At 44.9% G+C, this 71,069-nt stretch overlaps 4 protein-coding genes and 1 long non-coding RNA gene across 6 annotated transcripts; 3 read left to right on the top strand and 2 right to left on the bottom strand.

The window, feature by feature from the left end:
* The first annotated feature begins 4,200 nt into the window (after positions 1 to 4,200).
* LOC117847254 (eukaryotic peptide chain release factor subunit 1-2) lies at positions 4,201 to 8,871 on the top strand. Of its 2 annotated transcripts, none has more exons than XM_034728427.2 (3): positions 4,201 to 4,380; positions 6,868 to 8,313; positions 8,430 to 8,871. In XM_034728427.2, the coding sequence occupies exon 2, from the start codon at positions 6,896 to 6,898 to the stop codon at positions 8,213 to 8,215; it is 1,320 nt and encodes a 439-aa protein (XP_034584318.1). In that variant the 5' UTR covers positions 4,201 to 4,380; positions 6,868 to 6,895; the 3' UTR covers positions 8,216 to 8,313; positions 8,430 to 8,871. The 2 variants fall into 2 exon arrangements, with proteins under 2 accessions (XP_034584318.1, XP_034584316.1); XM_034728425.2 differs by having other exon boundaries at positions 6,868 to 8,327.
* A 7,236-nt stretch (positions 8,872 to 16,107) lies between these two features.
* Positions 16,108 to 17,834, bottom strand: LOC140222375 (uncharacterized). Its single transcript, XR_011897817.1, has 2 exons — positions 17,649 to 17,834; positions 16,108 to 17,522 (listed from the first exon to the last, which is right to left on the bottom strand). It is a non-coding gene; the product is annotated as an uncharacterized lncRNA (long non-coding RNA).
* Positions 16,947 to 18,980, top strand: LOC117849954 (cytokinin dehydrogenase 9). Its single transcript, XM_034731705.2, has 5 exons — positions 16,947 to 17,538; positions 17,622 to 17,749; positions 17,833 to 18,093; positions 18,178 to 18,440; positions 18,549 to 18,980. Exons 1-5 carry the CDS (start codon positions 16,947 to 16,949, stop codon positions 18,871 to 18,873), a joined length of 1,569 nt encoding a protein of 522 aa, XP_034587596.1. The 3' UTR covers positions 18,874 to 18,980.
* A 13,700-nt stretch (positions 18,981 to 32,680) lies between these two features.
* LOC117847108 (uncharacterized) lies at positions 32,681 to 44,074 on the top strand. The gene is made up of 11 exons (XM_034728268.2): positions 32,681 to 35,769; positions 35,992 to 36,231; positions 36,664 to 36,790; positions 38,889 to 39,041; positions 39,177 to 39,418; positions 39,506 to 39,575; positions 40,569 to 40,775; positions 40,916 to 41,139; positions 42,252 to 42,330; positions 42,407 to 42,544; positions 43,094 to 44,074. The coding sequence occupies exons 1-11, from the start codon at positions 32,762 to 32,764 to the stop codon at positions 43,271 to 43,273; spliced, it is 4,668 nt and encodes a 1,555-aa protein (XP_034584159.1). The 5' UTR covers positions 32,681 to 32,761; the 3' UTR covers positions 43,274 to 44,074.
* A 3,633-nt stretch (positions 44,075 to 47,707) lies between these two features.
* LOC117850897 (hexokinase-10) lies at positions 47,708 to 52,406 on the bottom strand. The gene is made up of 9 exons (XM_034732782.2): positions 52,129 to 52,406; positions 51,267 to 51,414; positions 51,026 to 51,193; positions 50,610 to 50,684; positions 49,666 to 49,821; positions 49,453 to 49,554; positions 49,222 to 49,349; positions 48,378 to 48,459; positions 47,708 to 48,284 (listed from the first exon to the last, which is right to left on the bottom strand). Exons 1-9 carry the CDS (start codon positions 52,404 to 52,406, stop codon positions 47,913 to 47,915), a joined length of 1,509 nt encoding a protein of 502 aa, XP_034588673.1. The 3' UTR covers positions 47,708 to 47,912.
* Between the last annotated feature and the right edge of the window lie 18,663 nt (positions 52,407 to 71,069).

Genomic DNA, 71,069 nt, shown 5'->3' with positions numbered 1-71,069 from the left:
CTTGAAAATGAATGGTTCTTAGATCTTAGCAATGGATAATACAAATATTTGATAAACAAACACTAACAGGACCTCGGTCCTCTGATTTCACTACGGGAAAGCTAAAAATTACCGAGTGTATTTTTTTTGCCGAGTGTTTTTTTGCGAGCACTCGGCAAACAAGCTCTTTGCCGAGTGCCAAGCCAAAAACACTCGGCAAAAAAAATACACTCGGCAAATCAGGGCTTTGCCGAGTGTCAAATAAAAAACACTTGGCAAAGCCCCCTCTCTGCCGAGTGTCAAAAAAAACACTCGGTACAGAGAGAGGTTTGTCGAGTGTCAAAAAAAACACTCGGCAAAGAGGGGGGTTTGCCTAGTGTTTTTTTTGACACTCGGCAAAAAAATAATTTTTTTTCCTCTTTTCACCATGAAATTTTTTCTACTCCCCACATACAACATGTGGTACTTCATGTTAAAATTTGGTATATTTTTGGATTTATTTGCTATATTTATTTAATTAATTGCATTTCAAGGAAATTTTTGGTATAAGTCAAATTTGAACTGCAAGTGATTCAAATTATGGAACAAAATGAGTAGAAAAATGATGTTCATGTTATTCGGCCCAATTTGAGACCTGACCCATGAAATGACAAGAAATTTCGAACATCTTGTTCAGAAAACACGACCACGAACGTGTGGCAGTGGTATTTTTAAATTATAAAAAAACAAGCAAAGTCTGAAAATCATGAGATTTGTCATGATGTGATGATATCATAGGTGGAGGCTGTGGAAAAAAATTGAGAATGTTTTGCACATTTCGTCACGTACGATGTTTACAAACCGAAGCATTTCAGAAGAAGAATAGTAACGTTGAGAAGGATTGCATAAGATTTGGAGTCAAAATGACGGTCGAGTTTTGATTTGACTACAAAACTTTTTGTATAGTCAATAGAGAATATATATTATTTCATGTAAATTTTTGACAATTTTTTAAAACTGTTAGATATTTTTTAAATTTTTTTAAATATATCTTTGCCGAGTGTCCTAGGTTAGACGCTCGGCAAACAACCGTTCACCGAGTGTCACCCTAGGACACTCGGCGACCGTTTTTTTTTTCCAACCGCAAGCCGGCCTTATCCCGGCCCGCACCGCACGCGGCCCCTCGGATCTCCTCCGCCACTATCCCCGCACCGAGTACTGTCCTCCTCAGATCTTCCTCTCTCTCCCCGCCCCCGGCCCCGGCGCCCCCAACCCCGCCGCCCGGCGCCCCGCGCCCTGCCCCCGGCCCTGCCGCCGCCCGGCGCCCGCCCCCGCCCCCGCCCGCCGCCGCCCCCTTCTTCCCCTCCGGATCCGGCCTCTCCTTCCCCGGCTCACTCCCCTCCGGCCGGATCCGCGCCCCCTTCTTCCCCTCCGGCGCGGATCCGGTGGCCCCCACCTCTCTCCCCTCCGGATCTGGCGCGTGGCGGCGGGCGGCAGCGGGCGGGTGGCGGCGGGCGGGCGGGCGGGCGGCAGCGGCGGGCGGCAGCGGCGTTGGCGGCCGGTGGCGGCGTGGTGGCCGTGGCCGGGGCCGGCGGTCTATTTTTTTTTATTTTTTCCGAAAATGTTTGCCGAGTGCTTTCTGACACTCGGCAAATCATTTGCCGAGTGCTCGATGTTCGACACTCGGCAACTCCACGTTTGCCGTAGGAAAGTTCGCCGAGTGCCGTTCGCCGAGTGTTACACTCGGCGAACTCTTTGCCGAGAGTTTTTCGACCTTTACCGAGTGCCTCAGGCACTCGTGTTTCCGGTAGTGTTTTGAACGAAAAGGACCTTAGTCCTTTTAACGAGCAAAGGTGTTCACTGTTTGTTAGTACTTGATTAGTCTTAAAATCACATACTGTCACCTCCACTAACATGTACACGCGTCATCCATAGCAAATACCCACCCCGGCACACACACCGCATAATTGCCGCGTCCCCAGAACCCGCTCCGCTCTTCAAGCTCAGTGAAAATTCCTGGGCTGTTCGCTTTAGCTTATTCAGCCGGTTTATCAGCCACCAAACAGTGTTTTCCTCTCACAACAAATCAGCCGTTTCAGCTTTTCAGCCGGCTTATAAGCTGAAGCGAACAGGCCTTACCATCGGAATCCAAGTTGCTTGCCATCGAAAAAATTTGCCTTCTTTATTTATCATTCACTTAAATTTTGTATTCTGTATTTGCTATCAATAGAGTTATCAATAGAGTTAAGTTGACATAAAAATATAATTTTACCCTTATATTATTATAGAATTTGATCGGCTGCATTTGCATGGATTAACACAACTTCAGGAAATAGAGAAGGCAAAATCAGCTGCGATATGTCATGAGGATAAAACTGTCTTTTCATATTAGCTTAATACTGTTGATGGTATATAGAGAATGCAATTTTGAGTGGATGGCAAATAAGGAAGGTAAACTTTTTTAATAGCAAGTTCAGGCGCGGCGCTGAACAGCAACCTCGGCCTCTGCCATCGGGTCCCACAGCATGCCCACCCCCTCCGTCAGCGACCGGGTGCATGGACGGAGGGAGCAGTGGGGAAATATCTCGGGTCAGGCAGGCCAGATAGGCCAAAAAGGTTCGGTGAGCGAATCTTGGATGGGCGAGCATCCCGTTCCGTTTACGCCGCGCCGCGCCCAGGTGCTGTGCGTTGATTTGTTGCGCTCTGGAGGCGCGCCACGTGTCGAGACGCTCGTCGCGGCCGCCGGAACTGGGAGGCCACACTTGGGCTCCTGGCGGCACGAGCCGGACTGGCAGGGCAGGCAAGAGTTGGTGAATGGAATAAGGAAACCCAAAAAGGTTGGGGCGAGCTGGCTCCCTCGTACTCGAGCCGGCGCTACGCGCACACATGCTAGCTCACTCGCGCTTTTTTGTCCGTCTAATAAACCATTTGCCATGACATTTGCCATGACAAGGTATTACTTTCACAATATTTGACCATTCATTTATTAAAAAAAAAATATAAGTATCATCTATTTTGTTTGTCTTAATTTATCATTAAAAATACTTTAAGTGATTTATCTTTTTTACATTTGCAATAAATTCTGAATAAGACGAATGGTCGAACATTGCTAGAAAAAATCAATAACGATAAATATTTCAAATCAGAGTGAGTATTATTTTATTTTTTTGATTGAAGTCAGTAAGGGAAGTCCAACCTATTTTTTATAATTTATTTATTCCGGACTTGTTTAATTCGCTTCCACGGGGAGTCGAACCTAGACATGCGAAATGCACTCAGGTGCTCTAACTATTAGGCTAGAGATCCATTCTTTGAGTATTATTTTATTAAAATATATAACTATATATGCTATCTGATATGGTGCAGGAGGTTTTAGATGGCTTAAACCTCACTTTTTTATTTTTTATGGAAAGGAAGCGATCTAATTTTGTTTTCACCGTCCAAAATATTCTACCAAAATAGTGTATAGTGGATGTAGTCTTCCCGCTATATATGCACGGGAGATTGTGAGATGACAACCGGATATACCCTCAAGTGAGCCACCAACAAGCAATACATTCTATGTACCTACTAAAATGATGGTGTTTTATGCACTTATTATGACATTTATAATGTCACGATATTACTATACCTAAGTTTTCATTATGCAACGCCATGCGATGATGTGGAGGAGACGTTAAGGTCCTTGTCGCAAAACAATTGCCTCAAAGTTAACTTTAGCGCTACATTAGGAGAGATCATGCACAATCGTACCATGCACCGTGTGACATAGCTATTGCTATATGTAAATAAAAGAGCGATATTTATATGCTTTGCCTACTAAGTTAGTTGGAAATGTTGCATGGGGTGGCCAATAAAATGACACCACTGAACTTGCCTAAGTATGGTCTCTACAAGTGTTAAAATCTTAAAACTAGTTTCACTTTCCATGTGACAAAATATAAGATGCATTTTTATCAAATATAGTTGTTCATGTTAAATTTGTCAAATTTGAGTTGGAAAATATTACTAATAAAAACACTCTCTTCGTTCGCAGGTTCTTACGCCAAGGAAAGAAAAACACACTTCCTTTGTTTGGAAATCCCGATGGGACGCGCCGTTGTGCCCAGCGGTGTACGCACCCCGTGGACGCGGAGCCTTCTCCCCCGAAAGCTTCGTGCGCGTTCGCAAGAGTTCGCAACCATCTCGGCCTCCGCCTCGCCATTCCGTCCCACATAATATAAGCCTCTCCGCCACTCACGGCCGCAAACAGACAGGCCAGAGCCGCAACGCCACGCGCCGGACCGAACGCCGAGCGAGGCTGAGGGATCGGAGGGAGAGCAGAGGAGGCGATCTCCATCTCCTGCGGATTCGCCCGCCGCTCCATCGGTTGCGTAGGCCGCCGCCGGGCGCCCGCGCGGCGCTCACGCCCATCCCACGCAGGTGCGGTGCCTTTGCCGATGTCTTCGCTTTTTTTTTTGTTGCAGTTGCAGTGATTTGGTTGGTCCGCATGTTTTTTTTTTTGAAACGAAAGGTCCGCATGTTTATTTAGTTGTTTCTTGGTCTAGGTGGTGCAAAATTATGTGCAACTGTGTGGTACCAATTTGGTTTGATGGATCGTTTCGTGATGTATTAGACTGTTCTTTTTTTTGTGTACTACCAAATTTTTTGTTATCAGATACTCATATGCTTTAGGGACTCTTGATGATGCAAAAACATGCGTATTTTCCTGATCATGATCATGTTGTGATGCTGTGTGATCTGTTCTTGATGGTGTGACGATTGTGTCCTATTAGCAGATGGTTTTGTTTATATGCATCGAGTTTATAGTTGAACTTTTTGAGATAACAGATACGGGGTGTCTAATCTTAATCTCCTCTTTTTTAATTCTCAAACATGTAATTTTGTAGGATTATTGTTAATATATCTCGGTCTAGTTCACCAGATTTGTTTAGCGAAACAGGGCCCTGGAATTTGTGCCAGGATGGATGCTTAAGATGAGATCTGCGCTTATGCTCTTGGAATGGAAAAAATTGTCCTTTTAATTTCTGCTGTGTTTTTTTTTATGTTTGTCTATGATGCGACTCCAGCATGCTCTCCAATTTGCATAAAAGTGTCAACTACTTTAGTATACAAAGCATTAGTGTCAACTACTCTATTGCTCGGTATGTAATTTCAGACTGCAGATTATGATCGTTAATATTTGCTTGGTTTCACTCACCTCTGCTTTGAGGCAGAACCCTAACATTGAATTAAACATATTAATACTCCTGTAAATTCATTAATGCTTTGCATCTGTTACACTAGTTTGTGTTTTTTCGATTGGTGGTTTATGCTGGCTGGATTGACCATTGTTGCTCGTGCTAGCTGGATTGACCATTGTTGCTCGTGCTGGCTGGATTGAGTTACCTCTTTTCCAACTTCTGGTGCAATACATGTTATTTATTCAGGAATATAATGGGTAGTTTGTCATGCTGAATCAGTTTTAGATTTATCATTCTTAATTTAGTTCCTGTCAAAACATGAAAAGCATCTTGAAGTGATGTTGAAACTAGGAAGTATTTTGTCTGATTGTTCTTTTGAACTATTGTGCCTTTCAAGATGAAAAGCACTGTAATGAATACTGCTTGAATACAACATGCTCCAAATCAAAACTTGTGCTAGTTTTTCTCCAATGAACTCAAACTGATCTTTTAATTCTTTTTGTGAAACTCTGGTCCAAAGTCTAAGGTAATCTTGTCATGATTGATACTAAGGCCTTGTTTGGCATGGCTCTAACTCCACGTTTTGCTGCTCCACTCCACAACTCCAGCTGGAGCTTGCTCTGCGTGGAGTTGGAGCGGTCTAGATGGGGTGTTTGGCCAGAAGAGTGCTCTAGCTCCAAAAAAGACCGATTTCAGGGTGGATCGCCATTGTTGCCCCCCGATTCAGGCTCCACTTGTCATCCTCTCTATCCCCATTTTCTTCTTCCTTAGAAGGCGTGGCTGCCCCAAGCCACGACACACTGCCAGGGAAGAGGTGGGGCGTGAGGGAGGGGCTGGCGGTGGCGGGACCCGAGCACAGCTGTACGGGTAGGACGCACGGGAGGAGGCCGCTAGCGGCGGGACCCGAGCGCGGCATCGGACGGGGATGGCGGACTGGGGAGGCGTGTCTCAGGGCGGCGGTTTGGGCCGGCGGTGGAGGAGCCCCGCCCAAGCAAGATGGGGGCGGAGGGCGGCCTCGAGGTGGCGCCGGTGGCCTTGGGGGTGGGGCGGCCTCCAGTTGACGCCCTTGGCCTCGGGGATGACGGGCGGTGTGAGGCCTAGCCGGTTCGGCCTCGCAGCCGTGGGCGGTTGCCGTCGGCGTCAGCCTCAAGACCTCGCAGCGGCGAGCGGTTGGGGCCGGCGTTGACCTTAGGGCAGCGGGCAGCACACCGACACCGGGGCAACGAGCCTCAAGACCTTGCGGTGGTGAGCGGTTGGGGCCGGCGTCGGCCTTAGGGCAGCGGGCAGCATGCCGGCACCGGGGCAACGGACGGAGGGAGGGGGGCGACAGAGGCGACAAGAGAAGGATGGAAATCGATCAAACTGTTTTTTTTACATAACCAGTGGCATTGGAGGGTAAATAACCCCGAACTCCATGTTTAGTTTCATTTCGAAGAAGTTTGAAGTTGGGAAAGAGGTGCTCCAAAGAAATAAACTAGAGCTCCAAAAACTCCATGGAGTTGGGCTACTCCACAAATTGGTGGAGTTGAGGTGTTTGGCTGACTCCACTCAACTCCAGGCTGGAGTTTGGAGTTGGAACCATGCCAAACAGGGCCTAAAACAATGTGTGTGCAATATTATGGCCGTGATGTGATTTTGCTTTAAGTGATATTCCAAGGAAGCTATCCTCTACAGTACCTTAAAGGCATTTTGTATTTTTTCTCACCTTAAACTGTCTGTCTTGTAGGTGAAGGCTGATCCTTAAAGACTTCAAGATGGGCGAGGGACACGAAGCTGACAAGAACATTGAGATCTGGAGGGTCAAGAAGTTAATCAAGGCTCTTGATGCTGCTAGGGGCAATGGCACGAGCATGATTTCTCTCATCATGCCACCTCGTGATCAGATTTCACGTGTCACTAAGATGTTGGGTGATGAGTATGGAACGGCCTCAAACATAAAGAGCAGAGTCAACCGTCAGTCTGTGTTGGCTGCCATAACCTCAGCTCAACAGAGGTTGAAGCTTTACAATCGAGTTCCCCCCAATGGTTTGGTGCTCTATACTGGTACCATTGTCACTGATGATGGCAAAGAGAAGAAGGTCACCTTTGACTTCGAGCCATTTAGGCCCATTAATGCTTCCCTGTATCTCTGCGACAACAAGTTCCACACTGAGGCACTGAATGAGCTTCTGGCATCTGATGACAAATTTGGTTTCATAGTTATGGATGGTAATGGAACACTGTATGGCACGCTGAGTGGCAACAGCAGGGAGGTTCTTTACAAGTTTAGTGTGGATCTCCCAAAGAAGCATGGGCGAGGTGGGCAATCTGCAGTCCGCTTTGCCCGTCTGCGCATGGAGAGGCGACACAATTACCTGCGCAAAGTTGCTGAGCTTGCAACACAGTACTTCATCAATCCAGCCACCAACCAGCCAAACATCGTGGGCCTCATTCTTGCTGGATCTGCTGACTTCAAGAACGAGCTGGGAAAATCTGAGATGTTTGATCCGCGTCTGCAGGCCAAGGTAGTCAAGATGATTGACGTGTCCTATGGAGGGGATAGCGGCTTCAACCAAGCCATCGAGATGTCTGCTGAGGTTTTATCTGATGTCAAGTTTGTCCAAGAAAAGAAGCTGATCGGGAAGTACTTTGAGGAGATAAGCCAAGACACGGGGAAGTACGTCCTCGGTGTGCAAGACACCATGACAGCCCTGGAAATGGGAGCGGTCGAAACTCTGATCGTGTGGGAAAACCTTGATGTCAGGAGGTATGAGCTCAAGAACAGTGCCACAGGAGAAACCATTGTGAAGTATCTTAACCCTGCTCAGGAGGCTGACCAGAGCAACTTCACTGACGAAGCAACATCTGGAGAACTGGAGGTCGTCGACAACACCCTGCTGCTTGAGTGGTTTGCCGAGAACTACCACCAGTTTGGCTGCACGCTGGAGTTCGTCACGAACAAGTCCCAGGAAGGTTCTCAGTTCTGCCGGGGATTTGGTGGGATTGGCGGGATCCTCCGCTACCCAGCCGATGTCACTGCCTTCCAGGAAGGTGATGACTTGTCTGACGGGGAGTACGACGAAGACTTCGAATAGCAATCAACCGAAACCCAAATGAACACGGTCCGGGAGGAGCCTGTGCTGGCCCGGGCCACACCGGGACGGGATGACCCTGAAACATCCAAACGATCGGTGTAAGGAAACCATGGTCAGTACTGTTGCATGGATAAACTAATTACACACGTGTTTCTTTTCGTTCTTCATGTCTATTGATTCTTGTGTGTCTGGCTCTTGCATCTTTTACTTCTAGGAGGAGCTGCTGGAGGGAAGAAGGTCTAAGCAACTAGAATCTGTAAGCTCGGTGACATTGGTGGTTTGGAGATATGGTGTGTTGCTCACTTGCTCTGTTGATTCGAGCTTGGAGTCTGGTGATGCTACTACGAAGCAGACATGGACGGTGCCTTCTGATGATGCTCCATCAGGAGAGTTTATTAGTATAATCTACTAGTGTCTTCTTAGTAATGAGTCGGTGTCAGTAGTATGGTCAATAAATTGCAAGAGAGACAGACGCTAGCTCGCGTGGTCGCGTTGTCTGGTTGGAGCAGCTGCATTGCTGATGCTGCTGTGTTTTTATTTTCCTGAACTGAGGTCGTGGTGTGTTTGAACTCGAGTCATGGTTTGGTACACAGATATCTGCACTGTGTGTACGCTTATGACGTCCGTGGTATTAAGTAAATCTGTCTTACTATTTACTGATTGTACCCATGTTATCATTTCGAATGTTCGTTGCACTGTCTTCGAAGCACTTGAAAAATCCAAGTTTCTCTTGAATTTTGTACCTCTTTTGCGTGCTGTTGATCTCATGCTATTCGGTGATTAGTGGAGTGGCATAAGCACAATTTTTCGAGAGGGGACTCAAAAAAAAAAAAACGTGTTGGACCGAGGCCCAGGCGGTCCAGCGCGTACGCACGCGGCCACTCCTCGGTTTGGTTTGGCCCTTTCCACCTTTTGGCATACGGCGATCAAGTCTTCACACACTAGTGCTTTTCCTACACAGCTACACTGTACAACCATTTGGTTTGAGCCAACAACTTGTGTATAAATCACGTATTTATACATCAATGTGTATTTACAAGCTGATTCTGATTTATATTTGAAATTCGTAGTGGTGGTACGCGCAGATGTGCTTTTTTAATACCTAGGACTGAGAGATGTTTGTTTTCTTGGATTTCAAGTCATTTTTGAGTAACTTAAGACATGCTATACTGCAAAGGGATAAAACTTAAAACAACTTTAATAAGTAACTACTCTTCCAAATTATATAAATATATACTTCTTTTCTATCTCAAATTACTATTTATTTTGACTTTTCTAGATATATAACTTTTGTTACGTATCTATGTGCATATATGTATGTATTAAAAATCAAAACGAATAGTAATTTGTAATGGAGGGAGTACTTATGTCTGGACATAGCAAAAATTGTGGACTATAATAAAAGCTAAAGTAACCTGACAGAGAGGGTATATAAGAATATAAGAATAGCTGGCATCTCTGGCACGTCCGCCCCCCTATTAATGTGCATGTATCTAATGGCGTCATCATCACCTCACAACTCTATCATCGCTGCCTTCCACCATCGGCGAATGGTGATTCTAGTTTCTCGCATAGCCAGAGGCGTTCTTGATCATCATCAGTTCATCGTTAATCGTGTCAACTTAACTGGATTCCAGTTCTAACTCTTGATGTGATATGAACAGAAATTTTCTAAAATTAGCTATTTTGCTAGCAAAACCCTTTAACTCTTATTCTACAGCAAATGGAGAGGTAGATGATGATGATGATCCAATGTTTATGATCAAGGATCGGAAATTACTACAAGAAGATTCAGAAAAAGGTTCCTGATGAATAGTTGTTTCTTTATGTCCTTTGAATTTGCTTAATTCTATGATGAAGAGCCATGACCGACGACAAAGTTTCCCCGTACCTGTCAGTCTCTTCACACTTTTCCTACCCCCAAAGTTGCGGATTATGCTTCTGTTTCCAGGAGATCGACCCGACAGCGGTGGGCCCGACGTGCCACGGATGGAAGAAATTTCAAGCGGCCCACGTGAACTGTGGGCCCATTCAAGTTCACTTAGACCTCCTCCAATGGTATGAGCTACTTTAAGAGACAACTCTTCCAATAATCTGGCTCTTAGCATATATCTTATAATATAAATAACTCCACACATCATCCCCATATAATCTTGAAGCGTGTGTATGAGATTAGATATCTTCTCTCATATTAAAATACGAGAAAATATACTATAAGCTAGAAAAACTGTAATCATCGGAGGAGGCCGGCCGGCCGGCAAGCTCTCCTACGGCCTCCTCTGTACTCTCGCTGTTGGGCCCTCTCCGTACAACTGGAGCATCACGCATTCATGCTCGGGGACCTTTCTTCCACACCTGTGCTGCCAATGTTCTTTATACTCGTCGACATATGGCCATCACTCCAATACATATACCTTAACGAAAATAGTAATTTTTGTGAATTTTTTTCATAAGACACACTTGCTCTAGGCACTAATAAGGGATGTTTTGCCGTTTGGACATCAACATAGCCTCTAAACACAACTTTGATCACTAATTCTTTTATGGTATATTTATAACTAATGAAAAATGTATATTATTATAGAACTAACTTTTGGTAAAATATATTCATAGCATTTTCAAATCTCCAAGCTAAAGCACATAAAAATAATCTGTAGTCTTAAGTCTGAAATGGCTAACTCAACCCCAAAACGCCATTTATATTTGTGACTGGAGAGAATATGCAGACACTCTGTTTGATCCTAAATTCATTTTAGAGTGCATGTTGTCAGATTTTTAAAACTTTTGTAGTGGTATGCACAAAATACCACGATTTACCACAAACACATGTTATAAACCCCACCAGGAGTTTGGCGAAACTATTACAATTATTGTATGATTACCAACATATACTTAAGGTTAGTGGTAAAAGATGTGTATCGGATCGGAGATCATGTTGATACCCAGAATGACAATAGAAAAGGGACAATAATTTAATGAGCACATTATAGGCCAATATCTGATTGAGAACATAAGAAGAATAAGCTAACTGTAAAATCGAAGAAATATTTGGACATGTTCGCTTTAGCTTATAAGTCGGCTGAAAAGCTGAAACGGTTGATTTGTTGTGAGAGGAAAACATTGTTTGGTGGCTGATAAGCTGGCTGAATAAGCTGAAGCGAATAGGTCCAATTCATCTTTTGCTAAAGTAGGGGTTTGAAAGGGAAACTAGGAAACTCTGCCGACAAGCATCCGTAGAGGTTGAACACGGCAAAGTTGAATCCTCCTGTACGGAGTTTAAGCTCCACGACAACAATTTTACCATTTTTACTTATGTAACAGACAGATTCGCTTCTAACATCCTCACATTTTGGGATGTTGCACAGTTGATTGATTTGAATGTGCATGTGCCATCAAGTGTTATCTCATCTGTTCCCATCTAAAAAAATCCTATCTCATCTGAGCAGTCGTACAAAGATATGGGTTTCTACGTGACTTGGGTTTACTGTATATATGCCCTAAATTTAAGGATATTATTTGTGAACAATGAATAGACCAGCTGCCAGGTACGTGCTCTGCTCAAAGTTTTTTTTCCTTGTATGCTCCGTCCCGGGAGGGCTTTCGTGGCAGCTGGGAATGCCGAGCTGGGACGTGCAATGGTAGGGATAGGATGTTCCGGGTGAAAGCCTTTGCCGGCGATCTTACTGGTGGCGATGGGCGATGGCAGCGGCGTCCTAGGACGTCGTTCTCCCCGTTGGAAGCGTCATCTTGGAGCTCCATCCCTGCTGCAAGGGGTTCTCTGGGTGAAAATACTGTCCAGATTCTGGACAGGCGACAGCAGCGCTAGCGTCGTCCCCTACTTTGAGGCGTCGTTTCTAGAGACCCAGCTTGACTTGTGGCATTGCTGGTGACGACAACCAAGGGAGGCCGCAGCCGGTGGCGGCGCAAGGCAGCATGGTGCAGGATGGCGAGCTTGATGGAGGTTGCTGAGCTCATGTGGAGGCGATCGCAATTCTGGTGGTGACCAGGGGTTATCGCATTGTTGTCGGGTTGGCTACATGCAGCGGACCGTGGCGGCTGGCTTTGCTTAGCAACTGTCAGTGTGGCGTGGGACTGCGTCGGAGGACGGTGCTTGCAGCAACAGCATCGTGGGATGACTAGGCTTACAGTAGACTACGGCGGGTGACTCAGCATTGATGGGCTACTCCGGTATGGTACATCGTCGAAAGACGGTGCAAGCGACTTCTTCGACTACTGCCTCGGCGGTGAAGGCTATGTGCGCGGGTGGAGCAACGAGGCAAAGTCGGCCTGCGGCAACAGTTTGGCTGTTCGATGGGGACCTTGGGAAGCGAGTTAGAATTGCCCTCCATTCTGATAGCGACAATAGAAACGGATTCGTGACATGGAGTACTCTGGCGGACGTGGCAAGGCCCCCGCGCACAGTGTTTCTTTGAAGCGACGAGAGCGAGGTGGAGTCCAACGGCAGGCATGGTGAGACCCCCACGCGTTTGTGTTATCGTGGTGGCGACTGCGAGGCAGCTTGCGTGGGGTCCGGATCTGGTGGGATCACTCTGTCAGATGAAGTGTGGTGTTGCAGCAACACTACAATGAAGAGTCCCGCATGCTTCTTGGTGCAGTGCGATCTATTTTCTCTTGGATCCTTGTCAACACGGAGTCCCGCCGGGAGGTCTCGGTGACTATATGAGAGTGAGATTGTTGGTGGACGTTGCGATAAGACTTTCGGTATGGGTGCCATTGTCGAGTGGAGTTGTGCGGCCGCGTTGAGGTCCCAATACAACCGGTCGGCTTTGGCGGTTTGAGTTGTGTGTTACCCGCCGCGTAGATGTCTCAATCCAACCGGGCGAGTATAGGCTATTTTTTATTTTTTATTTTCCTACCTATGGCCTTTCAGGGTCGTAGTCTTATATTTTTCTGCTATATTAATATAAACTCGTACTGCCTTGTGCGGTTCGTTAAAAAAAATAAGAAGATTCTCAACCTTATATCCATAATGGAAACCGTTTGAAAGTGCAATGGCAACGAGTAACTAGAACAGAAGAAAGCCAAAATGACTAAAAACATGACAGGTTGAAAAGCAATAAAACATAGTTCTCACATAAATCCTAAGAAATACCTACCTTCTGAGATTGCTTTACTTCACCATGTCAAATAGACCTTGCAGAGTTGAAGCATATCAGTGTTATGTCTATCCATTTTGGTCCTATTTACCATGAGATTGCAGGGCTTAATAGAGCTTGCCAAGCAGACATATTTGAAAGTATCTCTCAATAGCTTATTTGAAAGTAATTCGAAGAAAGGTGCCCCTCAGATGAAAAAGAACTGGTTCTTGGCTGTCAAATCCAGCATACTAAAAGTGGTCATTGCCACCAAAGGAGTGTAGCCAACCTGCCCGACTTCCATCCACTAATATTGGCAATGGTGGCTCCATCCACTGATCTTGTAGCAGTGTGTAGGGGACTCCTGCTGGGACTGGGCGCCGAGCCTCCTGGCCATCGACAGCGCGGACTAAAACAGCGAAGGAACAACTCCTGAAAGCATGCGGATGCAGATCAATGTCACCTTTGTGAAATGCGATTGCGATGCATGTCATGGATTTGGGAATCTAATCTCCATCCTGTCCTCTGGAGTCAACCTACCAAGTGGGGAACGAGTGGTAGCCTCCTTTACAGAGATGGAGGCCGGCATCCCCATTTCCTTTTTTTCCTTTTCAAAGAAAGAACCATACTGATTTGAAGACATTTACTTCATAAAGTTTTCTCCATTAGAATTAGCATCATTCTAGAAGTGTACAGTTCAAGTTTTGATTAAAAATTTAAAATAATACCTTCGCAATATGTGATCCTGGCGGTAAGAAGACAGCATGTGTAACGCCGTACATACTAGTAAGTTTTACTAGATTTTCAAATATACGATGATAGTAACTACTCCCTCCGTTCCAAATTATAGGTCGTTTTGACTTTATTAGATTCATAAACTTTGTTATGCATTTAGATATACCCTATGTCTAGATGCATAATAATATCTATGTATCTATAAAAACCAAAACGACCTATAATTTGGAACGGAGGGAGTACTAACTAGTGGCTGCTGTTAGGTTTTCATGAATATGAAAATGTCCAAAGTAACACTTATTTGTTGATCCCCACATGTAAATAATGACAGCTCCATGATCAGTGACAATACCTAAGACTCTAGCTAGGAGGCTAAGCTATCGTTTTCTTGGGTTAGTGCAAATAATGCATAATAATTCCTCTATCACCAGGGAGAGTAGCAATGTAAGTATGATGTCCACATTAGTTGATAAATGAAGGACCAAAATGAAAGCAAGTCATTTGTTTTGGAATGAAGAAAGTGACTCAAATGCTGATCTATTTCATAGAAAAAAACCATTTGCAGATAACTTCTACCATAAAAAATTGCCTTTCATTTTCATGAAAAAGGTATTAGTCTCTTGCAACTCCCTGCATTTGCTGTCAAGATAGAGCAGAAAACGAAAGCCCACTACACCGAAGTCATTCCTTGATGATGACATATAGGGAATCTCCGGTTACAATTATAGATCATCCTAGATTTTGCGTGCATGCATTAAGGAAGTGGATGAAAAGACTTTGTTGCCCTTCAATTACCGTAGGTCTGGAATAATGGTTCATTCGCGTTCATTAGAGGGACATCATTCATTTAGCAAGAGGAAAAAAGGGTCAGAAATGCTTATAAGTTCTAGATGACTTAAATTGAGAGAAAAGCTTAGAAGTCTAAAGTGGCTTATAGAAGGAACTGAGGAGAGTATCACTGGTTGCATCAGCAGTACCCATTCAACCAAAGATCTGGTTAACTGAAATCACTTGAAGGAGGCAATATTTATGAAAAAAATCAGCACAAAGTTTACTCACATTAGTTTCATATTAATAAATAATTAATGTCAAACATTTTACTTTGTTGAGATCACAAACTCAATTTATAGATTTTGCAGCTCTTATGCACCTGGCTTTTGGCAAAATAGAGTGGCCTAGTTGGTTGTTTTTTGCTGGTCAGGAATCAGACACGTTTTTAATAGTACAAGTTATATACTTGCAATTAATTTCAGCGATCAGGCATTTGAAATACCTGATCATGGTTGACTTTCCTTCAAAGCAGTTAGATATATGACAGGATCACAGGAGGTTCACAATAGATTGAACTGTGACACTTAAGGTGAATAGTATCGCTTCAGTCCTTTTGCTCACCAGAAAACTTTCACTTCAGAACTAAATAATGGTGCATGAAACTTTTATATATGCAAAAGCATGCCTAGAAGATGAACAAAATGACAAGTCATGGCTAACTGCCAATAATAGTGGAAAAAAGACTTAAGGACACATGATTAGATAGATTAGAAACAGAAAATTCACCAGGGTATCGTGCACCAAAGATGGACAAATTTTATCTGAGTAGTAAATACTTGACAGTCACCTCTTCTCCAATCAGGGTCACAAAGGATGACTGATCTTCATTTTCTACTTTGTATGGCGTAGCTGTCTCTTAATCTCAATAGGTGTAAAGAGAAGATATGATATTTGAAAGAACATCCGGTATGGTGTACAGATTTGCTTGTGTTGTTTCAAACAGATAGGATCCGGTACCAGAAAGAATGAGGATCTAAGAATCTATTAGATACACTCTAACAGTAACTTGGAAAAAAGGTTCTCAATAACATGGCATTTCTTCTGGAGAAACCTTAAAAGGAATAACTGGGTAAGTAGCTAGGGTGACAATTGACACCATGTGGGCAAAGGGATTCTACATTATCATGTGAAAGCTCTTGGCCACCACAAAGGAAAAGAATCCTTAGGCATTCCATGTCCATACGATTGAGCTAAGAACAAAATATTGAAAAGAAAATTTCTCTTAGCGTATCAACATTCCTGAAATTGGCTAGACAGAATGATTCTTACCGACATGTATGTTCTGCAGAAATAGATATGCATGCAGTGTCTGTACAAATACAAGCATCCTGAAAGCAACTTTATCAGATATGCTCAAGAGGATGTTGCCACTTACAAGTCCAAAGGCAAAAAATAGCACATCTACAGCTGATCCTGCCGAAGACTGACAGGAAATTCTGCACATGAAATCAGATTTAAAGCACAAGTGGGTCCTGCTAGACAGAAATCAAGTCTGCCACTTACATATCTGCTATGTTACAACTGTCTGGCTCGACCATAAGTTCAATCCTGCTGAGATATGCCTCACATATACAAATTCCAAATATATCTCTATCACTGCACGATCCTTGAAACGTCACTGTTCTCATGGGCTTGGTGTAGTGAATGATATGAACCATGATAGACAGTCTCTAATGAATGGACTACATCTCTTCATCCTTCCTCCATTCATTTACTCATGTTGTGCCACACTTCAAATAGAAGCAACGAAGCAAGAGACTCTAGGCAGGAACACTTGCACCAGCGCAAATACGCAGTATGTCTGCATCCATATTTTGCAGTCAAGCCTGTTCACATACTGATCCTAGTCTACCAAACGGTTCCCAAAGTCTGTTTTGACGACACCACCTCCTACACTAGTCCACATGCAAATCCTCTGAGTGCCCCCTTTAAATCTCCTTCCCTCCCTACATTTCCATTCCCATCCCTCTGCTCCTGCACTGAACCACACCATCCTACTAAACCTTTCATCTTTCTCCTCAAAACTTGAACTGCCGAACTAGTTGGTTCTTGAGCTGTAGGTAGGAGCCATGAAACCTTCAGTTCTGCAATACCTGAAGCTTTTCCTTTTATTTGCTTTTGGTGGAGTTATCATTGCCCACGTGCCTGACCAAGATGTGCTTGAATCCCTCCGTAAACTACCCCTTGATGGCCATTTCAGCTTCCGCGACATGTCTACCGCTGCCAGGGACTTTGGAAACCTCTCTAGCTTCATGCCAGCTGCTGTGCTTCATCCAGGCTCAGTAGATGACATTGCCATTACGGTCAGGCATGTTTTCTTGAAGGGTGAGCACTCCATGCTCACCGTGGCGGCCCGTGGGCATGGACACTCACTCCGAGGGCAGTGCCAGGCTGCTGGAGGGATTGTCATCAAAATGGAATCCCTCCCGACTGCCAGAATGCAGGTGCACTCTGGTGCATCACCCTATGTTGATGCCTCAGGAGGAGAACTCTGGATAAATGTCCTGCATGAGACATTTAAGTATGGTCTGGCGCCAAAGTCATGGACTGATTATCTCCACCTCACAATTGGAGGCACACTGTCGAATGCAGGGGTCAGTGGGCAGACGTTCCGACATGGCCCACAAATCAGCAACGTCATAGAGCTGGAGATTGTGACAGGTATAGACAAACCATGATAATATGCTGATTTAAAAGTTTCCAAAGCAACAGAATGGATCCTATATCATGACTGTCAAATGCAGGAAGAGGGGATATCATCACTTGCTCACCCGATCAGAACTCCGATCTCTTCCATGCTGCTCTCGGTGGCCTAGGTCAGTTCGGCATCATCACTAGAGCCAGGATTGCCCTTGAGCGAGCTCCAAAAATGGTACAACAAAAAAAATTCATTCATACAAACTTAACGTTAGCAACTTTTAGTAGCCACTTGCTAATCATTTGAATATGCAATAGGTGAGGTGGATAAGAGTTCTCTACTCAGACTTCATAAGCTTCACAGAGGATCAGGAGATGCTTATTTCAGCAGAAAGGACCTTTGATTATATAGAGGGTTTCGTCACCATCAACAGGACGGGTATCCTGAACAACTGGAGATCATCGTTTAACCCTCAGGATCCAGTGTGGGCTAGCCAGTTCGAATCGGATGGAAGAGTTCTCTTCTGCCTTGAGATGACGAAGAACTACAACCCTGAAGAGGTGGACAACATGGAACAGGTGAGATGCCATTAAATATGGTTATGACTTGTGACTAATATCACATCAAGTTGAGAGTGATCAAAGTATGTCTCCATTCTGCAGGAGGTCAACAACCTACTGTATCAACTTAGATACATACCTCAGTCCCTATTCCACACAGATGTCACCTACATCGAGTTCCTGGATAGGGTGCATTCCTCTGAGGTCAAACTGAGAGCTAAGGGGATGTGGGAAGTCCCACACCCATGGCTAAATCTTATGATTCCAAAAAGTTCGATACACACATTCGCAAGGGAGGTCTTTGGGAAAATTCTGAAAGACAGCAACAATGGTCCCATATTGCTCTACCCAGTAAACAAATTCAGGTAATTAGCTGCTGATAAAAATTCAGGTAATTAGATGATATGTGAGACCAGAAACCTCATGATGCAACTTCCATAGTTTGATTGACTGACTATAACCATTTCATGAAGATGGGACAACAGAACGTCAGTAGTCATACCAGATGAGGAAGTTTTCTACCTAGTGGGATTCCTATCCTCAGCACCATCTTCATCAGGCCCCCACAGCATCGAGCATACATTGAACCTCAACAACCAGATAATAGAATTCTCTGACAAGGCAGGTATTGGGGTGAAGCAATATCTGCCAAACTACAACACTGAACAGGAGTGGAAGGCCCACTTTGAGGCAAGGTGGGAGACATTTCTACGAAGGAAAAATGCCTATGACCCATTGGCCATCCTAGCCCCAGGACAGGGAATATTTCAAAAGGCATCACTGCCATTGCCTTCATGATTGTATCTACTGTAGTTTCTGTGGAACATATGTGTACAGAACCATAGGTAAAAGTTCTTTTGCAATCTATGAAGCACAAGAAAATACAGGAGTTACCTTATCTTTGATGCTATCTGGAAGCAACTATTTGATGATTATATCAGCTCCATCAGTTGTTACACCACAAAGACCCTGTGCAAAGAAGAATGCTCAACTGAGCACTATCAAGTACGACACATGCTGAGTACTGTGTTAACTGATGATAATAGAAAAAGGCAGCAACTTTTTGTTATGATGAGGAACAAATAAAGCTGTTCAAGATCTAAATTACACCTACATGCACATAACTGTATGAATCATATTTCATCAAGGAAAATACCCTACATTCATGCAAAACAGTCAGCACTTAACAAGTAATATATGAATCTTGATGTTTTTCTTGCTGAAATATCATTTGCCTCTTAAGTATATTAAGCCATTCTACAGTATTTTCACTTAAGACGGTGATATTTTTCCTGTGATCAATTATTGAAAACTTGCTAAATTAATTTATCACTCCAGTAGCATGAGTCCATTTGACCAGAAACAACTGCGTCGAGACTACACAATCAGGCCTACTGAAGGGATTAAAACTGGTGACACGAAACATTCTCATGAAGCATATACAGAAGCACATGCATCACCTTCTGGCAGAACAGCTATAAAACATAAAGATAGAGTTTTCAGAACTGAAACAGGTAGCAACTAGAGACAGATAGTGAGAAAGAGAGACAAAAGACAATTGGATCAAATAGCATCTAAAAAAGCACCAGATAGATCTACAAATCTCAAAGCCTAAGCACATTTTGAATCTTAGGATTAAAATACAACTTAACCAGGAAGTAACAAAGTATCATAAAAATGCCCATTAGTGGGATGTGACCGCACAATCAATCCAATAGATGAAGCATTCAATGCAAACTTGAAAAAACAAATAAAACTGGAAGCTATGTTTGAGTCTCACTTATGTCTGCAAGTCCAATAATAATATAGTTAAAGCTTGTCCATTCTGATTATGACTGTCTCCATTACGGTAGTTACTTTGATATGTTGTTCTTTCAAACAGATCATGCTATAGTATTGCTCAGTGCCCGTCCAAATCAATCTGGACGTTCCATCTCAATAGATACATCATCAGCATTAGTATGTCACCCTTGCAAGCTATACCACACCAACATAAGCTACAAACACTAACAATAGTCACCTTTATCGATTTTCAATCTAGGATTATCATCTAAAAGTGAGAGAAAACATCAGACACACTAACATCCATATCAAGGAAAAAGTAGAATCATCTGCATCTTAATTTTTTTCTACATACTGAATTGCCTAATAATGCATTGTTTTCATAAAATCATATTATTCTGGAAAAAATGAAGGGCATTGGAATGCTCTTTATTTAGACTTCCCACCCTTTTTGCCCCTCCCATTTCCACAACTCCTTGCAAAATCTTGAGAATGTGCTTGTAAAATCTTCTGGTAATAAATAATATACCACAGACACTAAAGAAATTATATTCAGATCAAGAAAAAGATCTGTTGAACTTAAAACTAGTGTAATATCAACAAATCATCTTACTGAACCTACTTTTAAATGCATGCTTGCTTTTACCACATTGTATGTAAGATTAACCCTGGTGCGCCTTGTGGAGAAACACCTTCATGGCGATCATAATGTAAATAATCAGAAGGGAAAAAAAGGTACTAGCATGGTTATCTTCATTCTTTGACAGCTTCTTATCTCTTACCTTCAGCATTCCATATGGATAGTAGCAGAGTTGCATCAAGTATGTAACATTAACAATATATTAAGTCTCAACTTTGCAGACAAAGTCTGAAACTAAGCACAAAAACAGACATAGCATTTCATTTTTGTTTTTTACTATGCACTACAATGTATCTTAAAGGAGGTAGTGGTCCTTCCGGAACATGACATCAATTGGCAAAAACCAGTCCTTGTCAAGAAACCTAAAATTGATGGGGTACCAAAAAGGTAGCCCGGGCCATAAATACTATTGGTGATTGACAGCATTGAACTGGCCAATGGAAGGCCTGATTCACCTTATCCTTTCCAGCAGCAGCTAAAAGGGGTAATAAACAGAAAAAGGGTACTGTAATCACGCATGCTGATGGCTATATGTCATGAGTGTTTTGAAGTGCGTTCGATTACGGCTTATCTAGACAGACGAAGTCATAAAAAAGTAGTCTGTCATATCAGTGCTCTGCAGTGTGCCTGTATGACTGCATGTGGTCTAACTCCACGAAAAACAATCATTGTACCCACTTAGATATCAACAGCAATGTCGAACTCCTGCACTAGCATTCAGTCATTGTACTACAATTGTTGTGGACTACCATTTGGATTAGTTGCCTAGAAAAGCACACGGAAAACTGCAATATACCTGACAGTCAGAACCTAACAGATAGTGCTCAGGTCAGATCAAGCAAGGTAAATGTCACCACTATAAAAGAGAGTAGTTTAAGTTCGTCCATCCTGCCATTGGAAGCAATTATGCATATCACTGAAGCAACTGCAAATAGTTAAAGTTCCGTGATCAGAACTGAAAATATTTAGCTGATGCACTACCTGCTTAACTGACGACCGACCAGGCAACCACAACCAGTCAATGGCTCGGCGCTGGCCGACCAAAATGGTGTTCTGATAGATTCAACAGGATGTAAGTGACAACAGTTCCAATTCCCTCGGCGTAATTTCGCGGGTTTGCGCTTCAATCTAACCTGGAAGCGCAACACGCTATTATGTATTATCCAACGACGCGAAACGCGCGGCACAATTTTTCCGATCCCTGCGTGTTCACCTGAGGAACCGCCCCCTACGATAGCATCTCCCGGCCATCGCAACGATCGCACGGCAGAGGCAACCCAAGGGCAGCAAGGACGAGAGGCGAACCGCGCGATCGTGCGCCGCAGAAGGGAAGATGGGCGGCGGGAGGGGAGGGGGAGCTTACCGGGTGTTCGACGGAACACCGCTGCGTCCGCCACGTCGTCGTCGGCTGTTTAAGCTCGGGTTTTCAAATTAAGAGTTGGGAGGCGGAGCAGAGAAGAAGGGCCCGGGCGGGCGGCGACGGCGACCGGCCGACATGGCCGGCGGCAGGGGAGCCGGAGCTTTTCGTGTCTCTGTGGCTGCCTCTAGACGCGCGTGGGTCGTGGGCCACTGGGCCAAGTTGGTACCTCTTGGACGAGGTTGGGCCACGCTGGGCCAAACTTTTCATGGAGCTGGACATGAAAAAGTTCCAGCGGACTTGCCCTAAAAAAAATTCCAGCTGAGATTCGTTGAACACGCGCCCAGCGGCCAGAGCGATTGATTGGAGCGAACGGAAGATCCATGCTGCGCCATTCACCATCAATATTAGGGGGGTGTTTGGGAGCACTTCACTTCACCAAAAATCACTCCACTCCACCAACTCAAAAAAATCGCAGCCAAACGCGTTCGTCTCCAGCAACTCCGGCTCCAGGAAAAAAGGTGGAGCAGGGGGTAGATCCACGTTTTTGGTGGAGTACCTCAAGAGGTGCTCCAAAAACCCCCTTTACAGACCTCCTCGTGGAGTTGGTGGGTATTTACCCACCATTACCACTCGTTACACATGTACCGGTTTGATTCACGGAAAAGAAAAGACTCCCGTCGCTCCTCCATCCCGTCGCCCCCTTCTTCCTGTCGATCTTGTCCACGGGGGGGCGAACAGGAGCTCCGTCGCCCCGTCCCTGGCGCCCGCCCGCCCCTGCCGCGCCGCCCGCCTGCCGCGCCGCCCCGGCCGCCGCCCGCCTGCCGCTCCGCCCGCCGCGCCCGCCTGCCCCTGCCGCGCCGCCCCGGCCGCCGCTCCGCCCGCCGCGCCCGCCCGGCCACCGCCCGCCCGTCGCCGGCCGCGCGCCGCCCGCCCGATGACCGTAAATGGTGGCGTGTACATGAGGAAAGAAGGGGAGGAGAGAGAGGAGAGACAGACATGTGGGTCCGTTCACAAAGGGTAAAATAGGCTATTCACAAGAAGTGCTCATGTTTTTGGAGCTGGAGCACTGCCTCCAACCAAACACGTGCAACAGCTTCATATTTTTCTGGAGTTGTTGGAGTGGAGCTAGGAAAGTGTGGAGTTGGTGGAGTGGAGTTGGTTTTTCTAAAGTGAAGTGCTCCCAAACAGCCCCTTAATAGGCAGGTTATGAGTTACGGAGTACGTGAATGAACTTAATAGGCGAAACAAACTAGAATAATCTAAGAATGAATAAATAAGCAGAGCAAACTAAATTGGGCTAAACATAACCTAAGTAATGCGAGCGTACATCAATGGAAATGGATGAAAACACACCACAGAGACATTGTGACACGTAAGGATCGTGGTTACATGATATAGGTGCTTCCCAGCGCTATAACTCGAGCCAAAAGGACTTCAGATGCAGAAGCAGTCTTATTGATAGTCGGGCTGCCGGTTACCGTCCAAAGCCAAAAGGACTTCAGATGCAGAAGCAGTCTTATTGATAGTTGGGCTGCCGGTTACCGTCCAGAAGCGTTACAGTACGCGCCCGTGATTGTGCAATAAAGATACCGAGGCACAAGGCGACGGTACGGTATCTGCGTGAAGCTTATCCATATCGTCGGGAATCCAGAGCTAGTGTTCACATGCGGCTCAAAACGAAGCCAAACGGCGCTCTTGTATGTCCATCCTGACAGGCAGCAACCTACCGGTCAAAATCCAAAAGCCATAGCTTCAAAAAAGCCCCAAAGGGGCTCGGGGGCTACTAACGGGTCCATAGACCCTAGGTCCCCAATGGGCCCGTTTTCCCACAACACCTGGCCCAACGAGAGACGCAGCGATAATGCACGCCCGGGTCGGCCCAGATATGCAACGCTAGGCTGAGACCATGATCCGGCCACCAACCAGGAGGCCTGGTCGGGGCTAGAACCATAGTCCGACTCCGACCGAGCTCCCCTGACCGGGGATATGCCGGACTGACTCACACTGCTCCCCCGACCGACACGGTCGGGACCGATCGGGACAACCGACCAGGGATGCCCGCTTGGTATGGGCCCGGGGAGTAGGTGAAACGGATAAGGCACTCAGGTCAACTACCGTACAGAAGACCGTATCCCGCCACGCCCTGCACACGTACCGCGTAGTGTCGCCGTACCATGTCAGGCAAACACTGTGATACCTGCCCGTCACAACGGAGCATGAACAGGGATGGAGGGCGATGGCCATATTGTACCTGGTGACGTGGGCAACAACAGGACTACGCAGCGCCCATACACTCTTTCTCTCTCTCTCTAACTTGTAAGGCCGTCCCCTTGAACTATAAAGGGGGGTGCGCACTCTCTCCCTCGATCGATCGGAGACTCTCTGGCTCTCTTGAGACATTCTGATGCTCATACGCACTCGAACACTCTCTCCAACACTTAGCGCACGTTGGAGCTCCCGTCACTCTCCTCCACTCGGACCACAGCACGATCGGGCCTCAGACACCCCCTTCTCATTCCTCACTCGTTTGTACCCTCACTGCAAACTTCGAGCACCTGAGCTCAGGAATACAGTCGACCGATCAATCTCAAACTGGACGTAGGGCACGTTGCCCGAACTAGTATAAATCCTGTGTCATTGTGTGCTAGGCCATATTCGATCTAACGCACGGCGAAACTACTTATATTTTTTTGTCGGCCAGATTCCGCACCGATAGTTAGCGCCGTCCGTGGGGAGCATGCTGTGCGTTCGCATCTTCAGTAATTGGATGGCCCACCTTCCCGCCACTTTCGGCATGGCGAGCTCGAGCGATACGATTCGCTTCAGCTCGCTGGAGTTTCCCGTGCCCCGAGTATGGGTTCCACCCATCTCCACGCCGTCCCAGACCTTCTGCTTCGGGAGTTTGGACTTCGTCGCCGGCCAGCTCGGTGTACTGCGCCTCCACGAGGAGGCGCCCACCCCGACGTCCCCAGGAGGAGGAGCGCCCTCCACGGACCCCGAGCCACTAGACGACCTCGACGTCGAGGCGCTCGCGCTCCGCCTTGAGTCCGCATTGGGCTCAAACCCCACGGTGAGTGACGTAGATCACTGTTCAAAACTTTCAGCCAGCTCTTCAGAGGGACCCCACTGTCTCCGCCGCGCTCGCCACGTGGCCGGTTCCTATGGCCTCGCGTCCCCCACGGATGTGTACGCGCGGGAGCTTCGGAGGGCCATAACGCTGCCCCCCTCTCACATCCGAGTTCGTGGGGATGACGGGTTACGCCCCCGCCTCCTTCCACGACCTCTACAACAAAGAGGTCGAGAGCGACGGCTCTAGCATCAGCGACTTTATGGCACCTAGCATCCCCTGTCCCGGGAGTGAGCTATGGCAGACCCCCGGGACATCCACCGGAGGTGGTGGGGGCCCAACAGACTCACACCCCCTAGATCATCACGCGAAGGCCCTAGTGCGTGCACAGGAGCACAGTGACAAGCTGCGACAGTGGCGGTAGAGCCGGCAGCCATTTGTGCCGGCGCGGCCAGCGCCGTGCTCTAAGCCGCATGCGCGCAACCTGGCAAGCGGCGCTCGAGGCCACGTCTGCCAGGTCTAGCGCAACATTCTGGCCAGGGGAGATGATCCCCTTCAGTTCGCTCGGGCCGGTCAGAACATCGTTGCCGCGGCGATGCTACTGCGCAGCCTTCCCGAGCCCACCGATTTCCAGGAGTAGGCAATCCACCGAAACCTCCGGGCACTGGTGGAGACTGTCGCCGTCCAGCAGGCGAAGAGCGTCGCGTTGCGACAGTGGCACGCGGCCTCTTGCCTGACCGGGGCATTGGAGCCGCACCAGTCGAATCACTCCATCCGACCACCACAACAGCCGCCTCGAGCAGGACAGGGCGCCATGGTCGCGTCGCAGCCTGACCCGGCACCTGCTCCACGGCGTCCACACGTCCACGAGCTACTCAGGCTAAACTGTGATGCTCGCAGCAGCATCAACACTTGATGCCAGGCTTGGCACGACGCCGACGTACACCGAATGGCGGCGAGCGTAGGCGGCGTGGGCCCGAGCTGGCCTGTCAAGGAGTACGAGGAGACGCACCCCAAGCATGGTAGCCGATCGAGGCGACTGAAGCCCCAACCTGGACAGCCTAGGACTACGGGCCTTTGGTTGCCGCATCCAGAAAGCGTCGTTCCCACAACGCTTTCGGCCCCCACCAACATCGCCAAGTACACGGGGGAGATGAACCCCGGTGTATGGCTCGAAGACTTCCAGCTCGCCTACTGAGCCGGTGGAGCGGATGATGATTACTTCATCATCCAGTACCTCTCCATCTGCATAGGGGAGTTCGTCCAGGCATGGCTCGAATTTCTACTACCCAACAACATCCATGACTGGGCGGGCCTCAAGAAGGTCTTCGTCAGGAACTTCTAGGGGATGTACGGCCGTCCCGGGAATTCTTGGGACCTCAAGAGCTGCAAGTAGGAGCCCAATGAGTCCCTGCGGGATTACATCCGCAGGTTCTCAAGGCAGTGCAACTCCCTTCCTGATGTCGTCAACGCAGATGTCATCAGCGTGTTCCTCTCCGGAACAACCTGCAAGACCCTGGTCCACAAGCTCGGCTGCCTGAAGCCCCGTACCACCTGTGACCTGCTTGACATTGCCACAAACCATGCCTCTGGCGAGGAGGCGGTCGGGGTGGTCTTCAGTGGTGGTCAGAACAAGGGGCAAGGCCATGCATGAGGTCCAGGACGAGGGCCCCTCCGCACGGCAGGGCAAGAAGAACAAGAAGGACCGGACCAGGCGCCTACCGACTGAAGGACAATGATGACAATATCCTCACCAACTCATGGAACATTGAACAATTATGTTGTTTCTTTCCCTAACTCAATTTTTAATGGTCATTTCCATTCGACACTCGCTCCTACAGTGCCCCAGCCCGAGCACTCTCGGCCTGGGTCGCTCGGGAGCTTCATGGGAGTGCGTACCACCCCGTCCTTACTTTCATACAATCACGCACCACGCCGAACGAAAGGGCGTCCCGTTCCTCTAACTACCCTAAGTAACTTACGCTTCAGCCTCCTGACCGATCAAACAGTCAATGTTTTAGAGCAGCAACCCGCCTAGGGAGTACCCAAGGTGGTCTTTTGTGCGGTGGGTGTCATCGAGAATCAAGGAGTCAATCATTGAAATTTTGGATTTTCTCGACGAGATTCTCTGCTTCTTGATGAAGAAAGTTTTCGTTGAGACGCTTCTTTTCCTGGTTGCCGATGATGCAGCATTGAAAGGATCCAACACCGTCAGCGATGCAAAGCTAGGAGCCGAAGACGAAGGTTGCGCCCGCCTCGAAGGCGAACGTAGACTTGATGATGACTGGTGCCATCAATCTCGCGTGGAGAAACTCGGCGACTTCCCCTACCTGTCGCGCTAGCTGTCGGTGTTTTAGACCGGCAATCTGCCTAGGGAGTACCTAAGGTGGTCTTTTGTGTGGTGGGTGTCGTCGAGAATCAAGGAGTCGATGGTGACGCAAGGAACATGATTTAGACAGGTTCGGGCCGCTAGATCGCGTAATACCCTACGTTCTGTGTGTAGATTGTATTGATCTTGTTCTTCGTTGTTTGGAGGGAGTCCCTACCCGCCCTTATATAGTCGGGGGAGCAAGATTATAGGGCGGATTATGTATAAGAGTCCTAGTCGAGTATGTTACATAGTCCTACTCTAACTTGGTAGAGTAGTTTCCTTTTGACTCGACTAGTCTTCAGGGAGTCCATGAAGCCTACGCGTCCTGCAGAATAGTCTTCATGTTCGAGTAAGTTTCGGGTACGTTCCCTTGAGTGGGTCCGTACAAGTCTTCTGGTGGGCCCGAGGGTGCCTAGCCGACACAAACCCCACCATGACCTACGGTTATGAGCAGCTGAGCCTCGCGGGCCATGCTCGGGTTCTAAAAGTTGCAGCCTACGGTCAACATGTAGGTTTGAAAGGAAAAGGGCAAAAAAGCAGAATTACTTAACAGCAAAAAGAGGACGGGCGGGACAAGCTCCCCTTCACTATTAATACGATCACAAAGAACTTAAATTGTTCATTCGGGGGCTCTCAGCCCCGCAAAATTCATTATAATACCAAGACCTAACTACTTCTATAGAATTCTACTACTACCCCCCAATCGCGTTGGCTGGCGGTGCGGTTGGCGTGGACGAAGGTGCCTCAGTTGTGGTTGGGACGACATTCTGCTCCGACCCGATCTCCACCGCTTCATCAGGATTGGCGACGCCTTCTTGACCCATGCCTGCAGCCTCCCCTAAGTGGCGAGTCTCCATCACCCACTGCGTGGTGGTATGCTTGGCAATCGCCTGCGCGTGCGGCACCAAGCTCTCCCCCATCGCCTAGATCTTGTCCGCGCTCCACCCGTCGGCGTACCCTTCGCAGATGGCCTTGAAGCTCAGGGTGGGGTGGTGGGTCGCCACCGACGTCAGCACCCCCGACGCCCTGTAGAACACGCCTTTGGAGATGAGCGCCCGAACCTCGTCCGGGATCTCCGCGAGCTCGATGGCGGGCGCGCTAGTGCTCAGGCCCGACCCGAGCACCTCAGCAACCACCACCTGCGCCACGTTGCGGAGTTGGTCGAGCTCTCCCTCAAGGGCGGCTCACTCCTCCAAGGGCCGGGCCAGCACCTCCGCACTCCGACTGGGTGCCGCTCGGGTCGTCTCCAAGTTCGACTCCAAGGATGCACGAGAAGCCAAGTCAGTAAAAGGCAAAAATGGGCACGACCATGACTTAAACGACCCTCCGACTTCCCGAGTAGGGTTTGGAGGGGCCCACCATCAGAATCTCCATCGAGGAGAGGCCAACGGGCCACCCGATTCGGTCGAACGGCTCGGGCATTTGTTGAGAGGGGTTAGGAGTAGTGGAATGCCACATGAAGGCTACGTCGATCCCGTCATGAATGATGGATCCAAATTCCACTTGAGCACGCCCGTTAGGAGCTCCCAGATCCTATCACTCGAGCTGTTGAGGTAAGCGGCGTTAGCTTAACCCCTTCGGTTGCGGAAACCGCGGAGGGGGTGATGCCTAAAAACCTGACCGAGGTAATTTTACCAACCCTCTGTTTCGTTTCCCATTGCAAGAAGATTCATTCATCCATCCCATGCATGCATACATTCATTCATACATTCATCTTGTACATACGGTCATTGCATTTCATTGCTTTGCGTCGCATCACAAAGCAATAGTCAGCTCATTCGAAATGAGCCGTGATCGACCGAGGTTCAAAGGCTGGTCTATGAAGGACTCGATGCCGCCTCGCGTCAAACGGAGCCAGGGGGAAAGCAGATGAGCCCCAGCGGCCTTCGCCCAACCCGCTCAGAAGCGGATAGGGTCATGTCAACTTCTCGTTCGATCCTAACCTCGAGCCATGCCCACAGAATCTCTATCGAGGAGAGGCCAGCGGGCCACCCGAGTCGGTCGGACGGCTCGGGCATCTGCCGGGAGGCGGGTCGAGGAGCAGTGGAATGCCACATGAGGGCTATGTCGACCCCGTCATGGACGACGAACCCGGATTCCACTCGGACATGCCCGTTAGGAGCTCACCGAGCCTGCTACTCGAGCCATCGAGGTAAGTGGTGTCAGCTCAACCCCTCCGGTTGCGGAAACCGGGGACGGGGTGATGCAGGAAAAAACGTGACCGACCCCGACCGAGCCCATCAGGGCTCGGGGGCTCGGGCCACCAGATCCCGACTCGGGAATCCCGACCGGTGACACAGGTCGCGGTCGGGAACACGCACAGACGGACGCCCCGACCCGCAATAGGGATCGCCTCATATCGACTGGTAGGGACACAGGAGTCCACGACCTTGGAAAGATTTAGCCTCCGACCGACTCCCCAATCAGCCACAAGCTTAGGGGCTAGACCTATCGGGTCCGCTCGCGCGAACTCGGCAGAAGACGGACTACAAGCAAAGTCCCCCACCCTCGGGGTCTAGGCATCTATATCTACTCGGCGCGCCTCCGCGGTCTTTGCCAGTCCTCTCCTCGGGGGCTGGGCACCTATATCTACTCGGCGTACCTCCGCGACCTTCACCAATCCTCTCCTCGAGGGCTGGGCGCCTGATCCTACTCGGCAACCCTACACAGCAGCGCAAACAAAGGGGGGAAACGCCAAAGTCCCAACGACAACCCACCTCCACGACGCGATGGGAACAAGAGACATATAACGATGAAATCTTTCATTGAGCTAAAAAAGGCTTTTACATTATCACGTAAAGCGTGAGAAAATAGAAGTCCCAGGCTTTTACAATATCACACAAAGCGTGCGTGAATAGCCTCAGGACTGCTCTACACCTCGGAGCAAGAAGTGTCGGGGCGGTAGGAGAAGAAAGAGCGCATGCAAGAAAGCTGCGCTTGAATAAAGTTCTCTCCTCCCTCTGCAGCGACCGGGACAAGACCGGGTCGGGACACACGATGCTCTCTCCTTACGAGAATTCTTCTAGCATCGTGGCCTCCGGACACGCCCGAAGAGATTGCGAAGGGAACAAGCATCTGGGCACCCATTACGAGAAATCTCCCAGCATCATGAAGTGTAGCCGAAGCTACCCCTAGTGAAGAGCAAAAGCCTCAAGCCAACCAGCGCTATAACTCGAGCCATGAAGACTCCAGATGCGAAAGCAGTCCTATTTATAGCCGGGCCGCCGGCTACCTTCCAGGAGCGTTACAGTACGCGTGCGTGACTGCGCAATAAAGGTACCAGGGCACGAGGCGATGGTACGATATTCGCGTGAAGCTTATCCTTATTGTCGGGAATCCAGAGCTAGTGTTCACATGCGGCTCAAAACGAAGCCAAATGGCACTCCTACATGTCCATCCTGACAGGGCAGCAATCTGCCGATCAAAATCCAACAGCCCCTTCACGGCTTCAGAAAAGCTCCAAAGGAGCTCGAGGGCTGTTGACGGGTCCATAAACCCGAGGTCCCCAATGGGCCTGCTTTCCCACAACGCCTGGCTCAACGAGAGGCGTAGCGATAATGCACGCCTGGGTCGGCCCAGATATGCAACGCTAGGCCATAGTCTGACTCCGACCGAGCTCCCTTGACCGGGATATACCGGACTGACTCACACCGCTCCCCCGACCAACACGGTCGGGCCGACCGGGCCGACCGACCGGGAACGCCAGCTCGGTATGGGCCCGGGGAGTAGGTGAAACGGATAAGGAAAGACACTCATGTCAACTACCGTACAGAAGACCGTACCCCGTCACGCCCTGCGCACGCACCGCATAGTGCCACCGTACCATGTCAGGCAGACACTGTGCTACCTGCCCGTCACAACGGAGCATGAACAGGGATGGAGGGCGATGGCCATACCGTACCCGGCGATGTGGGTAACAACAGGACTAGGCAGCGCCCATACACTCTTTCTCTCTCTCTCTCTCTCTAACTTGTAAGGCCGTCCCCTTAAACTATAAAGGGGGGGCGCACTCTCTCCCTCGATCGATCGAAGACTCTCTGGCTCTCTCGAGACACTCTGATGCTCATACGCACTCAAACACTCTCTCCAGCACTTAGCGCACGTTCGAGCCCTCGTCACTCTCCTCCACTCGAACCAGAGCATGACTGGGCCTCGAACCCCCTTCTCATTCCTCACTCGTTTGTACCCCACTGCAAACTTCGAGTACCTGGGCTTAGGAATACAGTCGACCGACCGCCGAACCAGTATAAATCCTGTGTCATTGTGTGCTACGCCATATCCGATCTAACATACGGCGAAACTACTTATATTTACTGGTCGGCCAGATTCTGCACCGACAAGTGCTAATATAATGAGAGGTAGAGTTCCAAACAATGCCTCATACAATATATGTGTCAATTCCTTGTGGCGTCGTAGTAATTTGGACCATAGATCATGTTTCGCAAATCATATTGACATATTGCCACGCCGTGGTGCTGCTACAAATTATTATACTAACAATAACAAATTAAGCATGAGAACAAAGCCAATACGCCTGCCAAATTTGCTTGACATACTAAACGTGACAAAAGTGCAGCTATCATCAACTAAATACCAGCCTTATCAATTCCCATGCACTCCGGCATTAGCGGATGCTGTTGTCCATTGCTCTTGCGGTGCAAACTCTGGAACGTGCGGCAGACTCCACGTTCAAAGTCGGCATGACCAAAGTGTGGGCAACACTAAAATATATGTTTGGATTGTAGCCATGCCAAAACTTGTCAAAATATTGAGTACAACGTATGGGGTCTACATATCATTGTTATTTTTTTATCGAAATATAGCCAAGTGATATCTCCTTGGTAGATTTAATTGCAAGGATTATAAATATGTAATTGGATTTTAATTAAATAAACCATTTCAAATATATTAGCGTTTAAATATGGTTGAACCAGGATTTTCGGTTTCCGTAGTCATACAGCTTCTTCCCGGATCTCACTCCGCTTCTGCCGCGATTGCTCGTAGGGACGTTGGCATCAGCCAAATCTTGGGCGAGCATTTTCCTCGCCCGCATTCTTGCCCTGTGCTCCCGCTGTTCTGCGTTGGCCCGATTGGCGCACCAACTTTAGGCAGCGAACCAAGCATACAAGAAGTTGCGATGGCGTGCCAAAATTTTAATTTGGTTGCAATTGGCAACAAACCAAACAGCCCCCTCATCTACGAACGGAAATGCAGGCACACGGCACACGGCAGTCAAATTCAAACCAGAGGCCACAAGGCTCATCTCCAAATTCCGAATTCGCCCAACCAAGCCGGCTTACCGCCTTGTCGAAGCAACCTCCGCAGCTCCGCTCCCCTTGGCCCTTCCCTCCTCGCGAATCAATCGGTCGGACACGCCCGCCCGCCCACCCCACCCCCTGCGCCCCCCATTCCCCACCCTTCCAGAGAGCCCCCGCGCCGCCGGCCGCTGCCTCGCCGCCGCGGGGGATGCCGCCGGCGGTAGCGCCCGACCCGCCGCGCCAAAACCCTAGCGGGCCCGAGCTGGCGGCGGCGGCCCACATGGCGAACCCGGGCCTAGGGCTCGGCCTCGCGCCGCCGGGCGCGGAGCCCTCCGCCGGGGCGCCGCCGCCTTCGCGCCGCGCGCCGCGCCTGGCAAAGCGGCGCCACCCGCCCGCCTCCTCCCGCTCCCGCGCCCCGCAGGCCCCCGCGGGGTCGTGGAACCCGTTTGGCGGCGGCGGTACAGATGGCCCGAGGCAGGACGGGATTGGCGGGCTCGGCGGAGGTGGTGCGGGATTCGGGAATGGTCAGACCGGGGGCTTTGTGTTCGGTGCTGCTCCGTCGGTGAGCCAGCAGCCTCCGGAGCCGGTGGCTTCACCCAGTGAGGCTCCCTTCGTGTTTGGGGGCGTGAGGGAGAGCCTGCCACGCTTTGAGGAGGGGCTGCCTACTTCGTCAAAGCTGCTTGATAAGATGGAGAAGCTGAACCTGCGCCCAACGGGGGAGGTTGGCGTTGGTTTTAGTCAGGGGAAGGATCAGAAGGATGGGAGTTCTGTATTCGGTGTTGATATATCTGGTTTGGTTTCTAACAGCGGAGTTAATGTGCTCCCGGAGAAGCTGACGCAGTTGAATTTAGGCTGTGGAGCACCCTTTCAGAGTGAGAAGGGTGACATTGCTAATGGTGTGCCAAAATCACTTGTGTTTGGAGGTAACGGAGCTGGGAGTTTTGCTGATAGTGGGAACACTGCTGCCCCTGGTGCACATTCATATGCTCCTACCTCAGTTCAGGCTACTGATGCCAAAGCTATGCCTGAGAAGTCGACACAGTTCAATATAGGTGATCAAGCACCTTCCAGGGGAAGGGGGATCGAACATAATAATGGGGCACCAACAGCTTTCACATTTGGAAGCACTGCAACAAGCATCCATCTGGATAGTACAAACAATGTTGCATCTGATGCCAATATGAGTTCATCCACTGCTGTTAATGGTTTGGATGATGAAGGTGTGCTTCAGGAGAAGATAACACGGTTGAACATAGGAAGTGACATACCCTTGGATGACATGAAAAGTGCTGGTGGTAATCATCAACCCGAAGTGTTTACATTTGGGAGTAGAGGAGCACCAGGTGCTGTTTTTGGGAAGGAAGCAAGCAGCACTTCAGATAGGAGCAGTGAATTCTTCTCTGCAAACAGCAACGCTTCTAGTTCAAACAGTGATTTTCTCTCTACAGCAAATAGCAATGCTTATAGTTCAGCTAATGCTGCAGACAGTTTGCCACCAGAGAAGACATCAGATTTGAGTGCAGGAGGTGGAGTCATGTCGCAGAGCATGGAAAGTGATGGTGCTAATTGTCCACCAGAGGCATTATTCGGAAGAAATGGAACCCGGAGCTCCGTTTCGCACTCTGCAAGCGTAGCCATGGATGATGGAAGTAATTTTGTCAATGATGCAAATACTAACATTCCAGAGAAGATGACAAAGTTAAATATAGGATCTGGAATTCCATCTCAGAGCAGGCAAGATGAAACTGCTACTCGACCACCAGAAGGATTTGTATTTGGAAGTAATGTTTCTAGCTTTTCTTCTGCCCAGGCTGCAAGCACACCATCCACTAGTTTTCAAACTAATTTATTCTCTCAACCAAAGGAGGAGGGAAGAAACTTTATTGATGAGAATATTAGTAAATCTACATATTCTGAGGCAAATAGTAATCAAGGATGCGGGAGAAGTAGCTTTGTTTTTGGTAGAGGCAGCAATGCTGCCGCTCCTTCTGAAGGAGCTGCGCAATACACACTACATGATGAAATCAAGAAATTGAACATCAACAGGGAAGGGCCTCCGCTAGGATGCACTAAATTGAATGATTCTGCAGCTCCTGAATTTTTGTTTCAAAGCAAAGCAGATGCTTCTACAGGATATGGCGCTGTTCCCCGACCCAAACAGGAGTCTCACCCATTTGCAAATTTGAATTGTTCATCTAGTTTCTCTACTTTTGAGAATACAGTGCCTGCCTTCAGTTTTGGAACCATGAATGCAGAAGGAGAAACTGCTCCTGATGATCCTTGTGTTGTCAAACAGGATTTACCTGGGTGTTCCAGAGAGACCTTATTTGGTTTAGACAGCATAAAGTCTGCATACAGGGATAAAAAAGAAGTACATAAAAGCAAAAGGAAAAATAAAAGACCAACTAGGCTAAAGCAACATGCTCAAGTCCATCATGCTGCTTCTAAGGAACCCTGTACCAATGGAGATTTAGCAGGTGAATATTCACCAATGGATTGTTCTCCTTATCCGGCAGAAACTGAACGTGTGTCAACAGAGGCATATGTGGCTTCGGATCAGTCTGTTCACATAGGTGATAGTGGTATCTCTAACTGGAACTCCAGTTGTGCAGATGATCTAATTTCTGCAACTGAGCACTTGGTTATTGATGCTGACCCTCCGGTGTTTGCAAATGAAGGTAGAGAACCGAATGTAGATGCATCTGAGAGCAATTTTGGGAGCATCTTTTCTAGTTTTGAAGGAGATTTAAGTAATGCATCGCAACATTCTTTCACTAACGTCAATATTTGCTTAAATGGTGAACATAAAACTGGAACAACAGAAGCTTGTGCTGATGGTTATGGGTACAATGTTAATGGGCAAGCCTGTGATGAGAATGCCTACAGAACTCAGCATAATTTTGGTGAAGCTGTTGCTTTGCAATCAAGCTCTTCAAATTTTAGTGGGCTGAACTTTAGCTTTGGCGCTTCGTCATCTCCTCAAATTTCCGCATCAGCACAAAGACGTAACACAAGAAGGAAGTTGAGAACAAAGGGCACTCCAGCACCTAAGTCTTCAACTACCAATTCCTTTGTACAGCCAAAATCTTCACAAGATACGAAGGGCATGCAAGTTTTCCATGAAACAAGTAGAAATGAAGACTCATTGAAAGAGCAAGCAACAGGAGATTCTTCTACTTCTGCAGCCTTGGAGACCTGTGAAACCTGGCGTACTAGGTTTGTGTGAACATGTTTAATGCTATCTTAATTTCTCAATGTTCATGGCTCACACTACCTCCTGTTTTATATATTTGATGTTAGGACAGCAGAATTAGTTCAAAAATAAGCTAACCATGCTGTCCTAACATCAAACATACAAAAACGGAGGTAGTATATAATTTGTTCTTGTGATTGCTCAAGGTTTGATGTAACGTAGCCTGCTTGTTTCATTTGTTCCAGTGGAAATAAAGCCTATGCAAATGGCCACTTTGCTACCGCAGAGGATTATTATACCCGTGGAATAAACTCTATTTCCCATCATGGCACTTCTGGACGCTGCTCCCGTGCATTGATGCTGTGTTATAGCAACCGTGCAGCAACAAGGATGTCACTTGGCATGATGCGGGAAGCGCTTCAGGATTGTTTGACTGCTATGTCAATTGACCCCAGCTTTCTTAAGGCTAAAGTTAGAGCTGCAAAGTAAGGCTTTTGTTATCCTCAATTCAACTTTTTCTTCTTTTTGTTGTATATAGGTGTTCTTTTCAATTTGTGAGTATGGCCAGTTCAGTGATCGCAAGCATAGTATGTCTGAGAACAGTCTGTTATGTTCCAAGTAGTGTAAGGCACCGTGATGGCTTATCAATGTTTTCAACTATATGCTTATCTGGGAAATTGTAGATGTTTGAGCACCATTGTGCTTCAATTTCGGCTTGAACATAACCATGCTATATTTGAAATGAACAAAACTGTATTGTACTGAAAAATGTTTCTATTAGGAATATCTTGTATTGCACCTGTTGATTTGGCAGGGATTGTTGACTCTGCAACTTCAATTGCATATATTTTCTGTGATCGTCTTCTTTCCTCCTTAAATGGCTATTAAGTTTACCTTTTTTATCTGTGTAAATACAGTTGCTACCTTGCATTAGGCAATCTTGAAGATGCCTCAAGGAACTACATGTCCTGTTTGAACAGTAACACTTCGAGTTCTGACCCCAAAATGTTTACTGAAGCTTCTGATGGTTTGGAAAAAGTCAAGGTATCTTCTATCTTGTCCTTTTTGTTTATAGCAGACACATCTAATATTCACTATTTTTATTTTTTACATTCCATCTTTTTTTTTGTTAAATTTGAATTGATTTTCTCTATGTTCTAGAATCCATAAATCATAGTACGTAGTAAGTATGCAATGCAATTGTTTTTAGTTAGAAAGACTTATTAGTTGTTTATTTAGTTCCCAAAATTATTCAGTACTTTTGAAATAGTAATGCCTCACAGAACTACATATGTGCTTCCCCCCATTGCAAATATAACTCCATATGACTCCACTATGGCATCCACGTAAGCTCCAATATGACATGGACTAGTAATACCTGTAAATACATATTTCTTAAAAGAGTTATATATTATGATTTTATTTTTTCAAAATGAATCTACTAACGATCTATATAAAAATCTAGGTATATATAGTCAAAGGTAAAAAAGATTAACTTAGGACAAATGTAGATGGACTTATATTTGTGATCGGAGGAAGTAGTCTGTTGCCTTACGTGGTAGGTTGAGGGACCGGTTAGCAATTTGGTTCTATCTGGAGGTAATGGATGCAGATGCAAGAGGGTATCTGAACACTTGCAGAGCTTAACTTGCAAGGAACTATAATTTGGCACTAGCATGAAACTCTGAATTAGCCAATTAGTAGGTTATGAAAAGAAAGACTACTATACTCTAGTAATGATGCAAGGAGACCTAGTTTATGTTTGCATTTATTTGAATCCTTCTGGTACTATTGTGATGTGGGGTGATTATTCTTCCATTGGTTATTAGATTTGCCACAAGTCCTTTTGAGATAAATATTGACTTGGTAAAAAATTGGGTAAGATACATGTATGATGTGATTCTTCATGTCACTTTACATAGAAAGGATCGGTTCTCAGTTGACTAGCCCTTTACATCATAACAGTTGATGGCAATAGGCGCATCAAATGAGATCTGTTGCATTGTTAATCCTTGTGTTATCTTTCTTTCATGCATACCTTCCTGGTAAGCTGGCTCAATTTGGCATTCATTTCCTCATAGCAGGAGTAATATGATAACGTAACTTAGGGGAAGTAGGTATGCTGATGGTTATGTAATCAGGTGTGGAAGAACATCTATTGCTCATGTAACAGACTCCAAAGCAAATGCTCATCGCATTTGGAAAAATTAAATATTCTGTTTTAGCAACAGAATTCATTCCAACAATCCACAAAATTTAAAAAAAGCAATTCCACAGACCAAGGCATATGTTATCATGTGGCCTTGATATTCTCAATAATTCTAATAACAGGATCATTGGGGTTTTGTATACATTTGTTTAAGATGCTCATCCTTAGGAGCATGATTGAGATTGAATTCTTCAGCATGGTTAAATTATCTCTGTATGCACTGTTGCATTCATGACACATGAATTTATTGTAAATAATTCAGGACATTACTGCAGCTGCACTTGGATTTCCTGTTACCCTTTGCATTCAATTCAACCTGTTAAAAATATCCTAACTGAATCGCCCATAGTTTCTATACAGTTTTTTTTTAAAAAAACTACAAACTTTATTGCTGTGATCTATTAGCTCATCGAAGCTGGTCATTCTTTCTGCTATACAGCTTATGGAGTTATCGTGTACCTTGACTTGATGCACTTCTCTTATTTTGGTTTCAATCTAGTATAAACCTATTGCTAGGTACAATCAGGTGAACTAGTTCACTTCAGGCATAAAATCAACACATATTCTTCTTTAAAAATAACTTTCAAGTTCCACAGTTAACATTTAGTTTGTGCCAGCAATATTTGAACTTTCGCTGACATCTTTTTCCCAGAAGGACCTATAGATGCAGAAGTTTCCGTGGAGTACGTACCCAAATTTAGATTGTTTCTATTGATTTTGTATCACTGTATAAAAAAAGGGGCTTCTATGATTGTGCCTGGCTATTAGTTTGTGCTCAATACTTCATATATTCTATTCGTGGTTATATTATATATGTGTTCTGTTCCATTATTGTGTCCTTAGTATCTCTAGTTCATTTAATCTCAAATGTATTCTCCACAAATGAGGTTTTATCATTACTACTACATTCACGTGCATTTATCATTTCTGCAGAGAGTGACAGAGTGGGCATCCCAGTGCAAGGGACTTCTTGAGAAAAGAACATCTCCTGAAGCAACAACAGCCTTAGAATTGATCTCCAATGCATTGCACATAAGTCCACATTGGGATAGCCTCAAGGAGATGAAAGCTGAGGCACTGCTGATGGTCTGTATTCCTTTTTTTTTTCTGCTTCTTCCATGAATTGTTAAGAGTGTATATGCTACCAAATGTTCAGGTGATGTCTTGTTTTGCCCTCATATATTTATTTCTTGTTACTAATATCATCTCTGCACCAAACAGCTACGAAGATACGAAGAAGTGATTCAACTATGTCAGGAATCTGTAAATCCGGCTGAAAGAAATTCAGTTTTATTCAATGCTAATGGAGAACCAAAGAGTTCCAGTGTCTCTGAAAAGACACAATTCTCTGGAAGGCATTGGCGGCCCTACCTTATTTGCAAGGCTTATTTCCATTCAGGCAAGTTTGATGAAGCTCTTGATTTGTTAAAGAAACATGAGCAAGTCACACCTGTCAAAGAAAGGTATATTTGTCATATTCTTTAAATTTCCTCTGTTTTGGTGTCTTGTGTCTTGTGATGTTTAACTTTTGAATGGTGCAACTCACACAGTGACGAGAGCTTATATCAAGAACGTTTGTCATCATTGTCAGCAACTATAAGACAACTACTTTCCCTTAAGGTATGCCTTAATATCTCTGTGCATCCTCTTACTGAGTAGCACTAGCAGGAAGTTGGTGATATGTGTTCATCATATCTAATACTTCTCATTCATGTAATTTTATGCTGTTGTTTTGTCTCTTGTTGATGTCCATGTGTATTCCAAGAATTACCTTCTTATGGAAATTGAGAACTAGCATGTGTTAGATCCAAAAATGGTAAAATACCCTAGCATATGGCATATCTTCACGTCACGGGACGTTGCAGAATTTCCAAGCTATTGTTCTCTTCAAGTGGACTAGCACGTCCCGAGTTACCTTGATTGTTAAGTTTGGCTCTAAACTGGGAACATGTTGGCCTTTGTGCTACTCTTCTATTTTCCAGTGTGGTATGTGCAGGTGACAGACAGCACACATTGCTTAAAAACAGAAAAAAATGATAACTAAACATCTGTTTATTTTTCATGTTTAGTACAAAATCACGGAATAATCTTGAAATTAGATAACCTTGAAAATTGAGACTTTCCACTCCATTGAGGTCCATTCAGGATTTCCCTCTCCTTTCTCACTGACATGTGGCCCCATGAATCCTTGGTTCACATATCCATGAGATAGATATAGCTTGGCAATCCACATCATGGCATTAATTCTAATTTGCTTGAATTCTTGATCTGATTGATTGTACTCTGCTTGATTCCTTGAATGCTAGTTGCTAGATGGATGTGTTTTTTGCTGTGACATGAGCAGATCCGGCGGGTACCAGAGACCCAGCGGGCATGGGTACAATTTCTCACCCATTAGGTATCTCGGGTACGGGTGTGGTGAGATGGTATGGGTATTCTATTGGGCGTGTATTTGCTCTACCCGTACGTGACCTGACCCGTTCCCATCCCTACCCATGATTCACATATCCATGCGTGACAAATCCTAACGTGTATCTTTGCAGTGCCAAAAATACCAATTTCCCTTTTGATGGAACTAGCATCACTAATCTATTGTTACCTTCTAATCCTTAGGCTGCTGGAAATGAATTATTTCAAGCTGGAAAATATTCAGATGCTGTGGAACAGTATTCGGCGGCTTTGGCATGCAATAGTGAATCACGCCCGTTTTCAGCTGTCTGTTTTTGCAATCGTGCAGCTGCATACCAAGCACTGGGTCAAGTTACTGATGCGATAGCAGATTGTTCACTTGCCATGGTTCTTGATACAAGTTATCCAAAGGTATATTGCTGGACCTCTTCTATTTAGAAGCATGTCATTTTGCATGAATTTGCATGTATAGGAGGAATGTTGGGACATGTGTGCCAGCTGTTTAAGCGTGACATCTTGTTCTCAGACCTTACATAATATATATAATTCAGGCAATTTCAAGGCGAGCCACCTTATACGAGATGATAAGGGATTATGGACAAGCTGCTAATGATGTAAGGAAGCTAATCTTGCTTCTTGAGAAGAAAGTCAATGTGTCTGGAGTATCACCAAAATTTTTTAACAAGCACAGTGATCTCAAGCAAGCACGCGCGCGGCTTTCATCCATAGAGGATGAAGCAAAAAAGGATACTCCCCTGAATTTGTATTTAATCTTGTAAGTTTTCCAAAATAGTTTTACCTTTTTGTTACTCTAGTAAGGTTTTCTTTGCCCTAACTTGTTCCTGGTTAACCTGAATGTTTGTATTCCTTGAAAGCTGTTAATGCTTATCCCTGCATGTGATTTTCACCTGTGGTTATCAATTTATCACTTATCCAGATAATAAAAGAATGCGGCTTGCTATATTGCCTGCTAGTATTGAATGCGCTTTGCTCAGTGGCCCTTTAAGGCATATATTTGTGTTTTGCAATAATATTTGTTTCACAATAAATGAATTGAAATTGGCTGAAAAATGTCATTATTTGGAACGTGTAGAATGCATTAAATATGTTATCCTGAGATAGCGACATAGCGTTTCTGGATTTTGCAGCAAGTACGACTTACTTTTCAATAGGAGCACAAGAGTGGTACAAACATAGTTGTTCACTGCTACTGCCCCAAATTATAAGTCATGTTAGTTTTGGCCTAAGTCAAACTTCTCTAACTTTGACCAAGTTTATAGAAAAATACACAAATATTTATAACATCAAACTACTTTCATTAGATACACCATATAATATATATTGGTTATGTATTTATTTGATATTGTAGATGTTAATATATTTTTGTATAAATTTGGTCATAGTTAGACAAGTTTTTTGACATAGGACAAAACTAAAACGACTAGTGATTGGGAACAGGAGTAATAAAGTAGTTGATTATTTTGTCATGCATGATTATTATTTATCGTAGAAATTGCATTCCAATTTTCCGAGATAGTTGAAGTGTTTGAAATGGGGGAACATTAGTAGCTGCATTTATTTGTTTATTGAGATGCAGCGGTAACTACATTAGGATTGAGAAAATCGATAATTGTTGTTTGTACATGTTGCTAAGAATTTCATCTAGTATCTCACAAATGTTTAAGAGAGTTAAGTTTTATCTTTTTATGACCATTGTGAACTGTTTCATGTTGTGAAGTACTCAGGTCATCACATGGTGATCAATATTGTTTCATTGATATTCTACTACTATTAACTTCTGGTGCCTTATCCTGACATAGGCAGATCCTATTTAGCTGGTATTGAGTGGAGATAAACTTAATTGCTAATTATTCTTTTCCTTATCAGGGGAGTGGAGCCATCCTGCTCTGCAGCAGATATCAAGAAGGCATACCGGAAAGCTGCATTGAGACATCACCCAGACAAGGTCCTCATTGCTTTTGACGATCTCGTATCGATTTTACAATATAGAGCTTTGCTTTTAACACTGCTTTGACGTGCAGGCTGCTCAATTTCTAGTAAGGAATGAGAATACTGACGATGGATTTTGGAGGGATGTTGTCAAGGAAGTTTATGCAGATGCGGATCATCTGTTCAAAGCAATCGGGGAGGCTTATAATGTTCTTTCGGACCCAGACAAGGTAAAATGCAAAGTCAAATCCTTGCTGTTAGCAATAATTACCAACTAGTAGTAATGTTGTCTTGAATTAGTTATTTCCATGGTTGGAGGAAATTGGGATTATGATAACTTAAAGCTCATTTTATCGAGTAGCAATTGCTGTGTAAATATTCTGCTGGAAATAATAGGCGTAAAGGATAAATCTGCTATCAGCAGGGACTTGCGGGATTTCTCATGCTACTGGGCACAGAGTCACAGACTAATAACAACCTAGCAAAAAAAACTAGAGTATGTTGCAGGAGCTGCATTTTTTTTTGTGTGATTTGAAGGAGTTTGTGTACTTGAATCCATGACCTTAGGTACCTCAACTTGTGCTCTAATGCTCTATCACTAGGTTTTCCTCTGTCTACAAAATGACCATGGGTATTTTAGACTTTTCTTTTTCTTACTTATTAATAGCCGTTATTTCGGACTCATTATAGTTTCAATGTAAGTCTTATGCTGTTTGCTTTGTTTTTGTCACTTGGATAAACGGATTAGTTTTGAAGCCTGTCCTGTTTGAATTTTTCAGCGTCAAGATTATGACTTCGAAGAGGATGTAAGAAAAGCTAGTAAGAGAGTATCTAAGTCCAGGAGTATGCATAGGTCACCTGAACAAAACTACAGCAACAGAGGCTTTAATCCACGCCAGTGGCAGTCAAGCAGAGGATCACGCTCACGTTGGTATGGACACTCAGATGATTACTGGTAAGCTTATTGGGAGCTACATATGGTGCGTTCATTGGGCGAGGAGCAACTTTTGCATCAGTTGGCAGTTGCATCTAGAGCAAGGCCATCTTTCACCAAAGATGAGTAGCACCTGTCTGGGGTTTTTAGGTGCCACTGTCAATCCACCCTCACAGCTTCCCCATCCGTTTGATGCTTTTATTTTTTGAGAGGATGGAAACACAAGGATTGGCCACTTGGGAGGATTGTGGTGTTGCAGCTTGGCTGGCACATATGCAGGATCTGGAAACGGGACCTCAAGTTATCTTTGGTTGGCTTGATGGTGTCTGAACACTAACTGCTTGGGAGTGGGGCCATCCGGATATCATGGCTGGCATGATGGTCTCTGCTCCGAACACTGACAACATCATCAAAGGTTAGAAACACGGAGAAAGATATTGGTTTCTCCATAGGCAAAGGCATTCTTTTGTTGAGTGTATGGCTGCTGTCTCAGGTTTACAGAAAAAAGATCAGCTGAAAGAAGAGGCGTCATGTTCTTTTCTGCGTGCGCTGTTCAATTTTGTTTATAAATTATCCAGATGATGTAGCGTGCCTGGCAATTGGAAACGAGTGTACATATTGTAACTGCACAACGTTGGAATCTAATTGTTTGTTCTTTACTCCACTTGTTCGCCATGTATTTTTGGCTTTTTGCTAGCAGATGTAAGGCATCATTTTAAACATCTGCGAGATGTTGTGGAATCTCCTTCCAGAGTGTAACTTTCGGAAGCAGGTCGTTTCGAACCTGGAAAGTAATCGAGTCAAATTAGTAGTATGATTCTCACAATTATTCTGCTCGAATCCTACCTTTCAAATGGGCCTTCATTAAAAAAACTTTCATACGGGCCTTATTATCAACTAGCTGTAGGGCCACTTTTACTCTTATCTTTCTCCAGGGAGCGATCGTACATAGCAAGAGATGGCAAGTTTCGCCCCGTGCCACTCTTTATCTTACTGGTGGTTCCTCACCGTCGGAGACGGTCCTGACTGCCACCACCCGTATTCTTCGTCTCCAACGGCTATTGCCGTCGGATACCACCGCCCTAAGATGCCATCTTGAAGCCCCCGACTATCGGTTATTCTCCACCAGCCCGCCATCTCGCTGTCGGCAGCACCCCACCACCACCAGCTAGCAGCCACCCAACAAACCTCCCTCTATGGCTGTGCACCGGAGAAAAGCCCCGCGTCCTGAAATCCCGAAACCTCAAGACCTAACCCCACCGGCGGTGAGAAAAACGACTGAAAAGGAGGAAGAATAAGCTAAACACGTGGGCGACAACTATCAACAATTGTCACGCGCGATGTATAGTCGCGGGACTTTTTCCATCCCTCTGTACTATATTATCTGTGGCTCCCTATTCCATTAAGATTTTAAATGTCGGGCCAAGTCATTTAGTGTTTTTTTTATCAAAAGTTATAACAAATTTCTTAGGTTGTCTAACAAGTTTCAAAAGCTAAATGGGATATAGCGGTAGCTATTTCAGTTATTGATTTAAAAAAAAATCTTTCATTTAGGGAGTCTTACTAGAAAACATGAAAAAATTAGTTAATTATACATATAAATATGTAGCTGGAAATTTTATGAACACAACATTCGTTTGACTCAAGTACATGTAGGAGTTTGTGTACTAGGGGTGAGTGTATGTACATGCATGTATGTGTGTTTTGCAAGAAGAAAAGCTCAAGTACATGTCATGTATCTGAGGAATGCATATCTTCATGTTCATTGATTCAATGTTATTCAATCAATCATACCGATGGCTCTAATCATTATTCATATCATCATTAAGCATAAAACAATCAACAAGTCATTATTCATTCAGTGATTATTAAGTCATTCATTAAATTAAGTTAAAAAAAAGACACGCCGGAGGCATGAGTTCCGGTGATGTAGAGCAAATAATTAATATTTGCTTCCTTTAAGATTGGACCTCTAAAAAAAATTTCGCGGTTAAATCAAATAGCGGTGTTTAACAAGATAGCGGAACAATTAATTGATGATATTGTATGGGCAGCTGTGCTATGGTAGCACTATAGCCGGCTATTACGAGGCTCTGGCCCTCTGCTAGTGCTAGGTACGTAGCACCATGCATGTCCGATTGTCCCCGGACAATCGGATTCACGAGCCTCTCCGGTGGCTCCTTGTTGGAATGTAGACCGACTCTGTATCGGTGAAGAAGCCGCGCGATCCGACGCGGATTCGTCCACGCGACGCGGCGCGCCAGCTGCCATGGCGCCATGCACCCCGCCGTCCCGTCTATATAAATGCAGCAGGCGCAAGCGCAATGCGCTCTCGCTACGCCTCCTCTCGATACGATCGGAGCCCGCGGGTAGTCAACAGACCGGCTTCAATGGCGGCGCTCAGCCGGGTGGTCGACAGCAGCAAGACCGCCGCTCACCTGCCGGCAGCGGCGGCGGCGCGCCCGTGGCGCAGCCGGCGCCCGCCGCGGCCGCCGCCCGTGCGGCGCTCGGTGGCGCCGTGGGAGAAGGACTTCTGCGAGTCCCGCGGCGTGCCGTGGCGGAAGGTGACGGACCCGGGCGCGGGGCTCAACGCCGAGGGCCCCGGCGGCCGCGTCGCGCGCTGGGACGACTCGGGCGCCGTCGAGGCGCTGCTGGCGGCGAGGAAGCGCTACTGGGCGGAGATCAACGGCGGCATCGGGCTCGCGCACGCCGGCGGCGTCCCGCCGCTTCCGGACCCCGACATGTACGTCGACGTGGTCGTCGACGACGACGACGGCGGCGCGGTGGACCCCGACGTGGAGGCGGAGTACGAGGCGGCGGTGCGGGACATAGAGCGCGCGCGGGAGGAGAGCGCGCGGCTGCGCGCCGCCATGCTGCGCGACGACTTCGTGCCGGTGCCTACCGGCTGGGACTCGTGACGTGTGCATCGGTAGCTAGGTGCATGTCGCGAGACGCATGGAGGAAACTCATGCATGCATGCTTGGCGCATGGCTTCATTCATGCCTTCGCCGTGATCAGCCTACATGTAGGGTTCAAGAATCAGCCTAGCTAGCATTCATGCTAGATCGATTTTTTATTTATTTCTGGATGTGGATGTGGATGGATGGATCGATCATGTGTGCGATCTAAGGAACCTGAATATAATGTATGTGACAGAGCACTTGTAGCATATAGTACACTAGTATATATGTGACTATAATTCATGACTTGTTGTGTTTTACTTCTTGCTTGTGGTTGATTCAAAAATCACAAATGTAGTGTTTCGTTGACACAAATTCCTTCCTTTTCTTTCCCCTTACTTTCAATTAGGATGGCTCGAAAATCCACCTATAGATGCTTTACGCCATTCATTCCAGATAACACTTGTATCCTCTATCTTATCGTGATACATAGTTAGCCGATGCCCTCCTCATACACACTATCAATGAAAACTGAAAGATGAAAAGCTGCACACAGAGGATGTAAATCTCAGCGTTTAGTCGGGTAACGAATTCAAATCAAGCTAGGCAACCCTGGCAATTGTTCTTAATAATTCAGGTTGTTTGGAATAATTTGGATCAATTCTATGTTTGGGCTCGCTCATGTATAGTAGCGTAGACGACTCATATGTCTGGAAGGCCGGAGGATAATTTTTCACTATTAGGTCAATAGATATTCACTAGTATTCTTTGGACCAATTTTTGATGAACTAAATAATATCCAAAAAAGAAATCTAAACAAATTATCATAATTTTAAAAAGCTCTTAAAGAAAAAAGTCTATGAAAAATATATTACAAAACACCAGACAAGAAAACAAAATAAAACTGAAGAGAAACAAAGTAGAAACATAAGAAAAGTTCTTTTTGCATACAATTCTCGCCATAAAAGTGGAAACAACTCAGCAGATATGTTAGATTTTGCTTTTTTTTTTGAAGTGGTTGGAAGCAAACTTATCGTAGTTCTTGGATTCACATTCAAATAAAGAGAATACGGTTTGATTAATTTCTAACTAGGTGGTGAAATTAATAAAATAAAATGATAGTTCCACAGCCATGAAAATAATCACACAACGACCCTGCTAAAAAACAGGTTCTTTTGGTTATTGTTGCCTATCGTGTTTGTAGTGCTAGAGAACCTCGAAGATGCTGATGAAATGAATTACTACCAGAAAACAGAATAATCATGCTTCTCTATTATCAGTATACCGGAAGCTTTCTACATATAATAATCCTATTAACAGGCTGTATATATCCGTATCATACATGCAAGGAGACCAAGCCTACATCTGTAGACTGTAGTTTCACAACATTAATTCTGACAGACAACAGTACATATGTGGCTCATAGGTCACTAAAATTATTCTCTAAAGTCACCGAATGATACATTTGTTAACCATTATATATCGATGCACCACACAGCATGTACATTTACATAGATGAGAAGAAGACATGTTCCGACAAACCAGAAGGGATACAACAGTACAAGAACTGACTTTCTACCAGGTACAACATTTGGATGGACATATGCCTCCTACCTCATTTGAGGAGATAAACCTATATGAAGCCTATGCAGAATTTTCCAGTCAACGAATACGGTGCTGCAAGGAGCACAGCTCCAATCTCGGACCCCTCGTCCATTACCCTGAGAGGCTAAGAATAAATCAGGAGATAAACCTATGTCAAGCCTATGCAGAATTTTGTCTAGTCGACGAATAAGATGCTGCAAGAAGCGCAGCCCCAATCCCGGAACCCTCCTCCATTACCCTCAGACTAACTGTGGAGGCAATTTCATCCCCCAGGATCTCATCCACGGCTTCATTCAGATACTCCCTGAAGACTGAATAGCCTTGGTAGAGGCCACCTTCAATTGCAACAACCGACCTCTTTGGCTTGCCTCTTATTTTTCTAACCATGGAGGTGCCACAAAGGGTTCCATCACGGCCAATTTTTTGCAGTACTGCAACTATCCCAGCTGCTGCTAGACGAGCTGCTCTTCGGGTGACAATGTCACAGATTCTCACAACAAGTCTCCTAGTCTTCAGTGGAACATCTTGTATCTGCAAGGGAAATGACATGAATGTGTCATGAAAATATAGGAGATTCACATATAAATAATGTTTTAGGTAAGCCAATCAGATGTTAGAACTGACCTTCAGTTGTTCTTCGAGCACCCTACCGACTACCCTCAGATCTGGGGAATCATCTTCACGAATAGCAGCTAGACAAGGTGTACTGTATGACAATAACCAACATAATTTTTTTTTTGTCTCAGCGTTATCATTTTCTTAGGAAACCAGACCATAGATTTTTCCTAAAATGTGCAAATCTGACTATACATGAAAAAAATGCAAAGCCCACGTTTCATGCTTACAAAGTTATAATTCTTATTAAATAAAACCCCTGAAACTTAAACTGAGAAGCAAATATTTGTATACCTTACCATCGATCAGTTACAAACATAGTATACGAATTATGATGCTGTTGTTAAGTTTCAGGAAATATAAACATCCGCTGTTAGTAAAGATATATATATAGATGCAAGTAGAAACTTTGAAACTTAACATGGAAACTTCAGTTTTCAGGAACAAAGAACATTTTTCCAACCGGCAGGTTGTTACTAACCCAATTAATTCATCTTAATTGCATGGATCATCAATAACCTTACTGGCTAATTCTAACATTTGGATTGCTATATACTGTCTTTTTATTGAACTGTTTCTTCTTAATGCAATATATGCTGTACATGTCCTCTAAAAGAAAAAATTACCAGAAAGAAAGAAGGTAGAGACACCAAACAAATATCGTAACATAAGTGTCAGGACGTAAGTAGAGCAATGGAGCAAAATGGAAGCAACGGGGAAGCTTAGCAGCAGAGCAATATTGATTTAGTGTAAAGTTAGGCATATCATACGAAACTAGCCAAAGAATCACCAGAAATAAAAATTAATCTGTAATATCACAATATAACTAGAAAGAATACAAGGATGATGATACCTGAATATGAAAGGGGTCGATAAGAAATCCACAGAAGAGCCAAATACATCTGATTCTTGAGCCATTCCTTGGAGTACCAATCTTGCAATTTCCCCAAGATAGACACCGGAGATCATTTTCTCAAAAGCCTATATGCATTAAATGGTGTTACTTTCAGATTAGTTGCTGCAAGCCTTTTCAGTTTGATTTTTCACAAGCAATGCCACAACAGAATTTTTCATAAATTCTTACCTGGTCATAGTGATTGCGATCCTTCTCAACATTGAAACATATGTCATAAGGAGTTAATGGTATTTGTGGAGGCCGGAAACTACCCCATTCTACATTTACAACCTAATGAATAGAGCATTAATATAACATGAAGTAGAATAACAAGTTAATTTTCACATTGAAAATTAATCAAACGAAAGATCCAAATAAAGCGGAAAATGCAAAACAATATACCGTGATGTCAGAGTTGGTAAGAAGAGCCTGGCATTTTGTGATTGTAGCAGTGCGTTCAATATAGGAAGCATTGGTACCAGCTCCTATAATCACTGCAGCAACTGTATCCTCATCATAATAATGCCCCATTGCTAACGTACCCACAGCATTGTTCACCTATTTTACAGTAGCACATGAAATCAGTGAAAAGATATGATATGATTCTTCAGTGAATAAACTAAAGACATCAGCTTTGAAAAGCAATTTGTTAAACTCAATGAAGGAGGAACTTACTACCCACTCTTGTTGTAATGTGACACAAACATGCGGACATCCAGATCCGATACTAGCATTTATTTTGAACAGTAATAAATGGTGATGACATATATTTCCATTATTTTAAAAGCAAGTTACAGTTGTATATAGATGAGAGGTTATCCATACAGGTTCAAATATAATAATATCATAGCAGTCTCCTCAGTTGCACCGCACCTAGAAAACACAAGTACATGTATAATCAACTTAACATGGGTGTTTATTTTCTCCCTAACATAAAACCACCTAGTTCATGTTATAGCTCTAGTTTAAAAATGGATGTGCTTATAGCATGGTGGTATATATGGCCACCCGTTGAGACGGCACCCACCAGTCAGATACGAATAAACTAGCTCATATCAAAGAATTTCATATACGATTTGCCTGCATGTTAACATCTGCTAGAGGTTATATATAGTTCCCATTATGCTGCTGCAAATGGAATAACGGGTACAACTGCCTCTCTGCTAAAGGATGCTATTTAAATAATGGTGTTCACATATGATGAACTATCAGGTAAGAATGCTAACTAATTAAGACAGTGTACGCATAAAAGAAATGGAGAGTGGAATCAATTAACCCAACTAGTGTGATCAAATTAATTTCCCGATACAAATTACTTTACTAGCATAACTATGTCAGGGACATACCAATGCAGTGACCTGCAAATTCAGTCCATTCCGAACAAGAGCTTCATTTAAGCATTGAGCAACATCCATTCCAACCTGCCATTCCAAAGTTCAAACAAGCCAGTGGGTATAATAAAATTAATCAACAGTAACCACAAGGCCAACCAAGTAATAATGTGAATAAATATTTATGCATCGTCTATCGAGAGGGGAATTTATAATCTATGAAAGTATTGGCATCTAAGGATTGCATATCAGGGTATTATCAGCACGACACATAGCAACAAGATATTATCAGCCTGATATAAAGTTCCATTTTATCACATCATTTCTTGCAACATAAAGTTTAGCTCTAAAAAATTAGCTCTTTGAGTAGCAATTTCACTTTCAAGCGTGATGAAAAAGCAGAATAACTGAGGGCACAACTTTTAACTTACAGCCTCTTCAATTGAAAATTCCTTAGTCCACCTAATTAATGACCCTGAGGATATGGAAATTTGTCTGACAGGGAAGGAAAATGTAAAACCAAGTGCCCTTCCCTCATCTTTCCCACCCTCTCTTTCAATAAAATTCTTTAGTGCCGAGGCTATTAGATTGAACAAATCCTGCAAAAAGGGTAAAATTACTATACAGAAACAAGACATCTTGCAAAGAAGTGAAATAAATGATGACAGTTACCTCACTTGTACCCTTGGTCAATTCTTCGGGAATAGGTTGATGTTCAACCTTTTTATTGATAACCATAGATCCTGGACCAAGCTCTAGTTTCATCACTCTAAAGCTTGTTCCTCCAAGATCAATGGCATAATAGATGCCCTCCTCGCTCCTGCTCCATCGCATGCACATATGAATCACCATAAGAGGATGAGAGACTAATACAATTATTTAAGAAACCGTGTTCACTATCACGTATTGCATCTGATTAGAAAATTACGAACCAAAAGATCCATATGCTAAAAATAAATACGTAGACACTATATATATTGAGTTGGCAATCGGAATTTCTCAATTCAGAGAACAGATTAACATTGAAAATCTATGCAGCCAATATTGTTTCTGCATCGCATCAATTTTTCTTTAATGTTAAGAGAAGCAAAACATCAAGTTTTCGAGCAATTTCATAAGCGGTTCGATAATTTGTCCAGGCAATTAGTAGGACATCAGAATGATTGAGTAATGCAGCATGAATCAAAATGTCAAGCTGCAACCGGCCCGAAAATTGTATTGTTGTGGACTTCTGGTCACTCGTGAGCATTTGCACCAAATGCTTGCTCGTGGTCGTGACTTTTGAAAAGTGAAGAAAAGAAGAAAGAGATGTGGACAAATCGGTGCCAATGAACTGCAATAAACAATGGACAAATGGTTAAGAATCGCAGTTTTGAACGCTCACACTTCGCAAACCAACAATTGCGAACTGCTAACATTTGACTACACCCTACTAGCAGGAACCCCTCCCATGCATGAACACCACGAACTGAACCCACTGCACGTCGAAGCAGCAAGGGAAGGGCACGCGTGGGCGCCATCGTTACCCGCTTACCCGTCGGGGAGCTCGTCGACGCAGGTGAGCAGCATCCTGACCTTGCTGGCGCCCTCGGATGCGAGCCCGGCGAACATCTCGACGGACAGGGAGTTGACGACCCGCTGCAGCCGCTCCGTGGGCGTGGCGCACCCCTCCTCGAACCCGCGCACCACCTCCACGGCCCGGTTCCACCGGCACCGCGCCGCCGCCCGCCGCGACACCAGCGCCGCTGCCACCGCGCACGTCACCGCAGCCGCGCACCCCACCGCCACGCTCAGCCACTGCGCCCTCCCCATCGTCGATCCCTAGCTCCCGCTCCCAGACCCGATCGCGCGGCGCCTCTTAACCCCCGAACGACCCGCGCCCTCGAGCGCGAGCGCCAGCAGGGTGCTGGACGATGATGTGGCCTGCTGGACTGACTGGATCGGGAGGTGCGGAGGAAGCGCGGCCGCGGCGAGCCAGCGGCGGGCCGGCGAATAAATAGGCGAGGCGAGGAGAAGGACGGGGGCCGACGTGGAGGCCGTATTGAAGGCATGTAATCCCCAGCAATTAATTCCTTGTCTCTTATACCTCAAGTTTGGCATCTTAGTCAACAGATACTTCCTACTCCATAAATTGGTAAGCCCCTGCCAAGATACTCTATACAGATTTTTGCATATCTTTCTCGTCCAGATCCAATGCATTGATATCAAATTTTTTTGTAGCAACAATTGATTATACTATTAAATTATTAGTGAAATAATGTTTACTATATCATGGAAGAAGATTTTTTCCCTGCATTAAATGTGTGCATATATCTTAGACTTTTCTTTCAAAATATTATAGATTACTGGAAACATAATTATACTAGTCGATTTAGGCTCTTGCAATCTCATAATTTTATTGAGTTTATAAAAATAATAGGTGTTATAGTGTCCTAGCAAAACATGTAGTAAAAAAAATTGTTCAAAATGATATCTCTAAGATATTTCAAGTTTAGACCATCTCTAATCGAATATGTTGATCGGTGAGATAATATATATCTCACCCATATGTCTCTCAACCAGGCACCCTCCGAAGTGGGCTTGCTCCATCTCAACCCTCTTCATCCCACCAATCAAACATATGCTAAAGGGCTACGATCTACTTCCACAAGGGTACTAGCGAAATCTGTAGCATGCATGCAAATAGCAATGTATTGCATTCCTTGGAGCCCTTATTTGCTAGTAAACCTACAACCAATTTCGACACCTGACCCCCTTCTAATAAAAGATTAATCTCAACCTCTTTCAACTTTAACTTGCCTTCAACTTCTTTCAACATGAATGCCAACATAGCCCAATAATTTAGCGCTAAACAAATTGATAAACAACCTGTCTAAAAAATTATAAGGTCTCCTTTGCTATATAGGAAAATGAAGGAATTTTGTAGTATTTGAATCTTATAGAACAAAGTATTGAACATTTAGAATTCCTTTTAAATTCCTATCAAATGGATTGTTCCATAAGAAGTATGGAGGATTTTTGACATGAGGCCCAACCTCTTAGAAAAATTCCTTTGTTATCTTTCTTACGATTCTTGTGTTTTTGTCTGCTTCCCATGCAAATGACCATTCATATAACTTTACTTTATTTTTCATTTAATGGGATTTGAGTTGCTAGAACACTCTATTTCACCTTTTTTCCTATTCACATACTCCCAAAAAGGATAAAACCATTGTATATGCAATTGTTCCCAACATGATAATAATTATAATTCCTTTTCATCCATGTAATTTAAGCAAATTTGCCTAGATGAAAATAGAGCCTAATCCTGCCAGTCATGCTCCTTAAAGAAAGTTACATCCATATTGATTTTGACGTGCCTATTGTTCAATGATTTGGGAATCATCTTTGGCATAAGTAGCCCCTTTTGGTGCCCCTCATAATAGCTTTGCCTTTATAACCTTCCACATATTTGTGATGCTGGATCATGTATAGTGAATCGACATAGTTACCCAAAATAAAAATATCCATTAATCACAATCTCCGGCTCATTATCTGTGAATTGTGATCAAACTCCACACTTATGAGATATCTCCAAATTAGAAGCAAGACCTTTTCCTTCTCCTTCATCGAACAATTATACTAAAGTGATAGAAACCAATGAAGGTCATCATCATCTACAGGAAAAAATAATGTTCTTTATAAATGTCCATGTATTGTAGCCTTTTGCATACCATTAGCATATGGGAGTCAAAAGTGCATGAAATCTAACTCCTCATTTGCTCTACTAATTTTACATGTTCTAATTGATGAACCACTTTATTCTTCCTTGTATAAAGGCTCGTCACTACAACTTACCAAGCCAAAATTTAAGACGGTATACCAACTTTCTAGACATCTTACCATAATGATTCATTCAATGGATTGCTTGATTCCACTACATTCACACTATACTTCAAATTAATAACCTAGCTTATCAACACTCTTTATCGAGAAAATTATAAACTCCTCACAATGCCATGCAATAAGAGCATACAACATGTTGATAGTGCTTGTGCTACTAAGTTACTATTCACTTCATCCCATCTGCTAGGCTATTTCTCACTCCAATCATCTAGCATTTGCCAAAGAGTTCTTTCAATATAGTTGAACCATTTTCATCTTCATACAACCTTTCATGCTTTTCAAGTGTAATTTGAGCTTCAAAGGCATCATTTTGGATACATAATCCCAAATGTCCTCCTTCAACTTTAGTTTCACATAATTAGAAAAATATGATAAAGCACTTTCAATACTATAATGAGGAATCCCATGGGTAGTCAATGTTTGCGACGTGGGTCCTTGAAAGGAAGAATACTATCATCATATAAGATATGTGAGACGATAGATTCTCTTCTATATACTATTAAGATCATATGTAGAAGTAACCAAAATTTGATCCGGTAGATTCCTGGTAGCTACATTGTAGAGTGTGTTGGTACTTTATAAAAAATCACATCATTATGACTTTGTCAAATTTCCCAACACATTGTTATAACTGCAACCAATATTGTTTCCTTAGATTATTCCCATGTCTAGTTAAAAAATGTCCCAAACATATCTTGGACACCCATTGGAGAATACACTTGAGGACACAAACCAAAAGAAACTTAGCAGAAGTACACTTGAAGAATATGTGTTATATAGTGTTGTACATACATCTATGGGCCCACCAGAAAGTTTGAACAGTCCCAAATATGGGGCTGGACATCAAGGCATGTCTGACGTGGAGACCATGGTGCAGGGCAGCGTAGTCTACATATAATAGCAGGAACTAGTTGAGGATTAGGAAAGTACACACTGTAATGAGAGTAGGACTCCTCTAGCCGTATTCGACTAGTATTTTTATAATCAACCGACCTGTAACCCTGCCCCCCGGATATATAAGGTGAGGCAAGGACCCCCTCCAAAGTAATTCAATACAACCAACACAATACAATACACATGATGTAGGGTATTATGCTACCCAGCGGCCTTGACCTGTCTAAATTGTGTGCCAGCGTTCACCTTCGAGTTCCTAATCTCGGCGAGCCCCACCAACCAATCCACTATCTTGGGGATACCCTTGGTAGGTTGTCGGGTCTCAACACCGATAGTTGGCGCGCTAGGTAGGGGTTCTCGTCGAGAATCCGCTGGCGAACTCGATGGACCAAGTCATCATCAAGCCCACCACCACATACGAAGAAGGCGCGACGTTCGTTTTTGGCTCCTGGGTTTGCATCACAGACGGCATCGGAAGTTTCCGCCGCCACATCACACCAGCCTCGGAGAAGAAGCTCTCAACTATGAAGCTCCTACTTGAAGCTCTGGAAGACCTCGTCGAGAATTTCAATGAATTTTCAATTTCTGACCTAGTCAGAGGCTAGGGGGATGAGTCCGAGTAGAACTCGACTTCTTCTTCCAGTCAGATTGACTCGCACAAGCTAGCGTATCTGCCATTATGCGAGTCGGTCTACTCCCAAGCACGTTTCCCATTCGAACTACGCAACGCGGCTACTGTCTATCAAGCGACCATGTCCAGATCGCAATCCAACTCGTATGATATCGAGAATCTCGACTACTACTCGGACCCGGATGAGGAGACGCCTTTATCAGGTCCACAACAGGGCCTGATAATCACATCAACTCCAAAATGCAGATTCATCTACTGGCCCGCCATGAAGCCATCTATCCTCGCCAGGAACGACGAGTCGTGCCTCATCGCCTATCTCGACACTCTCTTGTTCCAAGAAGGACCCCTCTGTCACCTATCACAGAAGAAGGCAGCGCCACTGAGGTGGTCACCTCAAGCTCGGGAAGCTTCTCCCCAAAACGAGAAGTCTTTGTCATCGCTGCCGATGCAGGACAAGAAGACAAAGAAGAAGATGTCGATAGAAACCCATGGTAGGAACTCCTTCTAGATGATGTATCATCTGATGACAACACCACCGATGCAGATAAGAAACTAAAGCACAGAGGACCCAGCGCAAGGCAAAGAATGCATGGAGAGCAGAGTGTCACCGGTGCCTCGCGGAAGCACTACCGATCCAGAATCTAGACAACACCTCTGCTGCAGTCCAAGGATGCCAACATCGTACTCCGCTGGCTACTGCTGCATCCATGGATCTCATCATTCGTGCGATGCCCTATAACAAGTACACGTGCCTGCTTGCAGACCTTGTGGAACAAACGTACGAACTACTCGATCGCTAGAATCCCTATATACCATCGGTGCACCACTCACAGTCCCAGCGGAGCCAGCATGGCAGCAGCTAGCGAGGCCCACCGCCCAGACCTTCACAAGGTAACGACAGAGGCTCTCAAGTCTCACCGGAGCCGCTAGCAGGTAGTGCAAGACCAAGCAAAGTGGGAGCTGTAGGTGGTAGCAGGGTGAGTCAGATTAGAGCCCAGGGAGGCTGCGGCCACCGTGGTGCCCCACTTGAGCCTGAATGCCTTGTAGGAGACCTCCGCAGCAAGATCAACGCTAGCTGTGATACCCGTACAATCATCGAAGGCTGGCGTCGCGAGTGAGAACATGAAGTCAATCGCCCAGGGGATGATGCTGATGGGTTCCCCGCCTTCTCTAGACGTGTGAGGAGGATGATTCTATCCGAGAAATTCAAACCCTCAAGCATCACCAAGTACAACGGGCGAAGCAAGACCCGATCCAATAGCTCCGATGCTACTCACCATCAATACAAGCCGCCGGTGGGAACAATAACACTAAAGTCGTGTACTTCCCCATCCCCATCTGCATGGAGTCATAGCCACTAACGTGGCTTGAGTTGCTGGAGAAGAACTCCATCAACACATGGGAACACCTCAAGGCGACGTTCACAAATAACTTCACTGGAGCAATGGCGTGTTGTCAAATGCTCCCATGCCACCAACTTATCTCCTATAGAAGATCTTCTAAAGTATATTTGGGATGGTTGTAGGAAATGACCTCAACAACTATAGCCTGGTTCCTGTAGGCAATGTTATATAAAATAGGATAGTTTCCTTTTAAAGTGGCGAGACTGGCCATTTATCCTCTCATCAAAATATGATCTTGGTTTCACTTTGAAACTTGAGAACAAAGTTTAGGAATGCCTCCTCAACTCCCATCAGGCTGTCACCGACCATGTTTCATTTCCACTTGAGCAATAGTCTTATTATTTAGGTATTTACTTTTGATAATCTTTTTACCATATTCTATCTCGTAATCAGTTTAAAAAGTCACTTGCTTAGCAAAGATTTGTCTTGTAGGCAGAGATCTTTAATGTCTAAACCACCTTTATTTGTTGAGTCATAAAAAGTGATTTGTCTTGTAGGCGGAGATCTTTTGATGTCTAAACCACCTTTATGTGTTGAGTCATAAAAAGTATGTTCCACTTAGCAATTATATACTTGTTTTTAGTCCATCCCTTGCTAAAAAGAAGCTATAGATCTATAGCAGTCTAATTTCTTAAGAATTCTCTTTGTTTCTCAAAATAGAACGTATCTGGTGCAAACCATCTATCCCGCGCAACCTTAGAAACTATGAATCAAGACCACAAGATACTACTCCAATAGATAGGGTTAGTGGTGGGATTATTTTGCAGTTAAGCCTCCCCACCGGCCGGCCACTTTTGATGCAGCACTTTTTCCATGATATGCAAAAGTGGCCGGCAGGTGGGGGGACTTAACTACAAAATAATCCCTCCACTAGGATATTTTTGCATATCATGGAAAAGGTGCTGCATCAAAAGTGGCCGGCGGGTGGGGAGGCTTAACTGCAAAATAATTCCACCACTAATCCTAACCATTAAATTAGCATCTTGTGGCCTTGATTCATACTCCCTCCGTACTCGGAAAGCAGGTCGTTCTGGGCTCTAGGCCCGTTTTCACAAAGCAAGTCGTCGCACGCTCGGAGGGGAAGAGTCGGACGCGTTTTCCCCTGCGCTTCGGCTTCCGTCCGCATTAATCTCGCGTTTCGGCTCTCGCGCACTTACTTCCACGTCTCCCTCGCGCCGCTCGCGCTACCCTTCCGCGCCGCGCCCGCCCTCGCACCGCTCACGCGCTGCGCCGTGCCTGCCCTCGCACCCGCACTCGTCCTCGCGCCGTGCCTGCCCTCGCACCCGCGCTCGTCCTCGCGCCCGCGCCCGTCCTCGTGCCGCGCCGCGCCTGCACTCGCCATGGAGTCCGGCTTCATGGAGGTCGCTCGCGCCATGGAGGAGGCACCGGACTCGGTCAAGGTGGCGCCGGACTCGGTCGAGACGGCGCCGGACTCCGACGTGGTGCCGGACTCTGTCGACGTGATGCCGGACTCTCTGTGTGCTCGCTGCGGCACCTTCCATGCCGAGAACGACGACAAAGGATGCTACCAAGCTCGCCGCGAAGCTAGCAGGTGTGCACGTTGCGGTATTGTACACGGAGACTACGATCTCACAACATGGATACTTGATGGTATAGAAAAATTTGATTGTGAGCTTTACATTCCTGATGTGGAGAAGCTTCAAATGGATGGTGACACAATACTTCTTCCTGAGCACGTTATCAAGAAGTTGGACGGGATGTACAATATGAAGAAGTTGGAAGATGCAAAGAAAGAACAGTAAGGTACATGCAAAGAAACTAATTTGCTAGTAATATTTTTGCTTCGGCTAGCATGCTACAAAGACTAACATGCTTCTTCTAATTTGCTGCAGGAAGGCTAGCAATTGCTTCGGCTAGCAAGGAAGATTTACAAGAGATTTGTAATGGCAGTCGATCTTCTTTTTCTAGTTTTTCTTTTTGCATGTGAGGAATCTTGAACCTATTGCACCCTTTAACTTTCATGGCTTCCCTCAACACACTTTGAAGTGTTACAAAAATCCTATTTGCTTTCCATGGAGAGTACTCTAAGAATGCCTACAAAACATGTGTTAAAAAATCCAATAATGAGTATATTAGTTGTTCAAGAAAAAATGGAACAAGTGAACAACTGATCAGTTTACCTGTTGGACTACTGGAACTAGATCTTTTATTGTTTTTGCATCCTTCTTGTATTGAATAGCTTGAATAGCTCGAAAAAACCCCAAGTCTAAAATGTTAAAATCCGGAGAATTGGGCGGTTGACAAATGAGGCGAATGTCAAACCCTTCTTGCTTAGCAGCCTCACAAAAAATAGGATCATCCACTTTTAAATGGGAAGGTGCATTATCGTGCTGTATGAAAATTGTCTTGTTCACATCTTCTCTTGACCATTTGGCTGAATGGCAGGCAACACATTGTTTACCATGAAATCTCTAATCACCTCTCTTGTGATTGAAGTAATTGGCTTGATTACTTGTTCTCCACGAAGACGATTGTGACTTCTTCTAACAGCATGTTCATAAGTGACAAGTGGAAAACAACCTATTTTTCCATGAAAAACACATTCTCCATTCCTAAACCTTGGCCGAGCACAAACACATAAGAACATGAGCCTAGGGATGTAATTCTTATTTTTACAAGTGCGATGTGGTTCATCTTCCTCGGGTAGCAAGTAATACTTTTTAGATTTTTGAGAGACGTAGAACCATTTTTCATCAATGAACACAAAATCAAAAAAATCCTTAAATCTTGGCTCACCAAGCAAACCCTGCTCAATCATGTCAACGCACCACTTCAACCTAGTCTTCTTGTTAGCATCTGTGAGGTATGGTTTGATGCTACTAGAGTGCCGCCTAAGCAAACCTTTTTTCAAGTACCTTTGTATCCTAGCTTTGCTCATACCAAGTTTACTAGACACATCTTCTATGGTCATTCTTTGTTTGAGAGGAATATTGCGCAATTGTTCCAAATCAAGAGGGACTAACTTGTGGCCACATCTACCCTTCTTTTTACTTGCAACCACAACAGGAATGTTATGAGCAAGTTGTTGTTTACCTCGCTTCCATAAGCGCTGAACTGACCGAATGTGCACTCCAAATTGATCAGCAACAATTCTTGTATCCTTTTTGCCTAGTCTCCCATTCTTGCTTCTAGCCAACAATGCTTGGTACACTTGTCTTGTGACTTCTTCTGTCATATCCTTCCTTCTATGGTGCACTTCAACGGGAACTTCAATGAGGTTTTGTATGTAATCAAAGTCAACCGCACCATATTCATCTAATGGTAAGTTCAAATCAAATCCTATCCATGAAATGAAACAAAAAAATCAGAAAAGTTGACGCTTGAGGGAAACAACAAACTCAAACAAGAGAGGTGATTACCATTGTCGTTGCCGGACTCCAGTATTGGCTCGTTAAGATTGAAAGCAATATTGTCGTTGTCATCTTCTTCTAAGCGAACATTTAGATCAAAGGCAACAACTCTAGGATCAGCCATTTGCATTGCGGTAGTGTAGAGAAGAGAGGGAAACTGAGGAAGGAGAAGAGCAGCAGCAAACTCTAATGGAAACAGAAGAGAGACAGGGGGAAATGGCGCCATTGAAATAGGCACAGCGAAAACGTCCACAAAAAACTGGCGCCCAGTGCCCAGTGGAAATAATGGCGCCCAGACCCAGCGCCCAGCGAAAAAATGGCGCCCAGCCAAACAGTGCCATGCGGCACCCAACGCCCAGCCAAACAGTGCCTTGCAGCACCCAGCCATAATCAAGCGAGAACAAAAAATAAATGGCGTCCCCCAGTATCGAACCCGAGTCTTCAGGCCAAGATCAACACTTCGCTGCACTAGCCATATGAACCATGGTTGTTTCTCATATGGAATGCACCCGCAAAATGCTTTTAATAGGGGCAGACAAGGAAAAATACCCCTAATTAACCACTCCTTGGTAAGCACAATTATGTCCTAAACGACTTGCTTTGCGAGTACGGAGGGAGTAGTTTCCAAGATTGCACGGGGTAGATGATTTGCACCAGATACGTTCCCTTCTAAAAATGGAAAACATAGCAAGGCTACTTAAAACCGAAGCTCCCTTCCTTATCACAAATGTTTATCGTTTTGATTTCTCAACTTCTTCTAGAAACTCGGCCTCCTAATATTTACTGGTGTTTATTACTAATATTTCTGTAATTTATTGGGATTCCTAAATACCGAAAATAAAACAATTTACATGAGAAAGATAATAACGTTGCTGATAAAAATATAAAAAATACAATAACTGGAGCATTGAACCAACAACTAGTCCCGCCTACAACTAGATAATTTCTCGGATGATAATACAATACTACAAGCAGAGGATGCGTGGGAATACAAATCCTTTAGATTTCGATAAACACCCTATGCTCCCATTTCTAGTAAAGGGATAGATAAATAGCCGCATCTTATTACACTGTTCGGCGACGCTCGTAGTTATTACTTCCATCAAGAAATAATGCTGCATTTGGATCTGTAATTTGAAAACTAAAATAAAGTAATTTTAATATCTGTATTTAGTCCAAAATATGAATAAAATGACTCATTTAAATGCTCCTGATATGCGTGCAGTTTCAAATTATAGGAGTTTTTGGAGCTATAAGCTGGAACCCAGCCAAATAGGATCTCAATATCGTCACAAAAGAAATCAATATGGTCTGCTTGCGGCTATGGATGTCCGAACTAAAATTCATGTCACATCGAATATTTGGATATTAATTTGGAGGACTAAACATGAGCTAATTACAAAACTAATTACACAGATGGAGGCTAATTCACGAGACGAATCTATTAAGCCTAATTAAACCATCATTAGCACATGTTTACTGTAGCACCATATTGTCAAATTATGGACTAATTAGACTTAATAGATTCGTCTTGCAAATTAGTCTCCATCTGTGCAATTGGTTTTATAATTCATGTATGTTTAATACTTCTAATTAATATATAAATATTCGATGTGATAGAAATTTTAGGAGGTTACGTACGTGTGCAGCGGTAGGATTTGGCAGCATGTTCGATCCAGTAGGAACCTGCGAGCCTCATCTTTTTTTTTTTGTGTTCATTCATCACCAAAATAGGTCAACTTGTTTGGCTTTATGCCTTTATTATTTGTCTCAAAAGAGTTAGAAAGATGAAAGAGGAGGGGGAGATCTTTTTTGATGTGATTATTCGCCTCACTGTGGCGCTACAACAGCCATCATCATTGACAATGGAAACTAAAAATAAGTTTGAAGAAAGGTTACTGTGACATGTGCGATCCCACTAAGCAAGAAGAAAAAACCTCTTTGGAGCTGGAGAGCGGCCCATAGACTCCTCGCTGTCTTGGGCCATCCCAATTGGACCAAGCACCTGTTCGCTGGGCCGTGGCCTCCGAGACAGCAGGCTGGCGGGTCGGACGGTCCACCACATTATCCTGTGCTAAATTCCTTTTCTTTTTGTTGCGCAAAAAGTTTTCCATTTTGTTTTGTTTTTTTCACAAAACTAAGTGGTTGTTTGGATCTTTTAAAAAATAAATCTGTTTTAGTAAAACGTGTTTTTAGAGGATTTTTAGTAAAACCAGTTTTAGTTAGTTGTTCCGTTAAATTATTTTTATGAGTATCTTGTTTGGATGATGAAGGATGAATACAAGTTTTGTGAGTAACTTGTTTAGCTCTAAAGAATTAAAATATGACGTATATTGCTCAAAACACCACACGACTTATTTCACTTTCTCTCGCCATTAGCCCAATAAATGATCAAATTATTCTCCGTTGATGTTCGTCAGTAGCAATGATGTGCAGCGGTGCATGCATGGTCGCCAAGTAGCAGTGCTCCACTCCTCTATGCGGCGCTCCTCGTGCTTTGTGATTAGCTGATTACCTCGGTCTGCTGCCGCCGCTTCGTCTACTGTGGATATCATACCGGCATTAGGGAGAAAATCAGTAATTGGATGGGTGTCGTGCGACAGGCGGAAGGTGTAGGAGAAAGCATGCGGCATTGCTTCTGTAGCCGAACAGAGGAATTGTGGAGGAGGAGCAGATGACTTGATGAGCATGCGCGCGGCAGCGGTGAAGCAACACAGCCATGGCGTGCGAGTAAAAGGCTATTCTGATTTCAGGCAAAACGCGTTTCCATTAAACGTGAGTTAGTTGGAGTTTCCAAACAGCATTTTGCGCTATCCTCGATTTTAGGATTTCGGTTTTCACAAAACTCGTGATCCAAACAAGTTTCCAGTGCCGCACCGACCGGACGGCGCAGCTACTTGCATGCGACGGGCCCGATTTGATCTGATACACTGATGATCAGTTGAGCCGTCATGGCCTGGAAGAAAACCCGGGCGGCCCGCTCCCGCATTCATTCGTCGGCACCGCCGCCGCCGCTGAGCAGGGGCGACGCGGACGCGCGCGTGCGGCCTCCGTTTCCTCGAGCGCCGGCAATGGCTTGGCCCAGGCTGGGAGACGCGCGCGCGTCCTTCCGTGATCCCGATCCGTCAGCATCGGCGGGGGGCGTGCGCGGGCCAGTGGGCTGGATCGTTTTCCCAGGCTCGGGTGGCTGGTCACCCGGGCGGCTGATCGAGACCCTTCGCTCGGGAGGCCTGAGACCGAGAGGCGGGCACGCCGGCACGCAACGGTTGCGCGTGCCGTGGCAGGGGGACGCGCGCGGCGGCATTGGGCGGGGAGTACGCCGATGCTGAAACAGGATCGCGCAAGATGACACACCTGCGGCCGGCGTGTCACGACCCAAGATTGAGGCGCGCGCTCCTTCCCGCCAGGCCGCCACTGTTCGCTCTGCATAGTTTGAAGCGAAGAGAAGAAAGTGATCGGTGATTAGTTGGGTCAATTATGTATCGAACGGGTAGGGATCTGATGATGATTGGGTCTATCCAAGTCTTGCCACGTACTGCTGGAAGAGGAAGACCATCGATCGGATTGGCTACTCTGCAGTCTCGCTACAGTGCCCGGCCGGCTGCTCTATGATTACGTTCCTACTAGATGGCGCCGTTTGGCTGGCGTAATCGCGCAACCAAATGGCCATCGCATCAGCGTCCATCCCCGGGGCAGATCAGCTAGAGCCGACCGCACGCACGCTTTAGTTCACTGAACACTGATGGACGCCGACCGGTGACGTGGCGCTGTCCATCCGCCGGCGGACCGGGCGACGTGCGGCACACCGGAAGCTGTGCGCATAGGCCCCCGGAGGCGTTCCATCCATCGGGTCCAGCTGACACGGCCGGAGAGAGATGGCTCGGGTTGATTCGCGGCCCAATCATATTCCACCCAAAAGTTCTTCTTCCTTCCTGCGCACTGGCGTCAAATTGGACAGGGCTTCCCTCCTGCACCCCGGCTCCGTCTTGGGGTGCCAAATTGGACAATAGTGCCAAATCATCATATCTCTGGTTGGTGCCCCCGTGTGGTCTGGCTGCCAATGAGTACCAAATGTGCGGGAGCTATTCTGTAGCAACAGTATTTGTCGTGCCTAAACTAAGATAAAGTCCTCTGTTTCAGAATGATAAATGATAAATTTAGTCCAATATTATGCTTCTGTCCATACCCTTTTCTGTGAACAATTATTTGTACACCTGAAATGGTTACTTGTACTACTGAAACATTTTGTTAATTTCTTAGAAGGGAATGCTACAAATTTTTTAAAAAGGAGGGAGCAACCTTTACTGCACCTTGCTCCACGCTGTTGCCCTGTTCTGTTCATGTGTTCTGCTTCACCTGTTGCATGCATAACATTTTTTTTATTTACATAAAAAAAATAATTTCTCTATCAGAACAATTTTTTCTTATACCGGAAGAACAAAAAGGAGCAGTTTGGTAAAAAAAAAAAGAATATGTGGGAGAGAGTGGGTGGATGCTCCGCCTAAGTGGAGCATATATAGCAGCCCCTGCAACCTTGGGTCAAATCCTTTCTACAAAATTATGTGAACCTTTTAAAAAAACCAGTTGTCATTTGTGAGGTTGCAATTTTCCCCCTTTTGACCTGAATTTCCCTCTAATAATGAAGTTGAGCATACAAAATTCATTTTTTGATGGATGTCAATACAATCTTTTTTATCCTGATTCGCCACAAGCGATTTTTTTTTCTCAATCGAGATACACACACACAACTCTCCGCCCCATCCAAAAAGAATGTGGTTCTCAAATACTTAGTTTAAACAAATTGTTGCATTATTCTGGCAGCTGAACTACACAACATCAACAGGATCCTATATGAATCTCCTCTAATTAGTTTCCAACTGAAACCTCAACTGCCATCACACCACGTGATTCCGAATAATGCAAAGCAATGGAATATCCTAAACTCTATCAGCCTACGTCTGTAATGATTCATGCTGAAAATCATACAGCATGGTTGCCTGCATCGAGGGGGAAGTGGAAGCGGAAGCGGAAGGGACCGGCCATGCTCGTCCTCCTCCGGCGCTCGAACCGGTCCGTTGATGACGCGGCGAGGCTGAAGGGGGGACCCGACGGGGGTTTCGTCTTCCTCTGCGTCTCAAGGTTTTGATTCTCGACGACAAGGTGGAAGGTGACCTAGGAGGTCTCGATGAAGCGGTGCGTTCGCCTCCCAGCTGCATCGAGACAGAGCCCATGCTGCATGAGAAGGGAGGAGGCGTCCACGAGCGCATCGAATTGAGGTGACGCGATGTATTTTTACTGCAACACTCACATGAATTTCTTCGCTTCGTTCTTTTTTTTTTTGTGTGTTATGATATATCCGATTGGATTTGTTACCAGGTTAGTCGAAGCCTTTTTTTTTTGCCCCTGAGGTTGATTGTGAGCTCAGGCGAGGGACAGAAGGAATCGAGCCACAGGTGGTGAAAATCTATGCTGAGGTCAGATTTTTTTCACACACCCTCACTTTAATTTGTATGTCTTGTTTTTTTGCGGGGGCGCTGCCTAGGAGGCAAACTGGTTTGAGGGCTTCAGGCATAGGATGGATAAAGCTTCATTTGAAACTTCTAGCAACACAAATTTCAACTTAATTCAGATAGTATTGGATTAACGGGAAGACTGATCATTGTTGATCCATCCTATCCTTGTTATTGTTTCTTCCACTTTGTTGTAGTTTTTATTTCAGTCTGCAAACTCCAGAACATACTTTGTGATATGCAGGTTGTCTTATTTAAAATAAATTTGCTCCCATTAGCATCGCATCCGGCTTTTTTGGTATTAATTGACATGGGGTTTTCACTGTAAATAATAAAACTGTAATTATTTTGGCATCGATGTAGCGTCAATCCTAATACTTCAACGAGCCCATCAAAGTTTTTCCACTCCTTTTTAATATCAAGTTTTTTGGTTTTCTAATTTTCAAGGCTGTAGGTGTAGAAAGTTCACTCTGTATAATTCCAAAGTCTTTTTTACCCCGCAGTTCATGCCACACCAAAGCTTGAGACAAAGCGTCGTATACATGTTTCTTTTTACAAAGTATTAGATTGTCGAATAAGTTTTAAACACGGCAGTTCAATGTTTCTTGAAAATGTAGTTCAAATTTTTGTAACTACATAGTTTTATAAGCTTTTAGCCTTTTTTTAGACGCGGGAGTGTAATTTTTTTAAGTGCCCTAGCACTAAGCTTTCTTATTGAGAGAAAGTTTCAAAATAACAAAGTAACAAAGTTTTCGCTCCTAGTAGTGTAAAGCTTCAAATGCGGCTGTAGTAATTCTTTTTTTATTTTACAGTGTACAAAGTTTTATATCCAGGTGTGCAATTTTTTAAGGCAAAATTTGCTACAAGACATCCAAAATGATGTCAATTTGTTGTGGGACACTGTAAAAAGTGCAATTGGTTGGTGGACACTCCGATTCAGAGTCAATTTGCTCCAAGACACCGCCTCTATTAAATATTAGTTTTTATTGGAGAAGAAGAAAAAAGATAGAGTGACACAAAAATACCCCTTACCCCACTCGTCGGATGTTTCTTCCTCCTCTCTCTCTCCCTCCCTCCCCTTCCTTTTATCTCACGAGACAGCAGCGCCGCAAGCGGAGTGCTGCCAGTCATGGTCTCCACGCATGTAGCAACGACAGTGATGGTGCTGCGGAGCGAGCTTCAGGACCAAATCAAACATCCAAATGGGCAAATCGAGGTAGGGACCTAACAAACAAACTACAAATTTATCCAACTACTTTAGGAGTAGTTCATGTCACATTGAATGTTTAGATACTAATTAGGAGGATTAAATATGAGCTAATTATAAAATCAATTGCACAGATGGAGGTTGATTCGCAAGACGAATCTATTAAACATAATTAGTCCATGATTTGATAATGTGATGCTACAGTAAATATGTGCTAATCATGAATTAATTAGGCTTAATAGATTCATCTCGTGAATTAGCTTCCATCTGTGCAATTATATTTGTAATTAGTCTATGTTTAATATTCCTAATTAGTATCTAAATATTCAATCGTGAACTTTAGTCCGTGCAACCAAACACCCCCTTACAAATCCATTATTCAAGCTAGATGTCCACCAGATCGAATAAGCATGGGCCAAGAGATCCACGACTCTTGTACGGGGCAGGTCCTTGGTGCTTGCTGGAGGGTCAGTTGTTGAACGATAGTGCCGCCGCCCATACCCGTAGGCGTAAACCACAGCAGAACATGCCGCCACTGCCGCAGTATGCATCAGCAAGGGAGTAGTGCCCGCCCAGCCAAGCCACCTCCGTGGCTCCGTCCTGCCTTGCGCCGCTGTAGGCCACCACCCAGCACGGCAGTGCCCCTCCCCTGCATGCCGGTCACACGTAAGATCCCGGACCTCCCCTCCACACAACCCGCCGTGGGCCCTACTTGGCAGAGCCCACTAGGAACGTGGAGGAGCAAAGCAGCGTACGAGGATGAGGGAAGGGGAGGAGGGAAGGCCACGGGATTTTGTTAGGGAAGGGGAAGTGCAAGGGCAGATGCGCGCCGCCAAGTAGCGGCGCGGTCGAGTGGAAAATGGGGAGAAAAGAAGAAAGAAGAGGAGGGAAGAGAGGAAGAAGACAAAGGCTGGCAAGTGGGGCTGAGGAGAAAAATATCATTTTATCATATTTCTACGTCTTCTCTAGCCTAAAATAATATTTTAATCAAAATGGTGTCTTCCAGCAGATTTGCATAAAACGAGAGTGTCCATCAGCATAGTGCATTTTGAACGGTATCCCTCAGCAAATTGACATCACTTTCGATGTCCTGTAGCAAATTTTGCTATTTTTTAATGTGTCAGTAGGAAGTTTTCAACATCCCATGTCCAAATATTTTGTTTGTTTTTCAGTTTCCAAGTTATATGTACAAAAGGCTTTTCACTTGTTACTTAACAATTTTTCCATTTCGATTTTGTTGATTTTATTTACATGTCATTCTTTTTTATCACCCTGCAGTTTTTATTGGAGTGACAGGAGCAACTGGAGTCTAAAATGGAGAAGAAGGTATACAATATTCAACATATGTTAATGCTCGTTATTGACACACTTTTACCTCTGTTTAAATTCAATAATGACATGAATTTAATACCTAATAGTACTATTGATTACACCTAATGACATGTGCTACGTATTTTGGAGGATGTTGTGTTTTGCAAGAAATTAGGGCCTAAAAGCGTATTTTTGGATAAAGCACTGAACGAATGTCGAACCAGATGAAGACGAGCCCAGGAAGGGGCTAGGCCGATCGGCCTAGAGGAGCCCAAGCTAATCGGCCTGACATCTTCTAGCGCCCCCTGGTGTCCATCTTTGGCAAGCAACCCTCCAACATTGCTTAGGGGCTAAGTTTATGAAGATATGGCAAGGACCAGCTCAAGATCAAAAAGGAATTGGAGAAGATCAAGCGGAGATTTGGAAAGTCATTGAAGATAAATCTCATCCCGAAGCAACCGACGTGCCAGGCCTACATGCAAGTGAAAAGAAGATTCTAGAGTACCTGAGGAGACTTGGAGACGAAGCACGACACGAGAGGCTAAAAGGAAGGCCCAGGCCGATCAGCCTGGACCCTCCTAGGCCGATCGGCCTAAGGGTTCCTTCGTCCCCTCATCTTCCAATTTTTGCCACACGCTCTCTAGACTATAAATACCTCAAAAAATCCATCGAGCCCCATATCCAAGATGACATACTCAACGTGAAGCAGCAGAGAAGCAGAAGAGCTTGTGGGACACCTCTCCGGAGAGCCGAGGGCCGTGCAGTTGTCGGGGGTTAGCGTAGGCGAACCTCTACCAGCGTGATCACCCTGCGAGGAAGGTCACGCTGGAGTTCTAGAGCTAGAAGTCATCAAGATCAAGGTAGGATCCCGGTGGTGATCTTGTGATGTACAATCATTCATGTTGAAGTAATAAATGTTTTCATGTTCTTAGCAATCGAAGTATCTCCTTTGATGGTTTTATACTTTATCGGGTTTGCTTGCTTTTCAATCTATGAATCGATGATAGATTGCCTATGGTGTTCTTGTAGTCGTGGTGATCAGATTTGCATGCCTGATCTACCGATGAGTATGACATATTCTTATGATCATGCCCTTAACCTGCTTGCGTTGATAGAGATGATAGTGACACGATCTTTCTTGTGTAAGGTGGGAGGTTTTGGGATCCGGACCAGAGATGTAGATTTAAAGATGCTTTTTACTAAGATCATATCCGTGTTGCTTTGCTATCCATGCTCAGAATTACAATATACGCATAGTCTAGATTTCTCTAGATTGATTATCTTTACTCTATCTATTATCTGTCTGTACATGCTTAGTAGATTGGATTTGAATCTCTCATAAACACCAAGTTAATACTAACAATGCTAGTTGAAATAGATCTTGTGCTATAAGTTCCACAGATTGATAAACCTTGGGGGAATACTCTGAGGGAAGAGCTACAACTGATCTGTACGCTTATGATTCATAAATTAGCGTGCTAACAGCTGTCAATCAAATTTGATAAAGCCATGTAACATATTATTATTCAGCGATAAGGATATAACATGTCCCCATCAAGTTTATGTTTCAAAATGAGCATACGTCGGAGTTTCCTCTCATAACTTCATTATAGAGTCATCACATTTTAATTCTATCATGTACACTGTCAGGAAAAACTCTTTTTCTAAATATAGGAAAATATTATGCATAGGAGTTTGTCTCAGAATTTTTCATCATAGAGCCATCATATGAAAGGACATGTGTTGGCTTCTAAAATACATATGATCTGTTTGGAGTTATTCGACATGAACTTCAAAGTTTTAAATCTTAGTGTCTAAGGTTTTCAATATGTATGCCCAATGCCCCCCCACCTCCCCACAACATCACACGAGGTTCCCCAGTTTAAAGTTGTGAATTGAGAAGTTTAAAGTTGTGAGTTGAGAGGTTGAAAGTTTTTTCATCTTATCACTTTGATACATACATTTTTTCTGTGTTGATTATTTTGAAATTTATTTTTTTATCCAAAGTTTATGTATATATCATTTGAATGCTTCTAAGTATATGCATTCAAAGTTTTCAAGTAGTGGGGTCATAGTTTTTAGCATGTAGCTTCAAAGGTTGAGACGTAGGAAGTTTTTTGAATATGAGATATGAAAGCTATTTAATTTTTATGTCCAAAGTTTTCGACATATGACTTGAAATCTAGTTGCATGAAAGTTTTCTAGTTTCTTCATACAAAGTTACTGAAATTAGAATGCAAAGATTTTAGTATGCGACTTGAAA

Source organism: Setaria viridis, chromosome 3 (genome assembly GCF_005286985.2).
Source record: "Setaria viridis chromosome 3, Setaria_viridis_v4.0, whole genome shotgun sequence".
Classification (NCBI taxonomy): Eukaryota; Viridiplantae; Streptophyta; class Magnoliopsida; order Poales; family Poaceae; genus Setaria; species Setaria viridis.
This window is presented reverse-complemented; position numbering and strand designations above follow the sequence as displayed.

What these genes read in the sequence shown, in the direction of transcription:
- LOC117847254 (XM_034728427.2), top strand. Translation starts at nt 6,896, where the DNA reads ATGGGCGAGGGACACGAAGCTGACAAGAACATTGAGATCTGGAGGGTC.
- LOC117849954 (XM_034731705.2), top strand. Translation starts at nt 16,947, where the DNA reads ATGAAACCTTCAGTTCTGCAATACCTGAAGCTTTTCCTTTTATTTGCT. An exon ending in TTGAGCGAGCTCCAAAAATG is followed by an intron (nt 17,750 to 17,832) that starts GTACAACAAAAA and finishes AATATGCAATAG; the next exon opens with GTGAGGTGGATAAGAGTTCT. An exon ending in AGGTGGACAACATGGAACAG is followed by an intron (nt 18,094 to 18,177) that starts GTGAGATGCCAT and finishes TCCATTCTGCAG; the next exon opens with GAGGTCAACAACCTACTGTA.
- LOC117847108 (XM_034728268.2), top strand. Translation starts at nt 32,762, where the DNA reads ATGCCGCCGGCGGTAGCGCCCGACCCGCCGCGCCAAAACCCTAGCGGG. An exon ending in ATGGTTTGGAAAAAGTCAAG is followed by an intron (nt 36,791 to 38,888) that starts GTATCTTCTATC and finishes TCATTTCTGCAG; the next exon opens with AGAGTGACAGAGTGGGCATC. An exon ending in GTCACACCTGTCAAAGAAAG is followed by an intron (nt 39,419 to 39,505) that starts GTATATTTGTCA and finishes CAACTCACACAG; the next exon opens with TGACGAGAGCTTATATCAAG.
- LOC117850897 (XM_034732782.2), bottom strand. Translation starts at nt 52,406, where the DNA reads ATGGGGAGGGCGCAGTGGCTGAGCGTGGCGGTGGGGTGCGCGGCTGCG. An exon ending in GTCGACGAGCTCCCCGACGG is followed by an intron (nt 51,415 to 52,128) that starts GTAAGCGGGTAA and finishes GCGATGGAGCAG; the next exon opens with GAGCGAGGAGGGCATCTATT. An exon ending in AATTTTCAATTGAAGAGGCT is followed by an intron (nt 50,685 to 51,025) that starts GTAAGTTAAAAG and finishes TTGGAATGGCAG; the next exon opens with GTTGGAATGGATGTTGCTCA.